This window comes from Zingiber officinale, chromosome 6A (assembly GCF_018446385.1).
Source record: "Zingiber officinale cultivar Zhangliang chromosome 6A, Zo_v1.1, whole genome shotgun sequence".
Lineage (NCBI taxonomy): Eukaryota > Viridiplantae > Streptophyta > Magnoliopsida > Zingiberales > Zingiberaceae > Zingiber > Zingiber officinale.
Window position 1 is genome coordinate 20,540,624 of NC_055997.1, and position 71,728 is coordinate 20,612,351.

The 71,728-nt window shown below is 39.8% G+C and overlaps 5 protein-coding genes and 1 pseudogene across 9 annotated transcripts; 4 read left to right on the plus strand and 2 right to left on the minus strand.

Annotated features, from left to right (window-relative positions):
* Nucleotides 1-25,610: 25,610 nt before the first annotated feature.
* LOC121996071 (putative glycerol-3-phosphate transporter 1) lies at nt 25,611-28,144 on the plus strand. The gene is made up of 3 exons (XM_042549883.1): nt 25,611-25,727; nt 26,109-27,138; nt 27,213-28,144. Exons 2-3 carry the CDS (start codon nt 26,133-26,135, stop codon nt 27,776-27,778), a joined length of 1,572 nt encoding a protein of 523 aa, XP_042405817.1. The 5' UTR covers nt 25,611-25,727; nt 26,109-26,132; the 3' UTR covers nt 27,779-28,144.
* On the plus strand, nt 25,614-33,911 carry LOC121996072. 4 transcript variants are annotated; one of them, XR_006115959.1, is made up of 9 exons: nt 25,614-25,727; nt 28,234-28,301; nt 28,839-29,107; nt 30,094-30,160; nt 31,257-31,305; nt 31,920-31,964; nt 33,110-33,213; nt 33,312-33,456; nt 33,625-33,911. XR_006115959.1 is itself a non-coding variant. In XM_042549886.1 (8 exons), exons 3-7 carry the CDS (start codon nt 28,874-28,876, stop codon nt 33,171-33,173), a joined length of 459 nt encoding a protein of 152 aa, XP_042405820.1. In that variant the 5' UTR covers nt 25,614-25,727; nt 28,234-28,301; nt 28,839-28,873; the 3' UTR covers nt 33,174-33,213; nt 33,625-33,911. The 4 variants fall into 4 exon arrangements, 3 of the variants coding, with proteins under 3 accessions (XP_042405820.1, XP_042405819.1, XP_042405818.1); XM_042549886.1 differs by lacking the exon at nt 33,312-33,456; XM_042549885.1 differs by lacking the exon at nt 33,312-33,456 and having other exon boundaries at nt 33,110-33,146.
* A 745-nt stretch (nt 33,912-34,656) lies between these two features.
* Nucleotides 34,657-38,282, minus strand: LOC121996073 (pentatricopeptide repeat-containing protein At2g17140-like). 2 transcript variants are annotated; one of them, XM_042549888.1, is made up of 4 exons: nt 37,756-38,166; nt 35,636-37,670; nt 35,165-35,476; nt 34,657-34,919 (listed from the first exon to the last, which is right to left on the minus strand). In XM_042549888.1, exons 2-3 carry the CDS (start codon nt 37,633-37,635, stop codon nt 35,395-35,397), a joined length of 2,082 nt encoding a protein of 693 aa, XP_042405822.1. In that variant the 5' UTR covers nt 37,636-37,670; nt 37,756-38,166; the 3' UTR covers nt 34,657-34,919; nt 35,165-35,394. The 2 variants fall into 2 exon arrangements, with proteins under 2 accessions (XP_042405822.1, XP_042405821.1); XM_042549887.1 differs by having other exon boundaries at nt 35,636-38,282.
* An 18-nt stretch (nt 38,283-38,300) lies between these two features.
* On the plus strand, nt 38,301-38,992 carry LOC121996077. Its single transcript, XM_042549890.1, has one exon. It carries the CDS (start codon nt 38,369-38,371, stop codon nt 38,783-38,785), a length of 417 nt encoding a protein of 138 aa, XP_042405824.1. The 5' UTR covers nt 38,301-38,368; the 3' UTR covers nt 38,786-38,992.
* A 450-nt stretch (nt 38,993-39,442) lies between these two features.
* Nucleotides 39,443-45,446, plus strand: LOC121996075 (ataxin-3 homolog). The gene is made up of 2 exons (XM_042549889.1): nt 39,443-40,770; nt 44,616-45,446. Exons 1-2 carry the CDS (start codon nt 40,516-40,518, stop codon nt 45,276-45,278), a joined length of 918 nt encoding a protein of 305 aa, XP_042405823.1. The 5' UTR covers nt 39,443-40,515; the 3' UTR covers nt 45,279-45,446.
* Nucleotides 45,447-46,930: 1,484 nt separating this feature from the next.
* Nucleotides 46,931-48,228, minus strand: LOC121996076 (annotated as a pseudogene).
* Between the last annotated feature and the right edge of the window lie 23,500 nt (nt 48,229-71,728).

The window sequence follows — 71,728 nt, forward strand, 5'->3', positions numbered from 1 at the left end:
CGGTGGTAAGGACGGGGAACCCTCATTGGCGGGAGGTCAACGACACGTAGAGGTCAACGGTCAAGAAAGTCAACCCCAAGGTCGTGCCAAATGAATAGAGGTCGTGCCGACCGGACATCTGGCCGGGGGTCTCTCGGACCGGACGAAAGATAGCCCGACCAGGGGTCGGATTTCCGATGCTCAAGTAGAGTCTATGGGCCGATCGGAACGCTCGGCCGAGCCGCATGACAATAAGGCGCAATTCCATCCGAGCACAGGAGCAGGGTTTCACCGCCCAGGCCAAGGTAGGCGCATTCCCGGACACCATGAGCGCCGAGCGACTGGTCCGCTCGGCCCAGGAGCAGGTGAAAACGCTAGGAGACAAAAAAGACAGTTGGTAACTTCATACTCGAGACACCTGCCGCCGACAAACAGCATGGTCGGCGGTCGGAGCGGACAGAGTATCGTACGGTGGAAGTTTCCACCGTCACATCCGGGATATGCTCGGACGATTGCAGAATGGCGTCAGACATGCTTTTCTGACACAACCCTACTGAGGTATGTTTGGGGAAGCATGCACGCATCGAGAAGCGTGTCCACGCCTCCCCGGGGTCCTATATAAGGACCCCCAGACTTCGATGAAGGTATGCAATCTTGATCACTGTAGCCACAGTATCGTTACTTTGCTCTTCTTCTTCGCTGCCTGACTTGAGCGTCGGAGGGTCGTCGCCGGGAAACCCCTCCCGGCTTGGCTTCTTTGCAGGTCCGTCGGAAATCCACATCACCAGTCGGAGACAGCGGAGAACGCCACGTCCCCAGCGTCCATCGACTCAGCGCTTGGGCAGGATCAAATTGGCGCCATCTGTGGGAACGCACCTGAATCTGAGCAGAGACGATGGAAGAAGCTGGACGTCAACTCATGGTGACGCTCTCTCCCAAAGAATTAGACGCGCTCATCCAAGCGCGGGCGGCCAAGATAGTCGAGCAGCAGCAAAAGGCTCAAGCCGATCGGTTAGCGCAACAGGCAACGTCAACATCAGGTGGTCGAGCGGCACCAGACGACCGGCCAGAGCAGCTCTCAATATGGGGTCAGAATAAAGGTCCGACCGGCACTCAGGTGGATGCCCCGATACCATTCCATCGGGCTTTATTCCAAACGCCGCCAAAAATCACTCAGGCCAACCTCGACCAAGGATCTTCGTCAGACGAAGCTCCTACGCGGGACAATAGAAAAGGTAAGGCGCCACGGACAGACTCGTCCCCCGAGCGGATCAATAGACAGTTCTCCGAGGCCATCCTGCGTGACCCACAACCAAGGCATTACGCGCCTCCGGTGATCGGGGAATACAATGGGACCACTGACCCGGATGACCATCTGGGTAAGTTCGACAACACCACCACTTTACATCAATATACAAATGGGGTGAAGTGCCGAGTGTTCCTTACCACCCTTGCTGGGTCGGCGCAACGGTGGTTCCGGAGGCTGCCGGATGGATCGATAACGAGTTTCAAAGAGTTCCGCACGACCTTTCTCCACCACTTCACGAGCAGCAGATGCTATCAGAAAACCAGCGTCAGTCTATTCGCCATCAAGCAAGGGGCGAGGGAGTCGCTACGAGCTTACATCCAACGCTTCAACCAGGTGGCCATGGATATCCCGACGGTCACCTCGGAAACTATGATGAACGGGTTCACACAGGGGCTTGTGGACGGTGAGTTCTTCCGTTCGCTCATCAGAAAGCCACCTCGCAGCTACGACCATATGTTGAACAAGGCCAACGAGTACATCAACGTGGAAGAAGCGCAGATGGCGAGGAAAAAGGAAGCATCAGCCGAACCACCAGCTCAAGCCGAATGGAAGCCGCCTTCCAACTATCAACCACTGAGAGGACCCCGCGCAGAAGTCGCCCGGCCTCATCAGCAAGCAAGGCCGCACGCCATCCAACAAGTAGCGGCCGATCGACCTAGGCCAAAAGGGAAGGTATGGACTCCCATGTTTTGCTCGCTCCACCAATCCTCCACACACAACACCCGGGATTGTCGAAGTCTCCCTCCGATCGCTCATCTCATTCCCAGGAGTTATCGTCGCCGATCCCCATCACCTGATAGGCGACATCGACACCAAGAGGTCGGGCGGCGGGCAGCCAGAGAATCACCCGAGCGGCATCTTCACCTGCCGCACAGAGCTAATCCCCGGGCGTCGCATGAACGACCTAGGCCGTCCGCTCGGGAGGAAGAGAACAGAAGAAATGCCTCGAGGGGTGAAATCAACATCATCGTCGGAGGGCCAACCGGAGGAGATTCCAACGGGGCACGGAAGGCGCATGCAAGACAACTCACAATCCATGCAGTTGGCTGCAGTCAGGAGCGGGTGAACGGGCCCTAGATCAGCTTTGGGCCTATGGACCTCGAAGGAGTCGAAGTCCCGCATGATGACGCCCTCATCATCCGAGCGGTAATAGCTAACTATACTATTCACTACATCTTTATTGATACAGGCAGCTCGGTCAACATAATCTTCCGGAAGGCCTTTGACCAATTACAAATTGACCGAGCCGAGTTGTTGCCGATGACCACCCCCCTCTACAGGTTCACCGGTAACGAAGTTTTGCCAGTCGGACAGGTCCGGCTGGCTATCTCGCTGGGAGAGGAGCCACTCAGAAGAACACGGACCGCCAACTTCATCGTGGTCGACGCTCCCTCGACGTACAATGTTATCCTGGGGCGACCGGCTCTCAACGAGTTTCGAGCGGTCGTCTCCACCTTCTGCCAGAAGATCAAATTCCTGGTGGAAGACCAAGTTGGGGAGGTCCGAGGAGATCAGCTTGCTGCTCGGCGATGCTATGTAGAGATGGTCCGAGCTGAAGCTAAATCCGCTCGGAAAGTGCCACGAGTCAAGGTAAACGCTATAACCGAAAAGTCACCTTCTCTAGTTTATGAAGAAAAGGAGGAGGTATAGATCCACCCTGCCCGACCGGAGGCCACTACTTTCATAGCGTCTGATTTGGAAGCAAGCCAGAAAGAGAAGCTGATCAGATGCCTCCAGAAAAACTGCGACGTTTTCGCTTAGTCGACCCACGAGTTGCCAGGAGTCTCGCCAAGCATAGCGCAGCACGAGCTTCACGTTCGACCGGATGCTCGGCCAGTAAAGAAAAGAAAGAGGGACTTAAGTGCCGAACAGAATATCATCATCCGAGCGGAGGTGGAGAAGCTCTTGGAGGCCGACCACATAAGGGAGGTGCAGTTCCCGAGCTGGCTCGCAAACGTGGTGCTGGTCTCCAAGCCAGGGAACAAATGGAGAGTCTGTATTGACTTCCAGGATTTGAACAAGGTCTGCCCGAAGGATTTTTACCCTCTGCCCCGGATCGATCAGCTGGTAGACTCTACCTCAGGGTGCGAGCTAATATGCATGCTGGATGCATATCAGGGCTACCACCAAGTGCCGCTCGCTCGGGAGGATCAGGACAAAGTGAGCTTCGTTACTGTGGACGGCACCTACTGCTACAACGTGATGCCATTCGGACTCAAGAACGCTGGGGCTACCTACTAACGACTGATGAACAAAGTATTCCGGGAGCAGATCGGGTGCAACCTGGAAGTCTACGTAGATGACATACTAATCAAGTCAGTACTCCGAGCGACCAACCTTTTCATAGACATAGAGGAAACCTTCCGAACACTGAGGAGGTATGGAGTCAAACTGAACCCCCAAAAATGTCTGTTCAGAGCAAAAGGCGGGCGCTTTCTGGGATATATTGTGATCGAGCGGGGCATAGAGGCGAACCTTGGCAAGGTGAAAGCGCTACAAGACATGTCGCCCCCCAGGAATCTGAGGGAAGTGCAACGCCTCACCAGCCGGATAACGGCATTGTCAAGATTCATCTCTAAGACAGCCGACCGGAGCTTGCCATTTTTCAAGATCCTACGCCGAGCCACCAAATTTCAGTGGGATTAGGAGTGCGACCGGGCATTCGAAGAGCTAAAAGCCTATCTCAACTCACTACATATACTGGCTAAACCAAAAGTGGGCGAGCCGCTCCGCATATACCTGTCATCAACCGAGCATGCTGTCGGCTCGGCACTGGTAAAGGGAGGCGGAGAAGAGCAGTCAGTGTACTTCTTGAGCTATATCTTAAAAGATGTTGAGTCCCGCTATACTGGTCTTGAGAAGCTCGCGTTCGCCCTAGTCTTGGCCGCACGGAGGCTCCGTCCTTATTTTTTGGCGTATACAATCATCGTAATGACGAACACCCCGCTAGGAAGGGTGCTCCTGAATCCAGAAGCGTCTGGGCGGCTTATCAAGTGGACAACGGAGCTGAGTGAGTTCGACATTCAGTATCAACCCCGTTCGGCGATTAAGGCATAGTCCTTGGCAGATTTTGTGACCGAAGTGCAAAATCCTGAGCCCGAAGCTATGTGGAAAGTATTTGTGGGCGGATCGTCCACTTGGCTCGGAAGCGGAATTGGCATCCTGCTGCTTTCCCCTCAAGAAGAGCGGATGCACCTGTCCGTCCGGCTGGACTACCGAGCAACCAATAATGAAGCGGAGTATGAGGCCCTCATAGCCGGCCTGCAGGCCGCGCGGCACGTGGGAGCCAGCCGGGTGACACTATTTTCAGACTCCCAGTTGGCTGCTCAGCAACTCTCAGGGTCCTTCGAGATAAACAATACGAGGCTCAGGCTCTACGCGGAGGCCTTTGAAAAGCTCAAGACCAACTTCATCGAAGTTGTCATACAGAAGATCCTCCGAGCCGAGAACAAGTCTGCAGACGAGCTAGCCAAGCTCGCCAGTTCGATATCGTCGGTTGTCATCCAACAACCAATCGAGCAAGTGTCCCTGGTGGCGTACATCGACCTGATGGAAGGCCTCACATTCCCGAGCGATTGGAGGACATCAATAATAGAATTTTTTCGTTCGGAGGCCACGCCATCCGATCGGGAGGAATCCCAGCTATTGAGGAGGAGAGTCGGCCGATTCACGCTCATCGGGGATCAACTTTACAAGAAGGCATTCTCCCGACCGCTGCTAAAGTGCGTCAGCTCGAAGGACGTAGAGTACATTCTCCAAGAGGTACACCAAGGATCTTGCGGAGGTCATCTGGGCGGCCGATCTTTGGCTAGGAAGATCCTGCTGGCCGGATACTTCTGGCCAACTCTACAGGAAGACGTCGCTCGGACCGTCGCTACCTGCCTTTCCTGTCAGAAGTTCCACAACTTCTCCCATAGGCCAACGGAGAAGATGAAGGCGTCTGCTGTGTCCTGCCCGTTCGACCAGTGGGGTATGGATATAGTGAGACCTTTACCTATGGCGACCGGGCAATGGAAGTTTTTGTTGGTGGCGGTCGACTATTTCTCCAAGTGGGTTGAAGTTGAACCACTGGCCAAAATAACCGAGCAGATGGTCAAAAATTTCATCTGGCAGCATATAATCTGTCAATTCGGCATCCCTCGTCGGCTCATCTCGGATAACGATCGACAATTCGTTGGTCAGGAGCTCGGAGAATGGTGCAAAGGATACGGCATTGAACAACACTTCACTTCCGTGGCATATCCTCAGAGCAACGGTCAAGCCGAAGTGGCCAATCGGGAGATCCTGCGAATACTTCGGGTTCGGCTCGATCATATAGGAGGGAGCTGGGTGGACGAGCTGCTCGGCGTACTGTGGGCCATCCGCACAACCCCAAAGGAGGGAATGGGAGTAACATCGTTCCACTTGGTGTACGGAGGCGAGGCGGTCGTCCCAGTCGAGGTCGGAGTGGAGTCCGATCGGATCCAAAGCTACGATGAGGATAATGTCGAGCGGAGGCAGCTGGAGTTGGACCTGGTGGACGAAGCAAGAGCCAAAGCAGCCATCCGGCTGATGGCGTACAGGCAGAGAATGAAGTAGAATTATAACAAGCATGTAATTCCCAGAGCATTCCAGGTCGGTGATCTTGTGTGGAAGAAGGTGAAGCCGGTCGGCGATGTGAGCAAGATGGAAGCTCCCTGGGCGGGGCCCTTCAGAGTCATGGAGAAGCTCTGATCGGATGCGCACGCGATATCGTGAAGCGGTCGAAGAGGAAAGATGTTTATAAACATCGGGCGCGATCAACCGGCACCGTCTGATCCAGGTTATGGGATCCAAGGAGGGGATCTGACCGTCAAATTCGAAAAAGCCGAAGGTCACATCAGACCTGACGGCTCGAGTGAACGATGACGAATGTGCGACCACGTGGCGCCCGCTCACAGGTCGCATTTAATGAGCACCATCATGCGAGCGTGGCCGCATGCTCAGCATTAATGACGGTGATTTACACAAATGCCGAGGAGTTTTCTAGGGATAATCGGCGTGACCGATGCCGGAACGGCGGGACAGCGGCAGGCAAACAAAACCATCCAAGTACCAACCGGGGACGCACCGAGCGGCGTTACCTACTTGCATAGTCCCTGGTCGGCCGGACACACCAACCAGACGCAGTCCAGTCAATCGGACTTAGCGCCTCCTTCGACTAGACTTGAGGGGGAGGCATGGGATCCGGTGGTAAGGACGGGGAACCCTCATTGGCGGGAGGTCAACGACACGTGGAGGTCAACGGTTAAGAAAGTCAACCCCAAGGTCGTGCCGAACGGACAGAGGTCGTGTCGATCGTACATCCTGCCGGGGGTCTCCCGGACTGGACGAAAGATAGCCCGACCAGGGGTCGGGTTTCCGATGCTCAAGTAGAGTCTATGGGTCGAGCGGAACGCTCGGCCGAGCCACATGACAATAAGGCACAATTCCATTCAAGCTCAGGAGCAGGGCTTCACCACCCAGGCCAAGGTAGGTGCATTCCCGGAGATCATGAGCGCCGAGCGGTTGGTCCGCTCGGCCCAGGAGCAGGTGAAAACGCTAGGCGACAAAAAGGACAGCTGGTAACTTCATCCTTGAGACACCTGCCGCCGACAAACAACATGGTCGGCGGCCGGAGCAAACAGAGTATCGTACGGTGGAAGTTTCCACCGTCACATCCGGGATATGCTCGGACGATTGTGGAAGGGCGTCAGACATACTTTTCTGACACAACCCTACTTGTTGGTGCAATCATGCCCTGGAAGTTTCAATGTGTTGACAATTATTTAAGTTTAGGTTAATACGTTGGATCTAACATACAGTGTGAGTTTGCAGGAGAAGTTCTTGTAGGTCGAAATACCGGATGCAAGGCAAGAGAAGTCCAAGAAGGTCGAGGACCGGATTTTTGGCAAAAGAATCCTTGCAGGTCAGAAGACCGGATGCAAGGCAAGAGAAGTCCAAGAAGGTTGAGGATCAGATTCTTGGCAAGAGAAGTTCCTGCAGGTCATAAAGCTGGATGCATGATCACTCACGTATCAGAAATTGATTGGAAAAACGATTTAGACACGGCTGTGAGATAGAATGTCTTTGGATCGATCAGTCGATCGATTGGAAGGAAGCCAATCGATCGGTTGATCGATTGGGAAGGATCTGCGCGAAGCACAGAGTGCTTCTGGATCGATCAGCCGATCGATTGTGCGAAGCACAGAATACTTCTGGATCGATCAGCTGATCGATTGGAGAAAATCAATCGATCCAACGATCGATTCAGGAAGCTTCTGTGTGACGCACAGAATGCTTCTGGATCGATCAGCCGATCGATTGGGGCAATCCAATCGATCGAGCGATCGATCCAGGAAGCCTCTGTGCGAAGCACAGATTTCCCTTGGATCAATCAGCCGATCGATTGAGGTTACTCAATCGATCGGGCGATCGATTCACAAAGCTGCGAACTCACTAGCAGAGGTCTGAATCGATTCAAGAATTGCACCGATCGATTCAAACTTAAGTGAATCAATCTAAGTCGTTGATTGTGACGCGATGGTTTCCAACGGATACTTATGAATCGATCCAAATATGACTCCGATCGATTCACGGCGATGGCTACGTGAGAAATGGCTAGTTTTCTCAACGTTTAAAGGCATGGAAGAAAAAGAAAAGAAACAAGACACAAAGAAACATTGTTCCATTGCTATCCAAGGTTTCAACTCTCTCAAGTGCTCAAGATCTTCAAAAGGTGCTCAAGTTCGGAATCTCCCTCTCGCTACTTTCTCAAATCTCATGCAGCGAAGAAGAAGCCTTTCCTAAAGTCTGTAATATTTCTTTTCTTCTTCATTATGGTGAGTGTGATTCTTTACTTTGGAGAGGGAGGGTTGTAATTGTGTAAGGTTTCTCCACCTTCAGTGTGATTTCGAGAATGAGGGCTTTTGATAGTGGAAGAGTGTGAGTGGTGTGGATCCTTGGACTAATCACCTCCTTGGGGAGGTGGATACCAAATAAATATTCGAGTTAGCATTGTCTTCGAGTTTCCGCTGCGCAAAATCAAGTTGATCAAGAAAACGAAGTGAGCTATTCATCCCCCCCCCTCTAGCTCAACCGATCCTAACAAGTGGTATCAGAGCACTGGTTTGCTTTTGAGGATTCATTGCCAAGAAAGCACAAATTAAAGAGCTACAAGATGTCTTTGAAGGAGGGACATAGCACTTCACGACCACCATTCTATGAAGGCAGTAATTTCGCGTATTGGAAGAGCCGCATGGAACACTATCTTATGACGGAGATTGACATGTGGTTCTCAATCACGGAGGGATTCACGGTGCCAACCAAAAATGGAAGAATGCTTGAATCATCAAGGTGGACTGTTGAACAAAAAATGAAGGCTCAAGCAAATGCAAAGGCGATTGTGACTCTCCAATGTGGATTAAGCTCGGAACAACTCAACAAGGTTGGACCTTTCAAAAGTGCCAAGGATTTATGGGACAAGCTCATTGAGCTAAATGAAGGCACCAAGGATTCAAGAATTGCAAAGAGAGATCTCTTGATAAACCAACTCCAAAATTTCACAATGAAGGAGGGAGAAACGGTAAGTTCACTACATGGGAGGTTCAAGGAACTCCTAAACGGTCTTCATTCAGTTGGAGAGAATGTAGAGAACCGAGACCTCATAAGGTATGCTTTAAAATCCTTCCCAAGAAACTCATTATGGTCATCCATGGTGGATGCCTATAAGGTATCAAGGGATTTGTCAATAGTAAAATTGGATGAATTGTTTTGTGAACTTGAATTACATGAGCAAGCTAACACAAGTCACAAAGAGAAAGGTATAGCTTTGGTTGCAGGTGAAAAGAGCAAAAAGAAGCACAAGGAAAAGAAAAAGGAGAAGAAGGAGTCATCTTTCGAATCTGAACAAAATAGTGATAGTAATAGTGATGAAGAGCTATCATCTAGTGAAATGGCAAACTTTGTTCGAAGAATGATGAGACATTCAAGGAAGTTTGACAAAAAGGATGTCAAGAAAATTTTCAATGATGAAAAGAGAAAAGGTAAATCTCTTGTGGACTCTAAGACTAAGAATGATGTTATTTGCTATGAATGCAAGAAAAAGGGGCACTACAAAACGGAGTGTCCAAAGTTGAAGAAGCAAGAGGAAAAGATCAAGAAAAAGAAAAAGACTTTGAAAGCCACATGGGATGACTCATCGTCAAGCTCATCGGAAGAAGATGAAAGGAAGATCTCAAAGCACATGGCTCTCATGGCCTTAAGCCATGTTGAAGATAGTGAAGATGAAGATAGTCATGGAGAGGATGTGAAGTCTTCAAGTGAGTCATCATCTAGTGATGATGAGGTAATTTCTCCCAAGCTTGATAAGATGTATGCCACCATTGCATGCTTAACCAACGCACTAGCTAAATCAAAAGGGAAGGTTAAGAAATTGTAAAATGACTTGAAATCATTTAAAAATGAAATTGTGTCATGTGAAACTTGCATGCTTCATGAAAATGACAAAAATAATTTTGATGATCTTAAAAAAGAAAATGTATCGTTGAAATTACAAGTTGATGATCTTAGATGTGCTCTAGAAAAATTTACTTCAAGCTTAAAGTATTTAGACATGATTCTAAGAGCTCAAAGGGGTGTGTACAACAAAGCGGGACTAGGTTTTAAATCACAAGATAAGGAAGTTAAATTCATGTCTCTAATTAGTAGAAATCATGCTTCAAGAGTTAAGTTTGTTCAAGCTTGGGTACCCAAGTAATTTGTTATTGATGCTACCGGACCCAAGGTTTGGGTACCAAAATATTTGGTTTATCGTGTTTAAACAGGCATGCGCCAAGGGGGAGCATCCAACAACATGGTTCGTAGATAGTTGATGTTCTAAGCATATGACGGGGGATTCTTCAAAATTCTCATCATTTAGACACAAAAGTAAAGGTACCATTTCTTTTGGTAATAGTGGTGAATTAAAAGTTATAGGAATTGGAGATATTAGAATTTCGGAAAAATTTGTAATAAAAAATGTGTTATTAGTGAAAGACATGGTCTTTAATCTTTTAAGTGTTAGTCAACTATGTGATTCGGGTTATGGAGTTGAGTTCAACTCATCTCAATGCCTAATCAAGCATAGTGAACTAAACACCAATATTCTCATAGGCCATAGAAGAGAGAATATTTATCAAGTTGAACTATTTGGTGCTACTAATGTGTTTGCTAAGTGTCTCATGTCCAAAGAAGAGGAGACGTGACTTTGGCACCGGAGACTTGCTCACACCAACATGAAGAATATCAAAAACCTTTCAAAGAAGGAGTTGGTGCAAGGATTGCCAAAGTTGAAGTTTCAAAAAGACAAAATATGTGATGCATGTCAAATGGGTAAGCAAACCAAAGTTACTCATAAAGGTAAAAATGGTGTAAGTACCTCAAATGCTTTGGAGCTCATTCACATGGATTTATTTGATAGTAGTAAATATATTTATTTAAATGGTAGTAGATATTGCTTTGTGATTGTGGATGATTACACTAGATATACATGGGTGTTTTTCTTGAAACATAAGGATCAAACTCTAGATACCTTGATTGCTTTTTGTAATAGAGTAGAAAATGAAAAGGCTCATAAGATAAACAAGATAAGAAGTGATCATGGAGGTGAGTTTGAAAATGATAGATTCACAACTTTTTATATAGAAAAAGAATATAAACATGAATTTTCCACACCTAGGACTCCTCAACAAAATGGAGTTGTTGAGAGGAAAAATAGGGTTTTGCAAGAGGCCGCTCGGAGCATGTTAAATAAATATTCACTTCATAGCTTCCTATGGGCCGAAGCAATTAATACGGCATGTTATGTGCAAAATCGAACATTAATACATAGGTTTCTAGGAAAAACACCTCATGAGTTGTGGTTTGATAAACCACCTACAATTAAGCATCTTAGAGTGTTTGGGTGTAAGGTCTATATTCTAAACACCAAAGATCACTTGGGAAAGTTTTCTGCTAAGGCGGATGAGGGGATCCTTGTAGGTTACTCAAGTCATAGCAAGGCGTACCGAATTTACAACAAAAGATCAAAATTAGTTGAAGAATCACTAAATGTTGTCTTTGAAGAAAATCCTTCTTTGAACTCTATAAGAACAAACGATGAAGAAATATGTTTTGAGTTAGAGAAGTTAACATTGGATGGAGTAGATCATCAAGGTCAAGAAAGTGATGGTGAGAAGAATGAATCTTTGCCACTTGAACCTGAAATTATAATAAATCAAGAATCAAGACCTACTAGGATTCATGTAAATCATCCCTTAGATCAAGTAGTAGGAGACATCACTCAAGGAGTGAGAACTCGATCTTACTTTAGAAATGAAGGAAGCTAAGTCGCCTTGATATCTCAAATAGAACCAAAAACCATTGATGATGCCTTGTTTGATCCCGATTGGATTTTAGCAATGCAAGATGAACTATCTCAATTTGAGAGAAGTCAAGTTTGGGATTTAGTTCCTAGGCCTACAAACAAATCGATTATTGATACAAAATGGGTCTTTAGAAACAAACTTGATGATAAGGGGATAGTTGTGAGAAACAAAGTTAGATTGGTTGCTAGGGGTTTCAATCAAGTAGAAGGGTTAGACTATGATGAAACTTATGCACCCGTAGCAAGATTGGAGTCAATTAGGATGATGTTGGCATTTGCCGCCCACAAGGGGTTCAAATTGTACCAAATGGATGTAAAATCAGTATTTTTGAATGGTGTTATAAAAGAAGAAGTATATGTTGAGCAACCACCGGGGTTTGAAAATTTGGAGTATCCAAATCATGTATATAAACTTTAAAAGGCCTTATATGGGCTAAAACAAGCTCCCCGGGCTTGGTATGAACGATTGTCAACATTTCTAGTATCAAAAGGGTTTCATAGAGGAAAATTTGATCCCACTTTATTCTTGAAAAATAGTAGTAATGATATGTTTGTGGCCCATGTATATGTAAATGACATTATTTGTGGTTCTACAAATAAAGATTATTTAAATGAATTCATTAATCACATGGAGAATGAATTTGAAATGAGTTTGGTTGGTGAATTGATATTTTTCCTAGGATTACAAATTAAGCAAACAAAAGAAGACATTTCTATTCATCAATCTAAATACGTCAAAGAGCTCTTTAAGAAATTTGGAATGGAAAATGCAAAGGAAATATCTACTCCCATGGCCACTAGTACTAAATTGGATAAAGATGTTGAGGGGAAAGAAGTTGACTCCAAGGTGTATCGTAGTGCTATAGGGAGTCTTCTCTATCTTACGGCTAGTAGACCCGACATACTTTTTGCCGTAGGTATATGTGCACGGTATCAATCTTGTGCCAAGGAGTCACATTTGAGTGTCGTTAAGTGAATTCTTCGTTATCTCAAGGGAACTCAAAATGTTGGTCTTTGGTATCCTAGAACCAAAACTTTTGACCTAGTGGGTTATACCGATTCCGATTATGCCGGATGCAAATTGGATCACAAAAGTACGAGTGGTAGTTGTCAATTTCTAGGGTCCTCTTTGGTAAGTTGGTCAAGTAGAAAACAACATTGTGTAGTTTTCTCCACAACCGAAGCGGAATATATTGCCATGGGAGAGTGTGTATCACAATTATTGTGGATGACTCATACTCTAAAGGACTATAAACTTACTTATAACAATGTTCAAGTTCTTTGTGATAATGTGAGTACAATCAACTTGACCAAAAATCCCATTCATCATTCAAGAACGAAACACATAGAGGTTAAACATCATTTTATTCGTGATCATGTCACTCGAGGTGATATCATTTTAAATTATGTTGGATCAAAATCAAACTTAGCCGATATCTTCACTAAACCTCTTCCCGAAGTTGAATTTAGCTTTCTTAGAAGGGAATTGGGAATGTGTTGTATTGATTAAATCACATCCTCCATGATCACTTCATAGGTAGAGTTCTTTAAGGTTTATTCACCTTAACATTGCCTCTCACAAGAACATGGATTGTCCTCTTAATATGATTTAGATGGGGTGAGAGGTTAGGGGCATTTATCTTGGTCATGATGCTTGTTATGATGCATTATTTTGGTCAAGAAAAGTGGTTTTCATATGAAACATTCATTTGTCCAATCATAGGGAAAGCAGGTGCACAAATCATGTGCACTTTGCCCTACAATTATGATTGAAAATTTCAAATTTACAGTATGTATAAAACTTTTGTTTGACACCTTGATTGAAGGTTGGTATTGAATGAGAGTTATCATTGAACAATTGGATACATACTTCCTCAAAGTATTAAAGTTCTTGACACTTTTCGATTTTGTGTAAGTTTTCGCTAAGAAGAATCAATTTATGTCAAACTTTATTTTTCCTTGATAATATGAGACATATATAGTGACTACACAAAATCTCCTGATTTTTAGAGGTGTGTCCAATTATTTGTGCATTTCCAATCCTTGGATCTGAAAGTTTTCAGAAATGCAGACATATCAGCCTTCTCAATCGATCAGTTAATCGATTGGGCGACTTGCTTTTCTTCACAGAGAGCGTCTGAATCGATCGATGGATCGATTTAGCGCGTTTCGACCGATCAATGGATCGATTGAAACACAGTTTTGACTTTCCAGAAAGCAACTGGATCGATCAACGGATCGATTCAGTACATTTGAATCGATCAATGGATCGATTGGGATGCCCTTTCGATTTTCACAGAAGGCTTTTTAATCGATCAACGGATCGATTCAGTGCATTTGAATCGATCAATGGATCGATTGGGACGCCCTTTCAATTTTCACAAAAGGCTTTTTAATCGATCAATGGATCGATTCAGTGCATTTGAATCGATCAATGGATCGATTGGGACGCCCTTTCGATTTTCACAGAAGGCTTTTTAATCGATCAATGGATTGATTCATCCCGGTTGAATCGATCGTTGGATCGATTGAGACGCATCTCCAAATTTTCACAGAAGCTTCGTGAATCGATCGACCGATCGATTCACCTGCTCTCAATCGATCGGTCGATCGATTGAGAACTTAAAACCTGTCTTAAACCCCTAAATCCGAATCGATCCACTTATTCTCATCTCTTCCTTTTGTTGGTTGCTACTCGAAAAACCTAGAGGTTCCACTATACAAAAATTTTGTACAAAGGTCTGAACCTTTTCCTAGCTACCATGTGTTCTTTTAAATTAAATTTTGGATCGCCTGCGGAACTTAACACGTTTGATCCAAAACTTAATCTATTCGTTCTTTTAGGTTTTGACTTGGGTCTCCTGCGGAACTTAACACGTTTGACCCAAATCACCTTAAGTTATTAATTCCATTAAATATTAATTTCCATAATTGGTTCCCAGTACTGACGTGGCGAGGCACATGGCCTTCTTGGATATGGGAGCAACCACCACCGACTAGACAAAACCTTTTATGGAAAGCTAATATTTAATTTCCTAAAATAACTTTAGGTTAACCGAAAAGAACAATCAAATCACAAGGGAAAGAAAAACAAAAGAACACTATATCGAAAACAAATTCGAAACTCTAGAATCGTATGCCTCTTGTATTTAGTATTATTTCCAAAAATAACTAGTATGATGCGGAAACAAAAATTACTAGTTATACCTTTTAGAAAGACCTCTTGATCTTCTACCGTATTCCTCTTCTAACCTCGGACGTTGTGTGGGCAACGATCTTCCGAGATGAGAACCACCAAGCACCTTCTTCTTCCTTACAAGTTTCGGCCATCAAAACTTCTCATAGGATGAAGAGGTTCGGCAACCACCACCATGCTCCAAGGGATGCTAGAAAAGAGGCTTCTTTTCTCTCCTTCTTCTCCTTCTTAGATCCGGCCACCAAAGCTATCTCCACCATAAGAAGGTTTCGGCCACACAAAGGAGAGGAGAGGAAAGAAAGGGCTGGCCACACCCAAGGAGAAAAGAGAGGAAAAATAGAATAGAGTCGTTAGCCTTGAAGCCTCCTCTACCCCCTCTTTTATAATCCTTGGTCTTGGCAAATAAAGAAAATTTAATAAAAACTTCTTTAATTCTTTTGCCATTGAAAAGGAAAATTTATTTAATTAAAATAATTTTCTCTTTTCAAATTATAATGGCCGGCCACTCTTCTCCCCAAAATAAGGAGAGTTTTAACAAAAATTAAAACTTCCTAATTTGTTTCTAGAAATTTATAAAAATTTCTCCAATAATTTTAATCCCTTCATGATTGGTTAATAAAAAGAAATTTTATAAATTAAAATCTTTTTTTTAAACATGTGGATAATTTTCAAAAAGGAAAGTTATCTCTAAAAATTAAAATCTTCTTTCAATCTACAAATAAGGAAAGATATTAAATCTTTTCTTAATCTTTTGTAGAAACTAATAAAAGAGAATTTTTAATTTTTAAACTTTCTTTTAAATCATGAATATAATTAAAAGGAAAGTTTTTACCAAAATTAAAATCAACCTTTTAATCTATAAATAAGGAAAGAGATTTTAACTCTTCTCTTAATCTTTTGTAGAATCTTATAAAAGGAAGAATTTAAATTTTTAAACTCTCTTTTAAATTATATTATCCACATAAGAAAAATTTTAAAATTAAAATTCCTTTTTATTTTAATAGGGACGGCCACATGAATTCACCCATGAACATACCCATGGCCGACCCTAGCTTGGTCTCCAAGCTAGCTTGGCCGGCCCCTATAGGATGGGTAAGAAGGTGGGTATAGGTGGGTATAGTACTCTATAATTAAGAGGCTACGATAGGGACCGAGAGGAGGAATTGGTTTTGGTCTCCCGATAAAATTAAGCATCCCGTGCTCGCCCCGAACACACAACTTAATTTTATCAATAATAATTCATTCCACTAGAGAACTATTATTGAACTACCGCACCAATCCCAAATTACATTTTGGGCTCCTTCTTATCATGAGTGTGTTAGTCTCCCTGTGTTTAAGATAACAAATGTCCACTAATTAAGTAAGTTACTGACAACTCACTTAATTAATATCTAGCTCCAAGAGTAGTACCACTCAACTTCATCGTCATGTTGGACTAAGTCCTCCTGCAGGGTTTAACATGACAATCCTTATGAGCTCCTTTTGGGGGCATTCTCAACCTAGATCACTAGGACACAGTTTCCTTCTATAACCAACAACACACACTATAAGTGATATCATTTCCCAACTTATCGGGTTTATTGATTTATCGAACTAAATCTCACCCATTGATAAATTAAAGAAATAAATATCAAATACATGTGCTTGTTATTATATTAGGATTAAGAGCACACACTTCCATAATAACTGAGGTCTTTGTTCCTTTATAAAGTCAGTATAAAAGGAACGACCTCAAATGGTCCTACTCAATACACTCTAAGTGTACTAGTGTAATTATATAGTTAAGATAAACTAATACCTAATTACACTACGACCTTCCAATGGTTTGTTCCTTTCCATCTTGGTCGTGAGCTACTGTTTATAATTTATAAGGAACCGATAACATGATCTTCTGTATGTGACACCACATACCATGTTATCTACAATATAAATTAATTGAGCAACTACATTTTGTTGGGGTTGCAAGGTTGCAAACATAGTCCCATATTGAAAACACATGGAAAAGATCATGGGTTTATAAGAGAAAGATATCTCCATTGGCATGAGGTCTTTTGGGTAGAGCCCAAGAGCAAAACCATGAGGGCTTAGGCCCAAAGTGGACAATATCATGCTATTGTGGAGATATCTAAATTCTTTTGGATCCTACAATTGGTATCAGAGCCCGGACTGCCAGAAGGTTTAACCGCCGACTGTGCACAAGAGCTATGGTCTGATTGAACCATGTGAGTACAATATTGACCTCGAATAAAGAAAGTGGACAATATCATGTCATTGTGGAGATATCTAAATTCTTTTCGATCCTACAATTGGTATCAGAGCCCGGACTGCCAGAAGGTTTAACCGCCGACTGTGCACAAGAGCTATGGTCTGATTGAACCATGTGAGTACAATATTGACCTCGAACAAAGAAAGTGGGGGCTCCTATGTTCGGATCAAGAGGACCAGACACCGGGCAGGAAGTCCTAGTAGGTCGGGTGGACCGAGGGGCAGGAAGTCCTAGTTGCGGCTAGGCAAGAAAGTCCTAGTAGGTCGGGTAGACCGAGGGGCAGGAAGTCCTAGTAGGTCGGGTAGACCGAGGGGCAGGAAGACCTGGTGGGTCAAGGATCGGACGTGGGAAGCCCATGGTCCTTTTTTTGAGGGGGGGATTGTTGGGGTTGCAAGGTTGTAACATAGTCCCATATTGAAAACACATGGAAAAGATCATGGATTTATAAGAGAAAGATATCTCCATTGGCATGAGGCCTTTTGGGTAGAGCCCAAGAGCAAAACCATGAGGGCTTAGGCCCAAAGTGGACAATATCATGTCATTGTGGAGATATCTAAATTCTTTTCGATCCTACACATTTATCATAAATGTAGACATTTGACCAATGTGATTCTTATTTCTAGATAAATGTTTATACCAAAAGCTAGGCTTTTAGTATACACTCTAACACCTTTTCTCTCTCTCGACGTTGTCTTGCCCTAGGCGATTTTCCAGGCGATTCTTCCGTCTGCCTCGCTCGTTCACTCCGACGGGTTTCTCCAGCGAAGGGGAGCTCTTCCACTTCTCTTCTGGTTCTGCTCTTCTCTCTCGACGTACTGGGTAGCCTCTTTTCCTCGTCTCTGCGTCCTCACACAACATGCGGACTCAAAACCCTAACCCTAAGTAAATTTCTTTGCTCTCCTCTTTTTTTTTGGGTTTTTGCTTCTATATTTGACCTAATCTATATGTGCCTTGTGTGTCTTTGTGCATTGCATTATACCTCATGCATTGCATTATCTGCATTGCCCTTGCATTTTTGCATATCCTTCCCTATTGCACTGCCAAACCGTGTGCCATCTCTTGTGTTTTTTCCCCACAGAAAGAAACAAAAGGTTCGTGAATCGGGCGAAGGATCGTCTGTACCTTCCTCACGTCCTCAACCTCCTACTGATCCGAGATTTCCAAATGCTGCAATGCAACAAGCCTTTAGCAAAAACACCTTCAAACTTATAACCCCCTATAGGACATCTTGTTTTGATACCTATAATCGGTTCAAGCATTATAAACTTGACTCTTTGTTGACCTATGAGAGGGATGTCAATGTAGGTCTTGTCTCCGAATTTTATAATAATTTACACACTTCTAATGGTGTAAATTATCGCACTCGTGTTGCGAAACGGAGCTTGGACTTCTCCTATGAGATTCTTCGATCTTTCCTTAACTGTCTACCATCCACCAATGATTTTGTCTTTTATCCCACTCTTCCCGATGAGCTGCCTCCACCTTTTGAGCATATCAGCATTGCATCCATGCATCAGTTTCTTTTTGGTCGTCCTCGTCCGGATGGACCAAATGCTCAAATCACAAAATTTTCTTCGCTTGAGTTGTCGGTTGAAAACAACGCCTTGTTTAAAGTGATCATCAACTGCCTTTTCCCCATTGTTTCTCGTGCCTTAGCCGCTCTGCGACCTCCTCACATGTTTGCCCTCTATGCCATTCGTCATTCCCTTGACATCAACATCGCTCTGAACATCTTTCATTGCATCATTCATTTTACCCAACCCGTGCAGCAGACGATACATATGCCTTTCGGGCATCTTATCACAGATTGGCTGGAGTCCCAGAAGATAGATGTCTCCCGGGGAAGGCTGGAGCACATGACTGTGGCTTATTCTCGGATTTCTTCCCGCTCCTTCACGAAGACGGGCTTAGCTGGTGGTCCAGCGGGAGTTCGATGGCGCGATGGACGTGCTTTTGGTGAGGGGTCCAGGGCTCGCCGCAGGGGGGATGCACAGGCATTGGTTCCTGCGGCAGATGATGTTGAGGAGGATATCCCCGAGCCAACTTCTCCGACATTCGAGGAGACTGTCGACACTCGCCTGGAGGAGCTGACCATGGAGGTAGCCGACCTGCGTTCCATGATGGAGACCATGGTCTATCGACAGACTTCGATGCAGGCGACTATGGATACATTAGTGGATTTAGTGAGCTCCTGGGTGACGGGTAATCCATCTCAGTCTGCTCCCTCCACAGCTCCCATTCCCCAGGCTGAGGATGTTGCTGGTGCTGACACTGAGGCGGTTCCTGCTCCAGCTACTACTTCGGCTCCTCCTCCTACTGCTGCTGATCCCCCTCCTTCGGGAGATGATCTTATCGAGTTTTATGTCTCTTTGTGATATGTCTTTGTACGACTTATGGATGGTTGTTATGGAGTTCTTATGTGAACTCTCTTTTGGTCATCGACTTATGGAGTCCTTATGTTATGTGAACTCTATTGTACAAATTATCGATTTTTATGTCTATCCTTTATTTTGTTTCTACAATTCACGTGGTTACATTTTATTAATATCTGTGTGGTTTAGGGGGAGTACTCCTTGGGTTATTGTGTTTACTTAGTACACATTTTGAGGGGGAGTTCTGTTTTTTTTTATATTTGACAAAGGGGGAGATATATGTTGAAGTTCATGTTAAATAAAATTTAAATTGAAACTCAAGCTTACTGTTTATGCTCATACTTACTGCTTATGATTTTTAGCATTGTTGCAATTATTATTTATCAATTATACTATTATGGTATATTGGAAATTGGCCTAAACTTAAATAGATTGTCAAATATCAAAAATGGGGAGATTGTTGGTGCAATCATGCCCTGGAAGTTTCAATGTGTTGACAATTATTTAAGTTTAGGTTAATACGTTGGATCTAACATACAGTGTGAGTTTGCAGGAGAAGTTCTTGCAGGTCGGAAGACCGGATGCAAGGCAAGAGAAGTCCAAGAAGGTCGAGGACCGGATTCTTGGCAAAAGAATCCTTGCAGGTCAGAAGATCGGATGCAAAGCAAGAGAAGTCCAAGAAGGTCGAGGACCAGATTCTTGGCAAGAGAAGTTCCTGCAGGCCATAAAGCTGGATGCATATCCCTCATGTATCAGAAATCGATTGGAAAAACGATTTAGACACGGCTGTGAGACAGAATGCCTCTGGATCGATCAGTCGATCGATTGGAAGGAAGACAATCGATCGGTTGATCGATTGGGAAGGATCTGCGCGAAGCACAGAGTGCTTCTGGATCGATCAGTCGATCGATTGGGGAAAACCAATCGATCGAGCGATCGATCCAGGAAGCTTCTGTGCGAAGCACAGAATGCTTCTGGATCGATCAGCTGATCGATTGGAGAAAATCAATCGATCCAACGATCGATTCAGGAAGCTTCTGTGTGACGCACAGAATGCTTCTGGATCGATCGGCCGATCGATTAGGGCAATCCAATTGAGCGATCGATCCAGGAAGCCTCTGTGCGAAGCACAGATTTCCCTTGGATCGATCAGCCGATCGATTGAGGTTACTCAATCGATCGGGCGATCGATTCACAAAGCTGCGAACTCACTAGCAGAGGTCTGAATCGATTCAAGAATTGCACCGATCGATTCAAACTTAAGTGAATCAATCTAAGTCGTTGATTGTGACGCGATGGTTTCCAACGGATACTTATGAATCGATCCAAATATGACTCCGATCGATTCACGGCGACGACTATGTGAGAAACGGCTAGTTTTCTCAACGTTTAAAGGCATGGAAGAAAAAGAAAAGAAACAAGACACAAAGAAACACTGTTCCATTGCTCTCCAAGGTCTCAACTCTCTCAAGATCTTCAAAAGGTGCTCAAGTTCGGAATCTCCCTCTCGCTACTTTCTCAAATCTCACGTAGCGAAGAAGAAGCCTTTCCTAAAGTCTGTAATATTTCTTTTCTTCTTCATTGTGGTGAGTGTGATTCTTTACTTTGGAGAGGGAGGGTTGTAATTGTGTAAGGTTTCTCCACCTTCGGTGTGATTCCGAGAAGGAGGGCTTTTGATAGTGGAAGAGTGTGAGTGATGTGGATCCTTGGACTAGTCACCTCCTTGGGGAGGTGGATACCAAGTAAATATTCGAGTTAGCATTGCCTTCGAGTTTCCGCTGCGCAAAATCAAGTTGATCAAGAAAACGAAGTGAGCTATTCACCCCCCTCTAGCTCAACCGATCCTAACACTACTGAGGTATGTTTGGGGAAGCGTGCACACATCGAGAAGCGTGCCCGCGCCTCCCCGGGGTCCTATATAAGGACCCCCAGACTTCGACAAAGGTATGCAATCTTGATCACTGTAGCCACAATATCGTTACTTTGCTCTTCTTCTTCGCTGCCTGACTTGAGCGTCGGAGGGTCGTCGCCGGGAAACCCCTCCCGGCTCGGCTTCTTTGCAGGTCCGTTGCAGATCCACATCACCAGTCGGAGACAGCGGAGAGCGCCACGTCCCCAGCGTCCATCGACTCAGCGCTCGGACAGGATCAAGTATCATAGTATTGTAGAATGTGAATGGGTATGAGCTTGGGTATCATTCTTAAAAATAATGTTTGGTTAGTTGAATATTTTCAATCGGAATGATTTAAATTTTCTTTTTTACCCTTAGAGGAAAATAAGAGAAAAAATTAAATGGAAGATAAAGTTGAATATGAGAGAAACATATGATGAGAGAGAATGATGAAAGAGAAAGTGTGATAGAAAAAAATGAATAGAGGGAAAGTGTGATGAGAGAAAATGAGGAGAGAGAGCGTGATAGAAGAGATTGAGAAGAGAAAAAATATGATGAGAGAGAAAGTATGTTGAGATAGAAAGAGTGATGGGAAAAAATGAAGAGAGAGAAAGTGTGATGAGAGAAAATGAGGAGAGAGAGCGTGATAGAAGAGATTGAGAAGAGAAAAAATATGATGAGAGAGAAAATATGTTGAGATAGAAAGAGTGATGGAAAAAATGAAGAGAGAGAAAGTGTGATGAGAGAAAATGAGAGATTGAGGAGAAAAAGTATGATGAGAAAATGTGATGAGAGAGAAAGTGTGATGGGAAAAAATGAAGAGAGAGAAAGTGTGATGAGAGAAAATGAGGAGAGAGTGTGTGATGGAAGAGAATAAAGAAAGAGAAAGTGTGATGAGATAAAATATGGAGAGAGAAAGTATGACAAGAGAGATTGAGGAGAGAGAAAAGTATGATGAAAAAAATGAGGAGAGAATGAAGAGAGAGAAAATAATGAGAGAGTGTGTGTGATGAGAGAGAATACAGAGAGAAAATGATAGAGAATGTGTGATGAGAGAGAATGAGGAGAAAGAGTGTAATGGAAGAGAATGAAGAGAGAGCAAGTGTGATGAGAAAAAATATGGAAAAAGAGTATGGTAAGAGAGATTGAGGAGAGAGAAATAATGATGAGAGAGAAAGTATAATGAAAAAAATGAGGAGAGAATAAAGAGAGAGAAAATAATGAGAGAGTATGTATGATGAGAGAGAATACAGAGAGAAAATTGTAGAGAATGTGTGATTAGAGAGAATGAGGAAAGAGAAAGTATGTTGAGAGAGAAAATGTGATGATAGAATGAGGAGAGAGAAAATATAATTAGAGAGAACAAGGAGAAAGAGTGAAATGAAAGAAAAATTGAACAAATATACTAAGGTCCAAAACTTAATTCTTATCCCTATTCTATCAAAACCCAAGGGAAGGGGTGAGTTTCATCCATACCCAAGTTTTTGGGTTTCATTCCAAAATCTTAATTATATTCCATCAACCAAATACAAGGTTTGAGAATGACTCCATTTCTTCATTCCTAAATCTCTAAATCAAACGCCACCTAAATACTAAAAGTGGCTTATTTGATTTTTCCAATCAAATTTAGTGTTCTAAATTCACCTAAATTGTTATAGCACTGCCTAAATAAACTCATCTAATAGTGTTATTAAATCTATTTTGTGAGTTATATAAGCTCTACAAAAATTATAAATATTTTTTTAAAAAAATAATAGAGAAAAAAACGTGAGAGCAAAAATTAAAAGGCACAACGCCTTTCAAAAAAAAAATGATACCCTCTCATAATTTTGTGTTAAAAATACTACTTTTGATTTAACACTATTATAGAAATTATCAATTAATTTTTAGAAATATAGAAGCTAACAGTTAGTTATTAAATATTATAGAAATTAAATGCTAGTTTTTATGTGCTTGATCAGGATTATAGTGTGTTCATTTAAAATATAATGAGTACCGTAATATCTATACATTTGTATTTCTCGCTACATGCTATTTTAATTATATTATCACTCATACAAATAAAATTAAAATGATATAAATTCATCAATATATTATAGAAGCTAGTTAAGCTAGTAACTAGCTTCCAAATGTTATAGAAGTTATATGTTAATTTTTATATGATTATGATTAAATAATATTCATTTGGAATGTGATGAATGTCATAAAATTTATATTATTTATTTTATTTATTTAAATATTATTTTAATCAAATTATCATTTGTAAAAAAAAATCAAAATACATAAAAGTCACTGTTGTACAAACTAACAACTAACTTATATAACAATAGAAACAAGATGTTAGAGTTTATATAACGTGTAAAAGCTGATTGATAATTTTTAAATGAGATACTAATTTGACTTTTGTAAATGATCACTTCATTTTTATTTTTTCCCACAAAAGTGATATGACTCTGTCAAAATAACAGTAAAATCTCCACGTAAGTAACAAACTATTTAAGATATTTAAACATTATGAATTTAAAATAATTAAGTTTTAGAAAATAATAATAATTAAAGTGGTATAAATTTTATAATTTTGGGGGTAAATTAACTTTTTTCTCTATGTAAATAAAAATAATAATTTTAGTTCAAATTATATCATGGTTTATTTTAAAATTATTTTATTTATAATCTTGATCAAAATTATTATATAGCTGGACCTGAACTCCAGGTCCATATCAACATTTAACTCAATATCTCAAATAAAAATTTGATCCTGTTCGAACGCTGAATCGACGGACGTTGGGACGTGACACTCTCCGTTGTCTTCGACTGATGATGTGGATCTCCGGCGGACTTACAAAGAAGTCGAACCGGTAGGGGTTTCCCGGCGACGACCCTCCGACGCTAAAGTCAGGTAACGAAGAAGCAGAGTAACGTTACTGTGGCTATAGTGATCAAGATTGCATACCTTCGTCGAAGTCTGAGGGTCCTTATATAGGACCCCGGGGAGGCGCGGGCACGCTTCTTGATGCGTACACGCTTTCCCAAACATACAAAAGTAGGATTGTGTCAGAAAAGTACGCCTGACGCCATTCCGCAATCATCCGAGCATATCCCGGATGTGATGGTGGAAACTTTTATCGTACGATATTCTGTCCGCTCCGGTCGCCGACCATGCTGTTTGTCGACGGCAGGTGTCTCGAGGACGAAGCTACCATCTGTCATTTTTATCTCCTAGCGCTCTTATCTGTTCCCGGGCCGAACGGAACGGCCGCTCGGCGCTCATGTCCTCCAAGAAGCCCTATTCACGTGATCGGCTGGGATTGCAGATTACTGTCCTGCAGCTCGGTCGAGCGTCTTGACCGCTCGGCTTAAAAGACTCTTTTACCTTGAGCATCGGAAACACGTCCCATGGTCGGGTTGTCTTTTGTTCGACCGCCTTGGAGACCCGGACCGGGCGCCCGGTCGGCCGGATGTCCGGGGATGGTCCGCCAGTCCACTCGGCACGACCTTGGTGTTTACCCTCTTAACCCTTGACCTCCACGTGTCGTTGACCTCCCGCCAACGAGTGATCCCCCGTCCTTACCACCGGATCAATTATTATCTTAGATTTAAAAAAAAAAAATTCATGCTAAATATTCAGCTATTAATTTTAAAAATAATCGAGTCAATCTCATAAAATTTTTTAATTAGATATTAAAATAAATAGAGAAGTTCTTACGGTTGATTTATTAGTCTAATATTTTTAGATAATTATGAATTAAAAAAGTTATCTATTAATTTAATGAGGTTGAAATTCGATGTTTAAGAAGAAAACGTTCTGTCACGATAACGATTATTACCTAACTAATTATTTCTCATTAGTTTTTTTGTTCTCATATTTCTCCCAAATTAATTCACCTCGAATGGCTTGGTCGTCAGCCGTTCTTTCTTTATTTATTTATTTACAGACGAGGGATTGAAACGTCAGTACATCCATGCAAAAGCTTGGACCCCACTCGAGTTTGGGAGTCCTTCACGGCACAATCGATCCTATGCCTATGGTATATTCTCAGAATATCTGATGCCGTTGCCCTGCAACCTGTGTAAATGGTCGAGGAAGCCCTTCGTCCCCTTCTTCGACGAGGGGTATCTGAGTCATTTCGGTATTGGAGTACGCTAGCTGCCATGCCGCTGCGCAAGAGCCTGGTGTGACTATAAAATCGCGCACCTCCACGCGCATCTTCTCTTACCTTCGACTTCAGAGAATCCATCCACCGATCGACTTAATTCGAAGAAGCATCCGGAGTTTATCTTGATCTTTCCCCCAAAAAAACAAGTTTCTCAGGTAAATGATTCATTTTGCCTCTTCATTCATCGCCCACTCTTGCAACTGTTAATTCGTCTTTTGATTCGATGCTTTGAATTTATTCCTCTTCTAGTGTGATTTTGGTTCTGGATTGTATGATGGGATTTTGATCCTTCTGCAGTATAATTTAGGGTTGGAAATTGTAAGGGATTTGATTCAGGCTTATACGAGAAAATTATGTCGGGGAAACGATTGGGGCTGGTTTTCATTTCTTATGGAAACCATGCCGTTTACTGGGGATTTGAGTGAAAACCTTGAAATTTTGTTTAATTTGTGTCAAGTTATTAGCTTTTTGGATCTCGGACGAGCTGTTGAGTGGTCGCCGAGTTTGCGAGTTCATCTATTTCATGCTTGTTCCAGGATAAGGCTAGTCAAATTGGTTTGATGGGATCAGCTGGGGAAGAGAGTGAACAGAGAAGGAAGATGCAAAACCAAAGGCCAGCAGGTGTTCGATTCTTGGAGCGCATTAGGGGCACAAAGTTTACCTTCACAACCTACCAAGCAATTGTGCTGGTCTTGACCTTCTTGGCCTATGCAAGTTACCACGCCGCCAGGAAGACGACAAGCATCGTCAAGAGCGTCCTGGATCCGAAGACAACCCAGTTGGGCTTCTCCCACTGGCCAAGGCTCTACTTCCATGGCGGAGTGCAGGGTGCGGATCACAGGCCAGGGCTCAAGAATGGCTGGGCTCCGTTTGACGCTTCGGACGGCGCTGCCTTGCTTGGCCAAATCGATGTTGCCTTCCTGGCGAGCTATTCGGCCGGAATGTACTTCGCCGGGCATTTAGGCGATCGGTTTGACTTGAGAATCCTTCTTACGCTCGGAATGATAGGGACTGGAATCTTCACGTCGTTGTTTGGTGCTGCTTACTGGCTCAACATACACAGCTTCTATTATTTCCTATTGGTTCAGATGTTCGCCGGCCTGTTCCAGTCCACTGGTTGGCCATCAGTGGTCGCAGTCGTCGGGAATTGGTTCGGGAAGAAGAAGAGAGGGCTAATCATGGGGATTTGGAATGCGCACACCTCAATAGGGAACATAACCGGATCGCTAATTGCTGCTGCCATGCTCAAGTATGGCTGGGGCTACTCCTTCGTCGTTCCTGGAACCATCATCGCCTTTGTTGGGCTGATGGTCTTATTTTTCTTACCTGTTAGTCCCGACAAAACGGGGATAGAGAACGACGAAACCGGGCTTGCAAAATCCGCCGAAAATATTTGCATCAGCGAGCCTCTCTTGGAAGGGCACTCGGAAGAGAAGGAAAGAGCAGTGGGCTTTCTTGAGGCATGGAGGATTCCTGGCGTCGCACCATTTGCTCTTTGCCTATTCTTCTCCAAATTGGTGGCGTACACCTTCCTCTATTGGCTCCCCTTTTACATCAGCCACACAGGTAGTCACTCTGAGAAACTCCATTCACAATTCAGCATTGGTGCTAACCAACAAGGCTTCTATGTTCATATGCAGCTATCAATGGAAGATACTTGTCGGACTCAACGGCTGGGACACTGTCAACGCTGTTTGATGTTGGAGGTGTGGCAGGCGGCATCCTTGCCGGCCACATCTCCGATCGACTCGACGCCCGAGCAACCACCGCAGCTAGTTTCATCTACTGTGCCATCCCTGCTCTCTTCTTCTACCGTATTTACGGGAGCATCTCCCTGTGGTGGAACATCACTCTCATGTTTGTTGCCGGTGTGTTTGTCAACGGGCCCTATGCACTTATAACAACAGCTGTGTCGGCAGATTTGGGCACACATAGCTCCCTAAATGGCAATTCCCGAGCCTTGGCCACCGTGACTGCTATCATCGACGGGACTGGCTCGGTCGGCGCTGCCATTGGCCCTCTGCTAACGGGTTATATATCGACCCGGAGCTGGAGTGCAGTGTTCACTATGTTGATGGTGGCAGCTTTGGTAGCCGGGCTGCTCTTAACCAGACTCGTCGTAGCCGAACTGTCTGCTAAGATTGAGTCGAGATCCCAAACCGGTGGTCGGCCGTCGGGGTCCTCTGTTCCGGAGACACTTGTGTGAGATTAGGCCGAACTTCTGCAAGACGGTTACGTTCTTGAAAATTTTGACAGAGGCGGGCTCGTTGCTTGCTTGCTGTCGATAAGAACACCGGTGGCAGTAGCATTTGATCCTTCAACAACATATCGCTTCCTGTAAATTAAGTCTCTTCTTTTTCTTCTTGAAGAAGTCCCGTTGTAGCAATATTGTATTGCTCAAACGTAGCGGGGGAAATTATATGGTGTTATATATGCTATCGAAATATAATCTTGAGAGTGGAAAGTGAAGTAGGATCGGTGAGGAAGTACTTAAGCAGGATCGTGAAGATCCCACCTCTATTCCATCGATCTTCACATTTGATTTTATTTCTTGTAATTTCAATTCTCATCATGGTTGGTGTTTCTTTTGGTTTTACTAATTCTTCATCGTGCCATATTGCCATGTCTTGTATATGATGATTTCAGAACATCTCGTTTCAGGTGATGCGTAAAATCTGCATGTCTTGAAGCTTTAGCGAATCTATCAACCGAGAACCGAGAACTTAACGGTAAGCTTCTCACACGGCAGCTGGGTGTATGTCACATTGCATGAAGTTAAATTTTAGTATAGAGAAGTTATTCAGTTTTTTTCTTCAAAATTCCTTAATGGCTTTTAGTGACCTTTTGATTACTAAAAGATCATTAAGTTTTTTTTAAACTAAAACAATCTTTTTATGGTCATATAACAATTGTGAGAATCATTGAGTTTATGATATTCCTAAAAGTTTATTCATATATAATTCTTACTATTTTTTAATCATTACTTACTACTTAGATAACAATCAAAACATTTGAGATAAAGCACTTTAATTTTTTTTTTTGTTTTTCAAATGATAATATAAGATCATTATTATTTTTTTATAATATTCTTAAAAGTCTATTCATTTTTTAAAAAAAACTATTATTTTAATGGTAAAAATGATTAAATAAAATCGTCGCCATTTGTTAATAAATAAACTTAAACTAAAAATCAGGCTTTGGTAAAGCCTCACAGTCACAGCCCTATTTTCTTTCTGCTTTTGTACCGATCTGTGTTCCATCTGCAGATTCCCTCCTCCTTCCCCAAATATGGAACTATAAAATGATCGGCATGGATGATGGCAGAGAAAGAGGACCGGCAGCTGATGTCGTCGCCACGAGCCAAGGGGTGGCAGTTTTGTCGCGATCTCCTAATGAAAACCCTGGAGATGGCAATCCGCCGGCGGCTGCTCTCGCCGACATCCTGAAGGCGCTCGAAGTCGTAGAGAGGGATTCCGTCGCCATTACCGAGAGCTTTACCTCCCTGTTCTCCTCCCTCCGTCTCGTTCTGGCAGAGGTATGACGTCTTTCATTCCTTAACTCTTCTCTCCGATTGAGGCGTCTGATCCACGGATAGAATCCCTTTCGAAATCATGGATCCTTTTGGTGTTTTTTGTATAACGTCCATGTTGAGTAGTTATTTTGTATTTGACGTCAATATATCTCTCCATCTAGGGTTTTCATGTGCTTATCGTGCAGTCGTGGTTAGTGCGAGTGTTTAGGGTTGCAGCAACACAGGGTTCGAAGTAGACGCGATTTGAGAGTGCTCTTTCATGCTGCTGCTATGTGGCCTTTAGAATCCGTATGATTCAGGTGGGACTAATCCTCCTAACTGCTCACATTCGAACGCAAGGATTAATCCCTCCGGATCAAACGGACATGAAGATTACCTTCACCCTCAGTCACCGGGAAGGGGTGCCTTCAAATTAGTTTTGGTCCAAAGGACAGAGACACTTCTGTGCCAGAATGTGAATTTAGTTAGAGATGGTCACATTATAAATTCTAACTTAATAACTTGTTATCTAGTTTTCTTAGTTCAGAAATCAGAATCCATGATGAAAAGAAAAACCCTTTTATATTTCCTTACTCTACATAGCCAAAGGATACCTCGGAGGTCAACACAGAAATACTCTGTTTAGTAGGAGTGGGCATGTGTTTGATTATTGCTTATGTTTTTTTTATTGTTCAGGATGATCAATAGATACTATAAGGATTAGTAGTTGTTAAAAGTAGCTTATTAATTAGTATGTACCATTGTGATCTCTTTTTAAAATAAAAAATCTGATTTAAACAAAACCAAACCAGATCCGAATTGAAATTTGCAGTTCTGTTTCAAGCCAAACCATTTCAGTTTGTTTTTGGGTTGATTTGGGTTTGGTTTTGCCTATGAAATTGGTTAACCGAACCATGCCTAACCCTTCTCTTTAGGTTTTGGAGAGAACCTCTGAACTTTTTCATTCACTCATAATGGCTTTTGTCCTTGACAATATGCATGATTTGCAGGCCTCTAGTACCTCACTTGAGAACATGCAGTGCTTTAATGATGTCGTTGGTCGTCTACAAGAATCTGGTACCTGCGTATATCTTGCATATAATTTAATGCTAAATTTTAGTTACACTCTTTTATAGAATGTTAAATCTATCAGACATTGTCCACTTCCAAATTATAATATCAAGAATGTACCATCATTAATGATTGAATAAGATGCTCACATATATGTCTAAGTCGTCTCCTCATGTTGAAGCATAGAAATCAACCATTCCCAACTTGAAGAACAAAGTACTAATGAAAAGATAACTGTTAGTGAAATTAAAGTGGCACTTAGTTATCTTAATCTGAAAAAAAAACTACTTTAGAGAAATACCAAGTGAAGGTCTTGCTCCTTCACATTTTGCCTAATACAATAATGCTTCTTTTGTTTGTTCCTATAATCTTAACTATTTCGTCCATCATGCAACATTAAATTTATTATTTGGAATAAATTTTATAGGAACACAAACTGAATGATTTCTTAGACAACATGGTTTTTGTTTTGTTGTACCCTTATTGTGTCACTTAGAAGTGGAATAAAATCTAATGCCTTACACAATATATGTTGGAAAGATAAATCTAACACCATATGTCGGAGGCCTTATGCATTACGTTTGACTCCATTAATCTATACCTAAGAGATGTGGATTAAAATCTGTCATTTATAGTTCAGTGAGGGGACATACCAGCCTTTATTTTATGATATGAGAATTATGTGATCTGGAACACTGAGATCATGATGGAAAAGCTGTGGGAACAAATAATGATCTGTCTTCAGACCAAGTCATTTTTTATTTTTAGCCTGATTAGTAACTTTTTCTTGGAATTATATGCTTCTTATATTCTTCAATGACATCTCTTTAAGTTGATGTGGTCAAAAAATATGCAGAATTTTCATGTGCATATTATTAGACTCTTTTTTGTTGTTATTTATAGCCATTATCAAAAGGTGAACTGCAAAATTTTTTATATTTTTCATTTCTTTTAGAGAAGATCATGACATCATTATCATTGCTTTGTACAGCTATTTTTTTTCCTCATCCTTGATGATTAAACTAGGCAATATGAATCAATACGCTTTATTTCATCATGATCAGCCCAACCGTGACTCTTATCTTTAGTCCTTAATTTGCAGCTCTTGATGCCGCAACGAAGGGCAATCATTACATAAATTCATACCTGAGGTTCTTTCTTATTCAGTAGCTTAATATACTCTTGCCATTTGATTAATCAAACCTTTAAACATTTAATCATTAGTCTTTTTTTTCAATCCTTGAATATCAACCCTTGGCACATGAAAAATTCTTTCATGTATATGTTTTCCCTTTTTTCCTTTCCATTCTTTATTAAATTGTAATTTCCTAATGTAAATGTTTACTATGTTTCACATGCATGATTTTAGTGATCCATGTTTTACTGATTTCCTTTCACATGTGACTTCGATAAGTAAAGATCCTCAATCGTAAGTTTATACATTTTGTTTGTTAGTTGTCAAGGCATAATGCAATCCTTAACCTTTTCTTATTTGTGCTTGGAGGTGACATTGTAGTGCCTTAGATCTATTGTGCTAATTGATGAGTGTAATTTAATTAACTTAAAATTTCCTGTTAACAAAAACATTATAAAATAAAAATTCTTTTATTCCATTTATGGCGAAACAAAATCTAGACTCTTTGGGCAGTGAGTCCAGTGACCATAGATTGAATATGAAAAATAAAATCTTTCTTCTGATTTGGTGGCTCCACTGCTTTGGATTATCAGTGTACTAGTGGTTAATGAAATGTTCTGTTCTTTTCAGATTGCATGAGGAAATGAGGAACTTGGAAACTCTTGCATTGCAGTTGTATCCTTGTTATTCTCATCTTTTTATATTTCTAGAAATTAGTATCGTCTTATAGTTCTGATCTTTCAGCAATTGATCTATTTATTTCTTTTACTGATAGTAGCTTATGATTGGGTTTATGTTTGACAAAATGTTCTCTTTCATGTGTCCTTGTTGCTGCAACAGTTTGAGATGTAAAGCACCAATTTCTTAAATTGGTTATCTATGAAGCAAATAGGTAATTTCGCTCACCCCGAATGCCCTTCATTGCTTGCCCCACAGCGAGATGAAGGGAGCTAAATCACGGTTCCGAGCGGCCTCGTGATTGGGAGGACATTTAATCCTCAGGGGAATGGACCCTGCGGGAATTGACCCTTGCCCAATGAAGCAACTCTACCACCCGAGTACCAACTCGGCAACTCATGGGGGCTCTTAAATTGGTTATCTAGGTCATACAAATTATGGATAGAGAAAATGAGTTAGGAGATTGCGAAAATCTATTATCTCTAATAAGTGTGATTATTATAGCGGAAGAAAATAATGTGTTTATCAAATGGGAAGGATTGCTACCATCGTTGATGTTAAATTTGTCATGGTCCATTGCAACCTAGTAAGACAAAAGGTGTTCATTTCAGTTATAGATTCGTTATGTTTGTGATGGTATGTGTTAGCAATTATCAAGGTAAAAAAAAACCATATTTTTTTGGATTTGTTTTTACATTGTGCGAGGAGTTATTTCCTGTCATCTCTTATTACTTTTTTTGTTGGGAGTATAAATTTGTACCTTTATGGAACTTTTTCATTCCTAAACCACTAGACTAGCATAGGATGAAAAAGTAGTGCATCCTGGTGGTGTGCCAAACTCAGCAGCACTAGCCACATCATCCCCACATATTATGCTATTGATTCATTTTGTATTTCTCTTGGCTTATGGATAAAATGCCTGCCCTATTAAGACTGCTGGATGCGAGTCAATATGTGAAAAATGTTACATTCTCAAGTATCATGAAATCAAAAACATAACTGTCTGTATCTTTATTATTAGATCAATATATAATCATAGGTTAACAAAACCCAGATAGTTTCAAATGAAGAATATCTGTTGCATGTATATAGTAGTTTCATACTTCCTTTATTTTCAGTCTAATTCTTAACATTTGCTAAAGACAAGTATTGAGGAAGAATGTGGACTCACTGGATCAGGTTGTCGATCGACTTTTGCTTCCGTGATTGAACATTATTTGTGAGCATTTGAAGATTGATATTACAGGTTAGCTTATGTTTTTCTGTTTGCTAGAGAAATATGGTGGATTTATGTTACAAAATCCACAATCTGATCAAGACTAATTTTATTGTTCTTATTTACAGAGTGCTCCAAGTACCAAACTCAAATGATTTTACATTGAGCTCTTCCAAACTTATCAACATGCTTTCTCTACTTAATGCAGCAACCTGAAATCACAATTCAACTAAATAAAGAACGAATGGTCAATTTGTTTAGCTCTGTATAATAGTTGAGTGATTTCCATTGTTACATGCAATATTTCAGTGTTTCATGTGCATGCAATTGTATATTAAACTTCGATATACTTGTCGCTTCTATATTATATTGTTTTTGAACTGCTTTGCTTATGCTTATTGAAAGTATTGTTATTGACACCCTCGGTGTTCTTGCTTCTAGATCTACAAGGACGAACTGCGAGATCCTAGAAGGCTCAAAGATAAAGATAAAGTTGTCAACTGTTTTTACATTCAAGTTATTTAACATTTTGCTTGTGCGGTAGCCTATAATTCTTTAGTTGGATTGTTCTCTTGTGGGACGATATTTTGTGGTTGGTGATGTTGAGCTTAGTTTGGTTGTGCGGACGGGATGGTAAGGCCTACCTTTCTTCTTGTTGCTTGTCGTGTGGTGGCTAATTTGTAGTACTTCGTGGTTTGGTTAGTTGACAATTTCATTTGCCCTACTAATTCAATTTGTGTTTGAAATGCAAGCAGAGTGTAAAACAGACTAGCTATGATATTCATCTAGAAAATTCATCTAGAAAATTCTTAAGGATAGACACATAAATGATGGGATCCACCATTTCATTTTTTGTGAGTCTCATCAATTATGTCTATCCTTAAGAATTTTCTAGATGAATTTTTTAGATGAATATCATTTCTCAAAACAGATATAGCTGCTGAGGATACAACTAAATAACTTAAAACTAAAGTAAACAAATAATGATGGAATTTAATAATTCGTAGTGAAAAATTATAATTAGCAACAGAAAATAGAGTTAAATATCTTGTAACTAAAAACGTTAACCAAAGTTAGATTGTTAACATTGAGCACGAGGATTAAATTTTTTAGCAATAAAAACTATCAAACAGTTTTACATATAGAATATAAAATAAGTAAAGAAGCTCTTAGGTCCTAAGATTCGAGTCTTGGCCTCTGGGGAGCCTTTGTCAAATGAAAATCTCAAGCAATAGTGCCTTTTAGAAGGATAATAAAGGGCGGTGTATAAAGTTCCTATCAATGTGAGACTTTAGAGAAGGATCATAACTGTAATTTTACTCACGCTAAAGCTCTCTTTCACAAATATTTGATTTGACCAACCTTCAAAGTGTTCAGATGATAGCATTTTGAGCATTAAACCTCTCTAAAGTATCTTAACAACTCGACTTTGATTTTGGTTAAGTCTACACGTATAGATTCAAGATGTTGTAATTCAAACATAAAGAATCCTTCAATTCTTGATAATTGAGACTTACAAAAGGAAATAACAAGTATGATTGACCTTCTAATATGAGCTCCTAGGTTATAAACTTCAACACAGGTAGGATACTTACATGCAATTACATCCTTTCCAAATTACATAAAAATAAGTTTCAGGTTTTGAATACCTCTATAAGCTTGATGATACCCTTTTGAGCGCACAACTTTATGCTCAGACCCACATGCCCGTCATCTTTCGCTTGATTCAAGTCAACCTGCACATCAAAACTCATGAGAGACTAAAAGGTGTTGGCACAATAAATAGATCAGTCACTAAGCAAAAGCCATGGCAGCAGTATGGTAATTGACAATTTCTCTATTATTAGTGTTAATTGTATCACACAAAACTAGCATTTTTATAATCAAAATCATTATCTTGAAGAGTGCATCGTCAACTAGAATTGAGCAATGCATCCCCGCATCACTACATGCTCTATCTTAGCGGATGACGAAAACATACCTGAATGAGATTGTAAGATTAGATTAGTCACAACTGATCCATTATGTGACAAAACATCTCGAGGTCAAGGTAAGCAGTTTGAAGCTTGATTTGGATGGCTTCGATGAAAACTGATCAGTCCAAGTCAGAGAGAATCAAATATGAAAATGGGGCGGCCAACTTTTCATATTGATAAAACAATTGAAATGGATTGGCGCTTTCCCACTCATCCATGAATCAATATCCTGCATTCATGGGGTTGTGATACTTCCTTGACCCCAGCCCTTTTGGACTCTCTTTAAAACTTTCAATGCTATTCCACTTCCATCATCTCTGCACATACAGGATTGATTAAGAAAACCTCATAACAATTTCATTAAAACCATCATATATGAAGTAGAACTAAGAAACCCAAATATGCAATATGTTTCATCAACTATGACACTTGAATTTCCTTGCAATGAAAAGTAATAGATAAAACAGTCTACTTACTTGTGTAGAAGATTGTGCCATTCATTTTTAGAGGAAACATCTTTCTTTTGTTTTTGGATTATCAAATTTGATTCCCCCAACATATGACCGGTTAAAGAAACCTTAGATCCATCATGATGAGCAGCTGCCATGTCCATCATCTTCTCGGAAAGCTTATCAGTCTCATGTTTCTTTCCCCTGTTCTCCATTGCATCAATTACCGGCATAAATGCTGCAGGGTCCAATAGATGACCTTTAGCAATCATAGCATTGAGTAAGTTGTGCCCATCATCTATCTTGTCTTCCTTGCAAAGGCCCTCGATAAGATTCTTGTACTGGAAATACCTCAAAGGAAACCCCTTGTTTAGAGCTATTTGAAGTATTTCCTTGGCTTCTAACACCTTTCCATATAAGCAGTACTCGTTGCACATTACGCTATAGAGAATTTCTGTTTCTCCACATGCAATTAAAGCTTCATTAAACATATCCCGTGCTGAATTAAAATCAGAAATCTTGCAAAAGCCCTTAATCAATAGACTGAAAGAAGCTACATTAGGAACAATGGAATTTTGAAGCATCTCCTGTAAAAGTGAGGCAGCTTTACGCACCATTTCACTATCACAAAGGGCATGAATCATGTTGTTATAAGTTATAACATCCTTCTGAATTCCTTGTTGTTGCATTTCATTTATCAAAACATGTATTTCATTTAGCTTGCCTTTTCTATCCAAAGCCCAAATCAACAAGTTGTAAGTTTTTGTGCTTAGCGGACACCCTTTCTTCTCCATGTCCGTTATAACCTTAAAAGCCGATGACACTTTTCCTTGCTTACAATAGGCATTTACAAAAGTGTCATAGATAAGAGCATTTGGAGCAACATTCTTCCCAAGCATTTCAATTACTAACTTCTTAGCTTCATCCAATCTTCCATCCTTACACAAGTGATTAATCAAAATTGAATATGTGATCCCATTAGGGCAACATTTATTGTGTCTACTAGTATCTATCAGACCAAGGAAAGCATTTCCAAGTTCACCCAAGGCTGCACTTCCATGCTGCCACATTCCATTAACAATCTTAACTGCTTTATCCAACTTACCACTTTCGCATAAACCATTAATGATGATATTGCAAGTTACAATATCTAGATTGTAAGATTTCTCAATCATTTTTTGTAATAATTTCTCTGCCTCTGAACTTCTGCCCTCTTTCCACAAACTTTTCAACAGTATATTACAACTAAAAAAGTTAGGAAAACATCCGCTGCTGGCCATTTCCTGAAGAATTCTGATAGCCCCTGATACATTTCTTTTTGTGCAGTACCAGTGCAGCAGGCTGGTGTAAGTGACTGTGTCTGGTGGCAATCCATTCTTTCTCATCAAACTCATCACTGATCTAGCACCAATGATCATCCCTTCTTTACAAAGTCCATCAATGATAATGTTATATGTGTATAAATTAGGTTCGACACCCTGTTCGACCATATATACCAACAGCTGTTGAGCCTCTAGAGGCCTTCTGCACTTCACCAACCCTGACAACCATATATTGTAACTCACTGTGCTTTTAAACAATCCCCTACCTTTCATCAAATCTACCAAGGACCTGGCTTTCTCCAACATGCCTGCCTTACAAAACCCATCCAATATTAGATTAAATGTAATTTGATTTGGCAAAGGCAAACCCAACTCTTGATCCTCCTGCATGTCCAGGAAAATCTGGTAAGCATCCAAAACCCTGCCTGCCTTGCAGAGAGCAGAAATCCTAGAATTAAAAGTGACTACATTAGGAAGAAGATCGTGTTTCCTCATGCACTCGACTAAATTCTCAGCTTTGCTGACTAAACCTTCCTTGCAAAGGCTAGATATTAGTGTATTATAGATCACTATGTTGGGCAAGCATCCCTGCCTCTCCATTACGTCGAGAAGCTCAAGTGCCGTGTCACAGAGCCCTAGTTTACAGTAACCACGTACCAGAATCCCGAAGGTGAATTCATTCGGGAGGCAATTCTTGGACGGCATTTTATCGAACAACTGGCGAGCTTCCACAAGGTGACCTGAATCACACAAAGAGGACATCAAGATGTTGAAAGTGTAAGTGTCGAGGGGGACGCGGGCAAGTAGCATGTCCCTGTAGATCACCTCGACGAGGTCAGGACGGCGGAGGTGGAGGGAGCAGTCTAGGAGAGTATTGTAGAGCCGGAGGGAGGGGGAGTGAGAGGGGAAGTGGGAGCGAAGGGATTGGAAATGAAGGAGGGCTTCCTCGATGAGGCAGGAAGCGGCAGTGGCGGAGACGATGGAGGATACGGCAGCATGGGCTGCGTCGGGAGGGCGGCGCGGGAGGAGAAGGAGACGGAGTTGGTGGAGCTCGGGGAGCATGCGGGAGGCAGCAAGGAGGCGGGAGAGGGAGGCAATGGTGGGGATGGAAGGGGTTGAGCTAGCAGGGGAGGAGAGAAGTTGCCGGAAGAGGCGCCATACGAGGGCCGGTCTGCCGGCGTTGAGGCGGAGGAGTTTGGCCGCAAGCGCGTCGTTCATCGCGGGGACGGACGCGGGCCGATTGATATGTAAACTTACAAAAAAACACCCTGTATTCTTATAATACAAAACCTGTATTACAAAAAAACCTCTGTATTCTTATAAAAAACAATAAGGACCTCCACCGCCTACCCACACAGGTCAGCCAAAGGTAAAGAACCCTAAAATGTAGAAAACCCACCCGGTCCCTTTCACCGCCTCCTTCTTCGTCCTGGAATTCATGTCGACCTACGCTTCCTCTGTTCCGAGCCACTTGGGTGCTTCCGATCCGCCGACATTGGCCGCGGACGACATGGGCGAGATCACGGCAGTAGAAGGAGAGGGGGAGGTGGAGGGGGAGGATGCAGAAGAAGAAGAGTGCGGCTTCTGCCTCTTCATGAAAGGCGGCGGCTGCAAAGAAACGTTCGTCGCGTGGGAGAAATGCGTGGAGGAAGCGGAGAAACTCGGGGAGGACGTTGTCGGGAAATGCTCTGAGGCCACCGCTCTTCTGAAGAAGTGCATGGAAGCCCACGCCGAATACTACGAGCCTATCCTCCGAGCTGAGGAGGCTATGCTCGACGCTGCTGCTTCTGATGCTGATGCCGCCGCCTCCGATCATCAGAATACCGAAGAACACGTCGAAGGGAAGAATTCTTGATTTTTCTTTAAACCTTCTTTATTTGCCTTCACTTCTTCAGATTTTCCATCTTCCACAATTTGGCACCGATCTCTTGGACGGATAACCAAGTTCACCTTAAAACTGTTTCATTCGAATTCTGAGAATGATTTAGCAAGGAGAGAGAGCCCTATTTGTGGAACTTGAAGCCAAATACCTTTCCCGAAATAAATTTTTTAACGTTATACTCTTCTTACTTTTAGCTTCTGCAATTTTTTCAACTGCAATATGTCCTTTGAGTGTTTCTACCTGCAGTTTATTGACCTACATGATGCTAATAACTGAAAAATGACTTCTATAATAACAATGTTTGCTCTTTTATTTCGTTTGCATGAAAAGATTTTCTTCTATGATATGCTGTGTAATATCATTGCTTTGGGACTGCTATCACTGCATTAATCTTGTTTCTGTTGTTACTTACTACTATTATTTTGCCACTGTGCCAACTATGTAGGATTTGGGAGGCCATTTTGACATGGATATCTGAATTTAGTGATGGATTATCTTTAAGTTTCTCTACTGTTGTCAATTGCTTATCTCCTTAAGTCGATTCAAATGGAATTTGTTTCAGAAACTAGTATAGCTATCTGCTGCACTCTATCGTTTTGCTACTTATATCATCATGTCTAGTATATCCTTTTGCAATCTGCTAAATTCCAAAGAATTGAAACTGAGTTGATCCACCGTGAAGCTTTTGTTCTGATGTGACAACCACTTTTGTTTAGTTGTTTTCTTATTAATTGTCTAGCCAAACCAAATTTACTTTCTTCGGTGATGTTGATCCATTCTCCCTATCAGAGTTTTGTTAATATAAGAATGCTAGTTGAAGATGCACTCTTTGGAGTTCTAATAATTAACAGGGGAGGATTAAACTTCTTAGTCTAATGGTCTGATCATATAGCCAGCCTTGGATCCTTTTAAACATTGTTTTTGAAATAATGACGTCTATTTAAGAGTTTTTATACATTAGTATATTTGTTAGCATTTTGTTTCTGATAATGTATGTGTTTTCATATTCTTATGTATCTACTTATCAATTACCATTTGTTTATTTGTGATTGTAAATTTATTTGGATTGATTAATCCTCGTACATAATTGTAAAAGTTTGCTACATATATCATAGCCATTACCATCAGAATGCACGATGAATTCATTACATCAAAATGGATTTTAGTTTAATAGAGTTGTTGATATATATGTATGATACACCTGCCGGTTTAGTTGCATTTTAGCTCCTGCAGTTCTTTGAACTGTAGTGTATCCTTTGGGTTGGGGTGCTTTCACGTAAGCTATTTAAATATCAAAAATCTAATTTGCTATTTTTAATAAATTAAAATTTAATAATTAAATTTTATATAAATTAAACAAAGTCGACTTATTGCTGTTTATTTTTTAAAAAAAAAATTTAATATTAAATAAAACTAAAAATAGTTTTTCCAAACTACTGAAAAGTAAAAAGCAGTGAATTTTTTCAGTAAATATTCCGTTCATTTTACAACCCTAATTGAGAGTAGTGTGGTGGTTCGGCGTGCGTTTGTAGCGATACATTTACTCGTCGCGGTGACAGGAGACGTTTCTTATTCCTATGGTGACGAATCTTGTGCCGCTCCAGCGACGCATCGGTCGATTTCCATCTTAGAGATCGGGCAGACAGACGACGATTGCTCTGATTTCGTTGCGGCTGTTTCTTTTCTCCCTGTTTTGTGAAGGGATGGCAGGCCTCAGCAATGGCGGGCTTCTCTACCATGAGATCCAGGAGTCGAAGCTTTGCGCCGTCCACTGCGTTAACACCGTTCTCCAAGGGCCCTTCTTCTCAGAGCTCGATCTCGCCGCCCTCGCGTCCGACCTCGACCAAAGGGAGCGCCAGATGATGCTCGAAGGAGCGAGCCTCGGCGGCGCTTCGTCTGGCGATTTCTACTCTGATGTCTCCCACAATGTATCGATGGGTGGGGATTTCAGCATCCAGGTTCCTATTCCTATTCAATTTGTTTTCTTCTTTGCTTTACTTTAATTCGTAAATAGAAATTAAGCAAGTTTTGATTTTGAAGAGCAACGGAGACTGAAAACCCGGGCGTTGTTGTCATGATTCGTTTTTCGCTCATGTTTTTGGTTATCCATGTTACCAATAAAATCTCATGTATTTTTTAAGGGAAAAAAAATTGGTTTGGCTGATTAGTTTATTTTCATTTGATGTTTCATTTTGGTTCCTGCACCATTTTTAAGGTTGAATCCATATTTCTGAACTTTGTGGACTGGAACTATTTTGAACTTAGCTGTTAACTGGGCATAATGGATAACAACAGTATGATTATCAGGTGGCATAAAAACGTTGCTTTCTAAAATTGTGGTAGCATTGGGGACTTATGGTTAATTGGAGTTCACAAGATTATGTTTCATTTCAAATTAAACATTTCAGAAAGCAGAAGGTCAAATTGCATTTGCATGGAATGCTGAAATTTTAATTTCCTTCTATGAACATTGATGATGGAGATGGACTCTTTGTTCCCTGTAGACATCTCTAATCTCTATAGTTTACTGACTCTTATGGGACTGGGTTGCATCCCACATGCACAATCCCTTCTTCCCTTTTCTCTATGTGGTGCTTGTATATTACATTCCTGATTATTTCTCCTGTTTTCTCCTTTTACTTTTCCTGCATAGCCATTTTCAATAAGCCAGGATAACATGAAGGAAAAGCAGGAGCTTAACAGTTAGTGAGACCCACATTTTTTCAAAACCTCCTTACCTGCTCTTCCTTTTTTTTCCCTACTCGTCTTCTTTGCCCTGTTACTTTTCTTTTTGTACAACATTAGTTTATATAAATGGAAATCTTACCTGATAAGATCTTGTGGGGTGCAGGATGAGAGATAATAAATAAACCTGAAGGCGTTTTTGTGAGTTCATCTTACAAGATTCTTAGTAATATAGCAACTAGTTATTTTAATTTCCATGTTTGGACCGTTTGGTTTTGTTTTATACTTTGTAATCTAAATTGTCAATGTAACTTAAATTAGAATCTTAGATAATGTAATCTATACGGGTTAACTTTGACTTTTAGGTGGGATGACAAATCAGATCGACACAATTACATTTTGCCTTTTCCTCAGCAGAAGCTATCTCATCTAGAATTATCATTGTCAAACTTCGATCCACCCATACTTATTAAAAGCGCTCACCTCGTTGCGCCTAGGCGAGCCTCTTGTGCCTTGTCGCCTTAAGCGTGCGCCTTGTGAGAGGCACCAGATGCCCTTAAGGCACTTGGTCTTAGAAAACCGATGAAGATTCAACCATACAAATCTGAAACATCCGGTGATGATAATGATATGATTAAGCAAGATGATGAAGATTTTGATGATTTAGATATTTGATTTTTTTAAAATTTGGATTATGTGTATAACGTATTTATTTACTAGTAAATTTTATATTAACATTATTGTTTAATATATTATCCACTGTAGTTTGGTTAGTGAAATATTGCAATAAAATAGATAAAAAGATAAGTATTTGGAGCCTCTTTCTGCTACTAACCTTTGCAAGACCTTTATTAATTGCCAAATGAATATTGCATAAGAAAGGTCTTCTTGGCTCTTGCAAAAAATTAGCCAATGTAATGTTCCTTAGCAGTCTTTCTGGATATCTTAGACGAGTAATCTGTCTGACCTTGTATAGGAATCTACCCAGAGGACTTAACCATCTATCATATTATTGTTCACAGAAATTCTTAATTTTGTGAAACTGTTTGTAGTCTGTCCATGCTAGTTCCAGTGGTATTCACATAATCACATTGATTTGGACAATATTACATTGTAAAACAGAAATAGTGATGATCATAAAAATATTAATTTACTTTTAAGATGACACAATGCTACAAGGAAATGATAATAGATTCCTTGTTTTGGTTGAAAATAGACTATTTCTTTGCTACCCATTAGCCAACAGAACGAACAATGCCATATTATAAAGATGTTGCTCTTTTACCATGTTGACATGACTTGTAAGTGATTTCGACCCTTGAGATTTTTCTGTGGCCTCATTTCCAATATATTCTAGTTATAGTGAAGATGATTTTCATCTTTTGTAGTTGTGTAGGATTCAAGATGAATGGGTTTATATTTATTTGGATCTGATTTTAACGAGGATCGAAAGTGGTGTGGTGATGCTGCATCTGAATCCTTAACAAAAATTAATACACAGTTATCCTTCACTTGCCATTGTGAATAAAAACCTGACTGAGATGGAGCACTGCTTAACATGCAGAATAAATATATGTCTGGTTGGTTGCTTTGGTGTAGTAATCCATTGACCAAAGAAGGTTCTTGCACTTGTATGCCGTTGCTCAATTATATTCTTTTGTAGTATGAAGATTACAATGATGACTAGTGGTAAAAAGTATTCAAAGGGAAACAAGGTGCAACAGGTTTGTGAAGGCTAGGCACTAAGCTGCAAGATGAAGCAAGCTGACTTTTGAAATCAGTCAAGTATGAATACGTGGAGGGAGAAGGGGAGCAGAGGAGGCTAGAAATGAACTATGCCATGAATTGTTGAACTCTAGCAAATTTATGACACTTTGTTCCTTTGCCAGGTCAAATATTTTCAATCATAATGGCTCAATCATATTTGTTAGGGCTAATAGTAGCTACGAATGACAACCTTGGATAATACTAGGGCCAAAGCTGAACTAGTCTCCATTAGTAAATCATTATTGCTCTATGAGCACCTACATTTATCCTAGGAAAGGTTTTGACTTTGCTAAGGACATATAAAAGGTTTTAAGATGAGATTCTTATGGTGACCATGACTCGAAGAAAGGCCAGTGAAATTCTCTGGTATTGACCTTGCATTGGCAACAAAATATGTTCTATCCCACTACACTTAAACCGTTCAATCTTCTACAGCAATGATGCCTGAACCTGAGATTTACATTCCTGAACGGAAGGTCAAGGCATAGAAGGACCATGACTTCATGTTCAACAATTACATTTCGAATAGGATTGACACTGACTTATACAATGCATATAGTCAAATCAAAGATGGCCAAGGCTTTTTGTAACTCATTTGACAATAAGTACAAATTAGAAGATGTCAACTTGAAGAAAAAGAAAATCATACTTGGTAAATTCCTAAAATTCAAAATGGTTAAGTCAAGCCCATGATGAGTCAGGTGCAAGGAATTCAAGTTATCTTGCATGGGATTCATGTGGAAGGGATGCAATGCAGTAAGTCATTTGCGATGGCCTCAATCATCAAGAAACTACCACCTATGTGGAAGGACATTACTAAGGAGGACAAAATCACTAATGCTTTCAGTGATATTGTATGAAGCCAGTATCACATATACCTCAAGCGAGTGGTGTATAAACACTGAAGCACTTGATACGTTTGCATGGATTAGGAAGTGCTCCACATATGCTGATATAGATGCAACCTCTACATGGAGAACTCTGTGACATCTTCTATAGTCACACTTGGAAAAGTGGTACACAATTTGTGCTTCAGGAAGGAAGGCATACTGATAGGCATACTTCATCTCCCAGATATTCAAAAGAATTATATCTTAGCTCACTGTTCATCAATGAATTCTGACTAGTCTTTGATTCTGATCATATATATGCCGTACATGCATCTACCTGATGCAAATGCTCTAAGAATAATAAGAGAGTGGTGAATGTGTGACTAGATGCAAAAATTATAAACAATGAATGATGTATTTAGTGTTGGTAGTTCACTTCATTTTTCACTGCGGTGAATCATTTTTTGCCTCGTGTCATATCTTTGTTTTTTTGGGGTCTGATTTTGGAATCCCCTTGACAGGTTTTGCAGAAGGCTCTTGAGATTTGGGATCTTGAAGTTATCCCTCTTAACTCCCCTGTAGCAGAGCAATCTCAGTTTGTGCCGGAGCTTGAGAATGCTTTTATATGTCACTTGCATGACCATTGGTTTTGTATTCGAAAAGTCAATGGGGAATGGTACAACTTCAATAGTCTTCTCCCAGCACCTGAGCATCTTTCTCAGTTCTACTTATCAGCTTACATAGATTCCCTGAAGGATTCCGGTTGGAGTATATTTTTGGTTAAGGGTAACTTCCCAAAGGAATGTCCAATCCTACCGGACAGCTCAACTGTCTTTGGCCAATGGCTCACTCCGGAAGATGCACACATTATAGCAAAGACATTCAATCAAAAGAAAATTTCCACTGGAGGATCAACATCTCTCGAATTGGGTAGTATAGCTGACGATGAAGAGGAAGATCTCAAAGCTGCGATTCAAGCTAGCCTTGTCGATTCTACTGGTTTGCAAACAATATCAGACACAGTTGAAGATGGCCGTACAACTCCACAATCTTCTAGTATTAGCTCTAAACCTGATGCGCCAAACCTCGTTGCCAATTTGACAGATGTTCACCCGCGAGATACTGAGACTGGTGAACCAAACAAAGATGTTCACAATGTAACTAAAGCTCCAGAAACTGAATGATGAGATGATGGAAACGGAGGTTGAAAATGTTTTCTACATCGTGGAAGTTTATTCCCATCCCACATGTTTGACACCTTAACATAGTTATCCTTGTGGCTTCCAAATACATTCCACCATAAACTATTCTTTGTTTTGAGGAGGTTTGTTTGACATATTTTATGTTCCTTATATTCAAGTGTTCCTAGCGATGCTTGAGATGCTTCATTCAAGTAATCCTGTTGCTTAAGCGGTGGTGTGTGATAACTTTAACAATAAAATAACTTTATGCTTTCGAAAGACACCTTGTATAGAAATAATTTCTTAATCTCCAAAAAAAAAAAAATTATTCCCGGATAGAATCATACAAAATGAAAGCATCAAAGATAAATACGCACTGCATTTAGTGGATTCTCAGACCACGATTCTCAACATGGGACATTCAAGGTGTGCTTTTTTAAAAGAGAAAGTGGAATGCAAATAAAGAGTTATGAATTAGTTGTCGTTTGAATTTGTATAGCTTCTTTATTTATAGTGCAATTTACACGACTTTAATTGACTCAATTTTTCTTGTAAATCATTTTAGAGCTCTAGCTATTTAGCAGAAAATACAATGAGCTTCTATCGAGAATATATATATATATATCAAATTTGTTGTAATTATCATCTAGAATTTAATTTATCTGTAACTTCTATCGAACAATGAGCTTCTAACCTCTAGATTACAATTACATTTAATTACATTAATCGGCCATAACTTAGAGCTAAAGGGAAGGGAGTATTTGGTTGATGGATTTAGGAATGAGGGAATGGAATGATAGTAAAAGATAGTGTTTAAATTGTGAATTTGGAAATGATTTCTAGATTTATAGGAATCAACCAAACCTATATAATTAGATGAGTTTCATTTCTATTCTCATTTTCATTTCTTCTTACTATCAAATTCATACCTATAGTCATTCTCGTCATTTAACCAAACATCATCTAAATCGATAATGGAGGATACACAATATACACATTAATGATGAAGTTTTCAAATGTCTGTAGCACCGAGAATTTTAATGATGTTATGAGATGATGACACATCGAACCATAGCAATGAAAATTTTCACCTCAAAAGTTGTCTGAGCAAATATTAATTAATGCAGATCAGGAAAAATATATACACTTTGACTGTATTTTATATATAAATATTTTAGCATGAGGACCCAAGATAATATTCATGCTTAGTCAAAAAAAAAAAAAAAAAAAAAAAAATATATATATATATATATATATATATATAAAAAGTAATTAATGCCATATTCATATCTCATTCTCTCTGATTGTGAACTATGACAGGTCAAGTGATACGATTCCATTAAGTACCGCACTCGGTTCCTTCCTGATTCATGCACTATATATATATATATATATAAAAAGTAATTAATGCCATATTCATATCTCATTCTCTCTGATTGTGAACTATGACAGGTCAAGTGATACGATTCCATTAAGTACCGCACTCGGTTCCTTCCTGATTCATGCACTCTTACCTATATATAGATAATAGATATATGCTCTTCCATCGAAAACGATAAATAAAAAAAAAACTAGTAATTAATTTCTTTAATCAGTCCCATCGGCATAATAAAATCAAATGAAGGTACAATGACAATTTGTAGCGAGCAGCTGGAGGATGCTGAAGAAGAAATAATTAAACAGAAATGCAATATGTAGATCGAGCACTAGACAGACATGGAGTAATAGTGCCCGGTCTCAAATTTGTAAAATCTAGCTAGCTCATGAAATTAAATAGTAGGAATAATAATATAATTAATTAAGCAATTACCTGCAGTAATAGCTAGTCTGAAGATTAATTAATGATATGATATAAATTTTAGGACGATGATGATCGATCGATGAAGGTCACACATATTAATTAATTATAGCAGCGTAGTGATCATGAGGAAGGTAGGTGTCGACGGTGATTAGGGTGGAAGCGGAGGAGGGTGGTGATGATCGGGAAGCGGCGGCGGAGGTTTCTTGCGTTTCTTCTTCTCGTAGCTGACGCCGCGGGCCTTGGACTGGAGGTCGCGGACCTCGCGGAGGTAGAGGCGGATGGCTCGGGCGGCGAAGGGGTTGTTCTCGGGGCGGCCGCCGTTTTCCTCGTAGGCGGCGCGGAGGCGGCCGACGAGGGCGTCGAGGCTGCCCCAGGCCTGGCGGAGCGGGCAGGGGCAGGGCGCCGGCGGGGAGGGGTGGCCGAAGAAGGGGCAGACCTGGACGTGCACCTTCGTCTTCCCGAACTGGTCCAGGTACCGCAGGAACTCCAGCACGTGCGCGCCGCTACACCGCGCGAGCGACAGCGGCGGCCGGTGGTTCCTCAGGTACTGCCCGAACGTGTTCCAGTCCCGCCGCTTCTGCGACTCGTACCTGCTCAGCGACGGCGACGAAGACGACGGAGACGACGAAGAAGAAGCTCCGGCCGCCGCAGCAGCCAGGGGTTCCTGATCGGAGGGAGGGCTCTCTGGGTTCGGTATCATATCCATCTCTTTCCTCCTCTTCTTCTTCTTCCTATTCAAACTAACTAAAAATTTACTTCCCTAAATTAACACAAAGCATTTGATTAATTCACTACGTAAATATTAAACAAATGGATAATTAAATAAGCATATATGTATAATACGTTACCTTGGTGGCTTGGGAGCGCAGATCTGCTGTCAGAAGGATTTTAGAAAGCTTAATTAGATCGCTTTTGTATATATCAAACTAGTTCAAATTTGTAGTGGACAGACAGAGCTAGAGCTAGAGCTAGAGCTAGAGCTGGAGCTAGAGCTAGCTAGCGAGGGAAATAAATGAGCTAGAGCTAGCGGGTGGAGGATTATTCCAACGATCCCACCGACTATGCCAGATCAGGGCGTTGTTTCCTGCAGGAGGAGGAGGAGGAGGAGATGATAATGAAGAAGTTGGAGAGATGGAGATGAAGCACAGCTTTTTGCGCAGAGGGAGAGGGACGATGGTCCATGGTTTTATAGTCCGGGGGGTGTACGAGCGAGGGAGCCAGAGAGAAGAGAAAAAAAGTGGGCGAAGCGACCACCCCAGCGCCAAGACAAGCTGGCAGTGGCATGCAAGGTGATGTGACAGCAGACAAAATAAAAATTTTCTTTCATTAATATTTTTTTTAATAAAAATCAAAAGAGTTTTTTATTATAGTTATATCCATATCACTTATCCTATCTAAACTTTTTATTTTAAATTTTAAATAAAATAACTAATTTTTTTTATATAACTACTCTATTCATTTTTTTAATTTAAATTTGATGAAAAATAAACCTTTATTTTAAAAATAAAATAATATATTTTTTAATCTCTCTCATTTCATCCGCTCATTCTTTTCAATCTTTCCTTTTCCATTCATTCTATAAATATAATAATAATAACTTAAAAAAAAAAGAAAATAATAAAAAAAATAAGGATAATGAAAATCTTAAGATAGTTGATGTAGTATTTAGTGAAAATTGATTGTCTAAATTTAATAAAATAAATTATTTATCCTAAATTTTAAATATAATAATAGAAAAATTGACATGGATAAAATATTTTTTCTTTAAAAAACCTATTCTTACCTTTAATGTTGTACAAATTTTTATACATAATTATATCAATGATGATTTTATAGCGGCTACAAACACTTCAATTCTAATTACCATTAATAATACTATATTTTAACAATTAGAAGTTATAATTGTTATAATAAATATCCTCTTTTCATAATAAATGAAAGGGAGGTCCTATGCCCCTAGGGCGTAACGCAGATGGTGAACATATGGTATCTCTGACGTAATGGACAGGGGTCAATTCTCAGAAACTGACGACCTAGGGTTTACCTTACCATGCGCCTATGACCTGTGTACCTGCATAAACCTTCCTCCATATCCATAGAGTCGGCACTAGGGGGCCGCTAAAGTAACGAATCTACCTTTTTGAAAGGGAGGTCCTATTTTAATAAAAATGTCTTTTTACTTTTACCCTATTTTTTTAATTTGATAATAATTAACAATTTAAGGTGGAGCTTTTGTTTAATTTACACCCTCATAATTAAATTTATCAGTATTTAGAATGGCCATCAAGACTAGAAAAATATCAGATCGCACACTTTAACTCTAGGGTGTTGGCTTGTTACTCGCTAGAAATGACTGATCTCTTATCGTGTATTTTTACCACATGTACTTATATCAATAGTTTTGTCGATACAATCCTCATGACCTTTTTTATTATTATTATTATTTTAATAATTTAGATATCTAACTCTTACAATGCTCATGGTCTATATATATATATATATATATAGAGTTTTGATACTGTGCGGTCAACTGTGCGCGTCGCGCACAGTATCAGCGCTTTTTTTGTTTTTTTTTTATTTTTTTTTGTTTTTTGAATTTTAAAAATTCAACATTTCCTTATTTAAAATTTAATATATAGATATATCCCTTAAATACATTACAATACTCAATAAATACTTAAATTAATTTTATTTTATTTTTTATTTTTAAACTAAACACTATAACCTAATTAGAAGGTCTAAACCCTATAGGTAAAATCTAAAAAAAAAAAAAACTTTAACACTATACCCAAAGCCTAAACCCTATAAATAAAATCGTAAAGAAATTTTTTAATCATTTTTTAATTTAAAAATTAAAAAAAATAAAAAAAAAACAAAAAAAGCGCTGATACTGTGCGCGACGCGCACAGTCACGCACTGTGCACGTCACGCACAGTATCAAGTCTATATATATATATATATATATATATATATATATATATATATATATATATATAATGATAAAAGATGAATATATTTGTTCCAGCGCTCTGTCAACCCGTCATATACATATAGTGGCTAAATGAATCATAAAATCTTATGTAGGAAGAAACTAATGATTGCCGGTGGGAGTGAAGATTGAGACACGAGTGTAGGGGTGCCAATGTACCATTGCATATGTCTATTCTTTGTCATCAATTTATTACATGTCTCCCCTTAAATTTTAGCAATTAAATAATCATTTTAATCATCGAATGTCGACCCATGTTAGTGGAGTTAATAATTTTGATCGAGGGATAATATAATATACTTGATTATTGCGAATTCAAATATCTCAATGGAATCCCTATACTTCACAACTTAGGGTTCATGTTCAACCTTCAAACGAGTAAGATCAAATGAATGCCCATTTATATGCGTACAAAGCAGTTAGATTAAATGAGAATTTTCAACATAAAGGGTTTGTAAATAGGACTACATTTAAGGTTCATTCTTTTTAGGCTATAAATAAATCAGACGTTCGTGAATAAATTTAATATTCAGCTTGTTAAGAGTTTATTTATATTCGTTCAATATATATATATATATAATCAATTAAATAAATAAGGTTGAATAGCTCGTTAAACTAAATAAACAAGCTTGAATACATATGTATTCAATTCGTTAACGTGAACAATATTCACGAATCATGTTTATTAATAAAACTCTTAAAAATATACTAAATAAATAAAAATAAAATAAATAAATAAGTTTGAACTATCAAACTCAATAACCAATCAAATAAGTAAAGTTTCAAACAACCAAACAAACTTGAATTGAGAGCTTGATAATATCTAAACGAATCAAACTCAAACCAAACTTGAATTGAGAGTTTGATAACATTTAAACGAACCAAGCTCAAGCCAAACTTCAAACAAGCTCAAGCTCATAAAAAAATAAACTAAGTCAAACCTGAATAATTATTTAAAGACTTAGTTCATTTTAAGCTCGGCTCGATTAACCTATCAAATAAACTTGAATACTTCAAATCTTAGCTTAGCTTGACTCGATTACCGTCCTAATTCTCTTATCAATTGCATGCATTTTCGATCTTAAAAATAATTATTCTATTTCCCAAATCAAACCCTATCTATCTATTTGTCATTTGTCCTGTCTCTTTTGTCTGGATCCTGCCCAACCTCATATTCAAATGAATTTGTTGAAACGACACTGTTTAGCAATCTTATATCCGACGAACCAAACAAAACTGTTATACAGTTAAACCTCTACAAAAAGCTAATTTCTCTTTTTAAAAAACTACAGAGAATTGTCTTTGAGATCAAATCACCCAATAATCAAGCAACTCCCACCACAAACTCCTCACCTGTGCTGTATTACACATGCCCACAATTAATATTCAACTCAAGGCATAAAAGTAGCTGGAGAAAGTACAGGGAAGACATATAAATTTTGAATCCATCACGGAGACAAAAGACAAGGAGGCCTTTATTTATGCTCGTCTCAAGACGATCGAGAAGGAACATATTGTCAACCAGCGAAAAGGCGAGAGCTGAGTACCCTTGCGTGCCTCCAACACACTCGTCGAAGGCTTCTAATTAAAAGAGGAGAGTTCAGTTCGGACAGGCCCTGGGCAGTGGCCTTATAGCTCGCTCCAAGAGAGAGCAGCAGCACGCATCATGTGCGCTGAGACAACACACAAAAAAAGGACCACCAAAATACGCGAACAAAGCGAAGGCTGTACATTAAAAGTTACGTTGTCTCAAGAACTAAAAAAACAGAGTTGAGGTTTTGAGTACTGTGGCAGTACGCTCATGAGTTTAAATTGTTTGAATACAGGGCTTTATGATGAGTTTTCACGTGCCCAGGGCGAGGGGAATTGTTTGTTTATGTGGATGCAGGACGTACGGACTTCTCGATCACAGTGGAGGAGCAGCCACTAAACATGTTTGGGAGCCTTGTCTGTTATGAAGCTAGCTGAGCCAGATTAATCAGTAACTAAGGGCTTTCTTTTTCATCTTAATTTAATATATATAATTATTCACCGGCATGCATGAAATGAGTTGCTGGCTTGCTGCTGCATGCTTTTCAGTCAAAAACTCCGAGCCTAATTAGCTCCGCACTGTGTTAGTGTTGGTCTTTTAATGGATTCATCAGCAAAGGACACTTGAATGCATTACATTACATATAGGAAGACAGTTCAAAAGTTAACGTGACTCTAATTGTTTTTTGTAGAATGATGTGAGGAGTGTTACGAGCCTCTCAATAGCTAAGTTGAGGTGTGGTCAAAGTCAAGATTGGTCAACGGGATCACCCCCACTCGGTCTGCATTCTACTCAGTCGGATCAACTCCATCGATCCAATTGTCCTACTCAGTCGGATCAACTCTTTCGACTCAAGGCTCCAACCAGTCGGCTTAGTTTTGCCGACCGAACAATAAGATTCCTCTCCACTTGGCCTCGTGGACTGAACAATTAGCTTTCTCTCCATTTGGCCGCTCCGACGGAATATTCAACTTCGCATTACAAGAAATTTTACATTTGGCATTGTCAAATGTAAGGAAAATGTGACACCAAAGTTTTGGCGATGCAAGAACACATCGTCCCATAGGCAAATGTCAATTAGACCTTCATGACACATTATGTACAACATCGTCAATCGTGTAGACATTTCGTGTCATGTTTTATACACATCTTCAAACGTATTACCATCAGGGGCGGATCTACATTAGGACATGAGGGGCCACGTCCCCCCCAAAATTTTTTAATAACATAATTTTATATAAAAACTTTTTTTAAAATTTTATTAGCATATATATTATTTTACCCTAATTAAAAAAATATATATAGTTGGTGTAATGGTAAGTTTTATTTTTATTTTAACACACCTCTGGAGTTCGAATCTTTGTAGGATTGAATTTATTTATTTTTCTTTATTTTTCACATTTAACTAAATATACATTATGCATTTTGAAAATTTGGAGAAGTTATTATTATATAATACATTTAATAAATATTTTCATCAATTAATATACGACCCCTAAATTTAAAATCCTAGATCCACCCCTAATTACCATTTGGCAATGTCTTCCACATGCCATGAAATGGCTTCTATAATGCGATGAGTAATTATTTTCGTAATTATTTGACCACGTAAAAGTTAAAACTTAAGTCATCAAAATTTTTTCACATTTGGCGATGCCTCATAGTGTCATGGAATGTTATATACAGTCCTCTCGGATGGATTTAGTGGCTAACACATGAGGTGTTGCCACCAATGAGGTATAGGATTCGAATCTTGGAAAAATCGAGGTAAATGACTCCCTTATGTGCTCGTCACTATTCCAAAGGCTAGTAGCCGCCCGTGATTTACCTCCTCCATATTGACCCTGGGACGGATTAACGGAGGCGCTGAGAGCGAGTGTATTCACCTTTTGCCACCAATAGAATGTTATATACATTTTAATTTATTTTCAATATAAAATAGTCATCAACATCAACATGTATTATGAATATTTTTTATTAAATATGAATATCATGTAAAATAATTAAATGTAATCAAATTTAATAGATGTATGGTTTACTTATATTAACTAGTCAAATATTTTTCATAAAGATACATAATTAGTCAAATATATATATATATATAACATAATTTGTCCAAATCTAACTAGATAAAGTTGGAAAAAAAAAATACAGTCATTGCAGGAAGAATGGAAAATGCTAGAGGATAGAGTCGAAGAGCTTATTGGTGGAGGTTGGAAAGAGAAACTGGGAATAGTTTGTTTGAAACTGTTGTAATAATGCTTCAAATTTTTATTGTTACTCACCTATAGCCATCTTGATCATCCATAGTTTTTTTTTTCATAGTTATAATGTCTCTATTATCATCATAATACTTTGAGTTGTTGTTTATTGTCTTAGGACCATCTACTACAGATAATTTAGATAATAAATCTAAACCCTTGACGTAGTGAGACTATAAGCCTAAAATTTATCTCATAATATTGATATCTTTGGACTGATGTACATTATCAATAGTAGTGACAAACACTCCCTTCTAAATGAGTTGATTGAAGTTTTACTATTTCATCCTTAAAGAAAAGAAAATATTAATGTATAAAATAAAAGATGGTTGTAGCTGGAGTTTGCAAAATCACGATCTAGATTGTAGGATCGTACAATCTAACGATCCAATAGTAGTGAATTGATATTGGATAGATTGAGATCGAATTTTATAGTAGAATCGAAACAAATTCATTGAAATCGTATAGAATCGAAATTTTTTTACCAATATCACATTACAAACGATTTCACACCTATCCAAAATAATGAACAGGCAAACAACATCCTTGTCGGCGAGCAGCAACAATGAAGGGATCCTTGTCGACGGGCAACGACATCGGAGTAGTCCTTGTCAGTGGGACGACGCCAATGACTTGTGGAGGTGGACGACATCTTGTGATGGGAAGAGGGGAAGCTGGAAGGTATCGGCCACCAACGGCTTGTGATGGTGAAGAGGGGAAGACGTCGACAGCTTGAATGGCGAAGAGGGGAAACCGTTGGCGACGGTTGGCAGCAGTGGGTGAGGGGAGCGGCGACAATCGGTCAAGAGAGAACACGAAAAGGTGTGTAAGGGCATGGCTGAAGGTTTTTAATTAAAACTTTTAATTTCTAGATAGTTTAAAAAGAGTTTCTCAAATTATTCTCCGAAATATCCTATTAATATATGTAAAAATTTATTTTAAATTTTAAAATTTTTAGATAAACTATATTATTTTATTCTATATATTTTCATCCCATTATTATTATTATTATTATTATTATTATTATTAATTTAATTTATTTTATTTAAAGATAATTTTAATCAAATATAAATTAATTTATTATTTGATTATCATATTAAATATTAAATTAAATTTTTAGAATTTTTGATAGGATCTTATGTTTCTACAATCCGGTCCCGATTAATCTAATTTTTACTCTAAATCGATCCTATGTAGGTTCATGTGGCAAAAGGCGATTCGCTCGTCCCAGTGCCCCCCGTCAACCCGTCCCTAGGCCAACACGGAGGAGGTAAATCACGGGTGACTACTAGCCATTAGTACAAATGGCCAAGACATGAGGGAGGTTATACTCGGTCACGTCGAGTTTCGACCCCAAGACCTCATGTAATAACATCCCATGTCTTAATCATCGCACCACCCTGAAGGGACGATGCTATGTAGGTTCATGCTCCTACAAACTATGATTCTAGCATAAACAAGAAAGTGGGATAAACATCAAAGAAGAAAAATGAAAAGGAAAAAAAAATAAAAACATGAGTCTTGAAAAAGATAAACATCATAATTAAAACACTATAAAACAATATAATAACTTAAATTAATGGCCAAATTGATCATAATTAAATGCTAGACAGTGAAATCAAGAATAGGATGAAAGTGAATTGTGAACCAAAACAATGATGCAAGGTTCTTAACCAGCAAAAATAGGTTTAGAGGATTGAGTTGTTCCACAGGTAAATGCTAAACAAAAACAACAAATTCATACAAAACAATATTGTGAAAGATAGTTGAAAATCATTCCAAAAATACTTTACAAAAGGATTAGTAACACAATCACATAGAATTGACAGAAATTCAAGCATTTGATAGTTGAAAATCATCCAAAAAAGTAAAACAAAACAGATGATTGATCGATTATTATACTATTAAAAACACACACAAATTGCTACAATAGAAAGATGGGGAGAATCGATAAGAATTCAGTCAGAGATGGTGGAAATTGTGAAAGAATCATAATCCTCACAGATGGTTAGGACAATATTTATAATTCATCTTAGCATGATTGTTGAGAGCATCATTCAATCCACCAGACCAAAAATGTAGTAAAAAAAAATACGCCATTTAACAAAACTTTTGGACCAAGAGAACATTTCTCATTAATAAATCAAAGTAATACAATCATGCTCCACACTCCAATTAATTCAATCCATCGAAACCCAAAATCAATAATACCAAGACATTTATCCATTGAGAGGGAAACCTCCAATCTAAAGATACTTACATATTTTTGTGCAGCCCAATTATTTTTTCATTGTTTTCCTTTGCGAAACAATTTCTCGAAAGTATCATCTTCCACACTCGGAAGCTCTCCCGTTTCAGGATTAGCCTTAAAAAAAAAAAAAATAAGTTAGCATCATATAAATTGTATCAATAAATGTTGTTTTCAAATAAAATTTACATTATTATGGTAATATTAGACCAAAGTCTTAGGTCCATGAGTGCCCTTAGGTGGCCTAGTAAACCTATTATATATATTCTTTTCAATTTTCTCTCAAAAAGAAGAATAATATTAGTGCAATTAATATTAAAATGTTTATCAACTAATCTAATTATTATTAACCATTTGTTTTTTTTAAATCATGTCCCAAGATTATGACATCACGGTAAAATATTTAGATTATTACTCAGATATCCGTGCTTCGATCCTCAGTTATGATGTATTTATAGAAATTTTTTCTTCAAATAGGGGTTCAATCAAAAGATGTTGAACTTCTGGATTGACCACCATCTCAATTTATTTAGTGGTCGATGAAAAATTTTCATGATAAATTATCATTTTTGCCAAAATCATCATTAAAAAAATTATCATCTTGGGTACTCCTTTTTACCACTTCCTCTCTGACATGTCTTTATTTTGCAACCCATCAAGTAGCTTCTAGTGACTCCTCATCTTACACCTTCGATCTTTAACAGCTCTCACGGCAAGGAAGCCACTCTACCTTTGTCTTCACTACACTCTTCTTTGGATATATAAATTTGTTCTTAAAAAACAAAAATCTCACTAATACATAGACAACCACATCCTCCCAAGCCGTAAGTTACGAGGAGATATTGTATCTCGAATTATTTAAGCTATGAAATTATTAAATCATTTTCCAGTTTTTCCAACAGTACCCCTGTCTATTCTTCAAACTTAAGCTCCAATTTATCTTCTTTTTTTTTTGTTTTTTTTAAACTTTTTTTTATAAGATTCGTGTCTCCATATTATTTGTCTGCCTTCTCCATCCCTGGCTGATTCATCCTCGTTGAAATCACAATCATTGTTAATCTCACATTTTGCATGACTATCGTATTACATGTCGTATTATGTGTATTTCTACTAAGCACAATGATTGATATATTCAAATAATTATTATATGAGCATCTTATTTTCCCCTCTTTGTTGGCATCTTATTATTATGCTTACATAGTTCATGCCATTTGAGATTATTCTGTTTAGATTGCATGTAGGATGAGTTCAGTTTAGTAAGTAGATATTTGTATCTTTGATACTTATTTAACTGCGTGGGTGTTTGATAATTGTTCCAGCCGTCTGTGGCTGATGTATACTATGTTTGTATCTCATTTTAAGGTCACCGGTACAGCGGAGATTCTGTCGAAATTTTTCGGTAGAGACTCCTCGTGGTTTCGATCATACCGGTTAAGTAGAGTTAGTAGTTAAGTAACGGTCATCCTTAGAGCATAGTAGTAGTAGTAAGAAGAGTGGTCGTTACAGTTGGTATCAGAGCAGTTCCTATTCTCCAGCATCACACATCAGCACCAACCTTGCCGTCTTCAAGTAAGAAAGTACTTAAATTCTTTTTAGTATGTTTTTTTTTGTAGTAAAGAGAAATCTTTAGAAGTATTTGTTTATATGTGTTTAAGCTAGATAAAAGTTCTTGTGTGAGGAACAGCATGAGGTAGAAATATCCAGAATTGTTCTAAGTTCGAGGACGAACTTTTTATAAGGTATGGGGAATTGTAACAACCTAAATTTCCTCATTTCAAGTCCTAATAGTATTTAAAAATATTTAGAAATACTTTAGAAAAATTCTAGAGATTTTTAGAAAATTTTTGAGTATTTTTATGCAATTTTTGGAGTTCGTTTGGTATTTTTACCAAAAGAAACAAGTTGCAAAAAATAAAAAAATTTAGCCAAGATTCGAACCTGCAACCTCCGGCCGAACCAAGCCTTAAGCAAATCCGGATGACCAAGTGGTCAAGCAGGCGGTTCTATTAGAAAATGTAGCGAATTTATTTAAGATAGTTAACAGAATATTATAAAAGGGATAAGTTGATGTTGGATTTATTTGTTTAGAAAAAGTAACGAATTTATTTAAGATAATTAACAGAATATTGGATTATAAAAGGGATAAGTTGATGTTGGATTTGTCTGTTTAGAAAAGATAGCGAATTTATTTAAGATAGTTAACAGAATATTGGATTATAAAAGGGATAAGTTGATGTTGGATTTGTCTGTTTAGAAAATGTAGCGAATTTATTTAAGATAGTTAATAGAATATTGGGTTATAAAAGGGATAAGTTGATGTTGGATTTGTCTGTTTAGAAAAGGTAGCGAATTTATTTAAGAAGTTAACAGAAATATTAAGTTATAAAAAGGGATAAGTTGATGCTCTGTTTTCCCGTGACTTAAATCATTCTCTCCTTCTCTTCTACGTACGATGGCGAAGCTCGGACAGAAAATGAAAGGGAGTTAGGGCATCATCTCCGGCGGCCGGCCAAGGTCCTAGAAGCCCTTTTTGTTCGGTTGTGAGTCCAAGAAGCAAGGTAAGTTGCTCACTCACCTGCGGTAAGAGCAGTTCCGGGATTTTCTGCCTTGTTGCTGTGAATTTGAGGTTTTGGATCTTTGAGTTCATGAATTCCGAAGCTTGCTGCTAGGAATTTTAAATTTCTGTTTGTTGATTCTTCCTTAGGTTTTCAAAAAATTTTGTAAAGGAGGTTTTCTTTTGAAGCTTGCTGCCATTTTTTTGGTAGATCAAGTAATTTTTTTTTTTTTGTAGGTCAAGCATGTTGTGTAGATTCTACAACCCTTGTAGTTTAATTCTGGTTGAATTGTTATGGCTGCCGTGCACCTCAAAGAAAGGGATCCTCTGTTCGAAGTGGATCACAGGAAGAAAGTTTGGTTTTTTTTTCTTTTATTGTGCTTGTTGCTGAGAACCCTTAAGAAAGAAGGAAGATGTTTGGTTTAGATTAAGCATGTAGGTTAGTGTTTTTGTGGGTTGTCTTCATTCAGACTGTGAAATTAGCATAGTAGCATTTGACCCAAACTTTATGTTGCAACCTTGATGAACCTGCTCGGTTCTTGTGGGGTTTTACAAGCTTCGAAATTTTGGTTGCTTTGCAAAAAGATTAAGCTGTGAATTTGTCGTATAGGTTTGTTTTAAGTTTTACATCAAGTTCAACTTGATTTTATGCAAAGAAAAGGGGCACAAGTAGCTCCCTTGGGGTTGCTGTGCAATTCGGCTATTTAGCTGAACATGAGAAGGCATAGATTGTTGATTAGCATGTAGTTTTCTTTATGTTGTTACCTTATTGTTGCTACTGTCGATTTAGAGTTAGTTTTCTTCTAAAACATGTAGGTTTGTTTTTGTAGCTTAAATGCAGAAGTACGGTTAAGTAGGTATGCATATTTTACTAAAATTGAATACAGGTTTTTACTAGCAGTTTAACATTTCAGTTTTTTTGATATATTCTATCATGTTGTTAGACTCTCCCTATTTGTTATTAGTTAAGCATGTGTAGTTTCTTTACTACTAGAATAGCATGAGTAGTATTGAATTATAATGTTTTTCTCGCTTTAGATTTCCTGTACAACAATAGAACGGCTAGAAGTTTAAGAGTAGCTAGTGTGCTTTGTTTTCCTTGCTTCGGATTATCTGTAGAGCATTATTTTAGTAGATGGCATTTCTTTTGCTTGAGTTAAATGACTTGTCTATATTGAGAGGATTTAACAGTTCCATTTAATTCTGTTGTAGCAAGATTTAAGGTTTTAGTTCTAACAAGTTTTAGATTTAGTTTAAGCTTGTATGATATGCAGATTTTCTAGTTTTCATTTGCTATTTTTAACAAGCATGAACAGCCATGTATTCTAGTGGAAAAATAAGAGTTTTATTAAATTCTTTTAGAAGTATTAATAAGTACAAGACAGATAAAGAAAAGAAAGAAAAAGGTCAAGACTTTAAGTAGATCCTGAAGTCAAGACTTTAGGGATTTTGACACACAAGGTGCTAAAGAAAATACCGAGGCATTATATATTAGAAGTATTAAAGGATAACAAGTATTTTACTTTTATCAGTGACACTGTACTGGACTCTCAGATGTCCTTGGGTTGGGCTCTTATAGTCGTCCCTAGGTTTAGATAACCTAGTATGCAGGACTCTCAGTAGTCCTTGGGCTGGGCTCCCATAGTCGTCCCTATGTTTAGATAACCTAGTAAACCCTACTAGATTCGGGACCAGCTATCTCGGGTCTAGTTAGGGATGCGCGCATAGCAAGTACAGTTGCCGGGCCCAAGAAGAAAGTTGATTATTATTTTGAAGTATTATAAGTATAAGTTTTTGAACAAACAAAATAAGTTTCACATAAGTATAAAAGTATAAAAGAATAAGTTTAGAACAAATGAATTAAGTTTCACTTTGTTTTAGAATCAGCAAGTTTAGTTCCCTTTTATGCTAGCATGTTATTTAGATCAACTTACTGTACTTTGCTATTAGAAGAGCATGAGTAGCTTTACATGTTTAGCACTTCAGTATGTTTTTTTATTTACTAGTAGATGAGTATGAGTAGTTTTTGTTAGGACCGAAAAGTAGCTAGAGGGGGGGTGAATAGCTCTTCGCGTGCTCGTTGCTCGGCGTTGCTTGTTTCTTCAAGGATGCGCAGCGGAAATACAAACAAACAAATACAAACACGCTAACACTTGGATTTTACTTGGTATCCACCTCCAAGGGAGGTGACTAATCCAAGGATCCACACAACACACGCACCCTCCACTAATGAAACTCTCCTTTATGGTAACTACCAAGGGCGGAGAAGCCCTACAAGACTCAATACAAGAAGAAGAAAGGGTAGTAAAGAAATACAAGCTTACAAGCTTACAATGAATGGACAAACCCTAACCCTAGTTTCTTCTTCTTGCTTTGATCCGCCTCTTGACTTGGAAGAGCCTCCAAGAACCTTCAAGAACTGGCGATCTCGAGCTTGAGAAGAGTTGTGGAGGAGCTGGTGAAGATCTGAAATGAATCTGTGAAGTTATGCCGCAGCCAACGCACGCCTGCAGCTCAAATACGACGCAACGGTCGGATCCCGATCGATTCGAATATTCCCAATCGATCGGGGAGGCTTTGGATCGATCTACGGATCGATCCAGAGCGCCTCTGTGCTCTGGAAAAACGCCTGGATTGATCCACGGATCGATCCAGCGCTTATCGCGCAAAGCAGCCGCGTCCCAATCGATCCACTGATCGATTTGGACATCTGGATCGATCCACGAATCGATCCAGAGGCTCTCTGTTCGCTAGGAAAGGCCTGGATCGATCCACTGATCGATCCAGCACTTGGTTTTTGCCCAAAACCAAGTCCCAAGCCTCTCAAACCAACATCCGGTCAACTTTGACCTGTTGATACATCATGCCTAGCATCTGGTCACTCCTTTGACCTGCTAGGACTTCCCACCAAGTGTCTGGTCAATCCCTTTGACCCACTTGGACTTTACTCGTCGTGCCAAGTATCCGGTCACTCTCTTGTCCTACCTGGACTTCCACCAGATGTCTGATCATCCTTGATCCATCTGGTTTTTCCCTTGCCTGGCTTCACTCACCAGGACTTTCACCTGGCTTCACTCACTAGGATTTCCTTCTGCCTAGCTTCACTCACTAGGACTTTCCTTCTGCCTGGCTTTACTCACCAGGACTTTCACCTGGCTTCACTCACCAGGATTTCCAATCTGCCTAGCTTCACTCACTAGGGCTTTCCTTCTGCCTGACTTCACTCACCAGGACTTTCACTTCTGCTGCCTAACATACCAGTTAGGACTTCCTAGTCAGGTATCCGGTCACTCTTGACCTACTTGACTCTCCTTCAATCACACTGATCAATCCCTGATCAGAATCTCCCCACATGAACAACTGCACCTGCATTGTCCATGTGTCTACATGTATTGTCAAACATCGAAACTATGACCAAGACCCAAGCTTGGTCAACTCAGTCAACCTTGACCTAAAGGATATTGCACCAACAATCTCCCCCTTTTTGATGTTTGACAATACCTTTAAGTTAGGACCATTCTGAGTTAAGCTAATCCCATAGCCTTAACTCCATTCATGCCAAAAGTATGAATGTTGGTTCCCTTCATTCTCCCCCTATGAGCTCCCCCATAGGTAATGAAAGCCTAGCTTAAACCACACATTCTCCCCCTATTGGCACACATCAACCCATCTTTGAGCACACATCAACCCATGCCTCAATTTTAGGCACACTTCAACAAATGCCCCATTGTTGAAAACTCTCCCCCTGAAGAGTTGCTCATTGTTGTTCACAACTTCACTCGTTGTGGTCAACACGATAATGAAGGTCCCATACCCTTCATTATCCTTAACCTTACATTCTCCCCAATGTAGGCAAATGCCCATCCTTGAGCATTATCCACTTAGAACCCACTTGAACAATGAGGATATCCAATCCCCATTAAAGTTCAAACGCTCAACCTTGAGCATGTTCTTAACAGAAGGTTAACCACCTTCCAAGGTTCATGAAAAATAAATTTTCATGTCTTTAAAGAGTCCCTCCCCCTAAAGACATGGTGGTAACTTCTATCATTGCACCAACAATGACTTGAAATTCCTAAACCTTTAGGAAACCCAAATTTTAGAAGTTTTGAGGTTTAAATGTTCAATATTTGAAACAACCTCAACCTAAACTTCTACTTAGTCTTCGTTAACCAATCCATCCTTGTTTTCAACATGAAAACACCCTTTTTATGTATACAAATGTATTTTGAGGGGTTAGGAATGGTTACATTGACTAAAATAGGTTTAGAGTGCTGAAATCAGACCTTCCCAGTTAAAATCAGCGTCCTGGATCGATTGGAGTTGGGTTCCAATCGATTCAACCTATTTGAATCGATCCACTGATCGATTCAAGATGTGTGGATCGATCGGCTGATCGATCCAGTGAGCTTCTGCTCGCGAGAATTGCCTTCTGGATCGATCCACGGATCGATTCAGGCACTCCAATCGATCCATGGATCGATTGGAGCTCTGATAGTTGCTGAATTTCAAATTCAGCCAACTTCAGAAACCCCTAGAAAATTCTACAAAAATCTAAAAATCATGAAATTTCATATAGACATTATTTAGGGCATACTTTATCATGGAAAAATAGTTTTCTATGAAAATACTTCATATTTTCAAATATTGACATAAACTTGAAAACATGCTAAAACTTTAGCGTTTTCTTCAAGTTTGTGTCTAACTATTCAATGGTGATTACTATCAAAAGATAGCCTTCACCAAGGTTTTCCAAAAGTCTTTTAAAATAATTTTCAAAACCAATATCCCATCACATTCCTTGGGCTTAATGCACATGACTTGTACATTAGCTTTCCCAATGATGGGAAAACACATAACTATGTGTTTTGATGAACCTAAAACTCAAAAGAATGCACTAAATCAACATGTTGAGTTTTGTTCATCATCCTAACATCTCACTTGTATCTATTGTGGACAAAACACATAAAAGTCACCTTATAGTCCTTCTGAGATGTAAGATTTTGATTTTGCCCTAATCTAGGGATCATGCATATCTATCTAGGCATTCTAGAGTTATTAGACATCCACCTAGGATGTCACTTGTTAAAAAGTGTTGTTGAATGCCATTTGTCCTTAAGTACAAGGAATTAAACTTAATGCATGATTATGTTATGGCATACATCAAAAAGGAGATAATTTTCAAAAGAAAATATCCTATAACTACATGATGTATGAATGTCATGACATGGTATTTCTGGATTTTTTTTTCATAATAAAACAATGAATGCAAAAATAGACATGATGTCATGGCATATGATGGGCAAACAATCATGGCAAGATTTAGCATAAATAAAATATACCTAGATTATCTATCTAAGCATCCTTAACCACTTAGCTAACTCAAAATACCACTAGTTTCAACTTAAACCTAGATTGCCCTAAATTGCTCCAAGACAATGCCAAATCTTAAATTGGCATTTCTAATTCCCTTGATAAATTTATGCCAATTGAAATTAAGCATATTCCTCAAATGTTGGCATATTTCATTTTTCCACAAGAGCAGCACTTTTAAATTAAGGCCTGGGTTGCCTTACATTTTAAGAGAATACCAAAATCCCAACTTGGTATTTCTCTATGAATTTCCAATTTGTGCCATTTTAAGATAAAATCAATTATTCCACCAATAGGCACATTTTACTCTTTCAAGGAGTAAATATTAGTTCCATTTCATTTTCAAAGGTTAACAAAAACCTTGAAAATGCTCTTTGAGTGTCAATTTTCTCAAAGTTGGGTTAACTACCCTTCTAATCGGAGTTGACACTCTCTAACCCATCTATGGGGTAGAGAAGATGCTCCTAGGAACCCAACACCTATTGGTGCTCATTGGATACTCTAGGTACTCACTAGGGATAACTTCCCTAGATACCTTCCTAGTGACCTTGTTAGGCTTCTTAGAAGCCTTAGCCACAATTTCTAGGTCAACTCTAGGGATATCTTCCCTCGTAGCCTTGTTAGTGACTTTCTTAGACTTCTTAGAAGTCTTAGTCACTTTGGTTGCAAAAATACTCTTAGGGATGACTTCCCTAGTATTCTTGGTTTGACCACTAGACCTAGAATTTGTTCCATAACTATATGGAACTCTATGGTAAGAGGGCACAACCTTCTTAGCCTTTGGTTTGTATCCCAAACCTCTATGGCCATTGGATGACTTTTGTACCCCTAAACCTAGGTTATGCTCATTTTGCCCTAATAGGATATTTTCCATCATTTTTAGGGTCTTTTCCATTTTATCAAGCCTTAACCTCAAGACTTGATTTTCCATCACTAAGTCCTTAGTTTTTGGTTTTCCATTAAGTCCATGAGCATTTTTGTTTCTAGGCTTGTAGCTACAATCCTTAGAGTTCTTGCATAGACTTTTACCTACATTCCTAGCCTTAGATGTAGTAGTTTTAGCATGTAGGGCCACATGCTTTTCCTTAAAGCCCTCATGCTTTCTATTCTTATGGTAAATTGCATTAAAATGATAAAAATTTGAATTATCATACTTTTTACCATAATGTAAAGGGGTAGGCTCAATAAATGTTACCTTCTTCTTGACCTTGGAGGCTCCCCCTTGACTGGTGCCTCCTTGAGCCTTGACCATCTTCTTCCCCTTGGGACATTGACTTCGGTAATGCCCTTTCTGTTGACACGAGAAGCACACAATGTGCTCCTTGCCCTTCTTTGTCCCGTGGTTGGTCTCCTTGGGCTTCTCCTTGCCCTTTAATGCCACTTGGCCCTTTTTCTTGGCCAATTTAGGACACTTGCTCTTGTAGTGCCCATGTTCCCTACATTCAAATCATATAATATGATTTTTATTATTAATTGAAATATTTATACCTTTACTTGTAGGGGTGACATCTTTTCCTTTGGATCTGGAGGTAGAAGCTTCCTTTTGATCGGACCTTGATTCTCCTCCATTTGATTTTTCTTGACTTGTGGAGGTAGAAGCTTCTTCCTCCTCTCCTTCTCTCGACCCGGATGTAGAAGCTTCTTCTTCTTCTTGATCCGGCGTCACCAAGGATTGTTCCCCCTCAATCCTAGAGGTGGAGGCTTCATCATCTTGAATATGAAACAAGGAGTATGCTCCCTCCTTGTTCCCTTCGTTGCATTCCCTTGAGGATGAAGCTTCTTGGATTTCCTCTTCTTCGGAGGTTGAGCATCTCTCAACCTCGGAGTCCTCCTCTTGGTCTTGCTCCAAAGAGTCACCCTCTTGGATTCTTCATGTACAGTGGAGGGGATCTCTTCATGAAGCTTGGCCAATTTGCTCCATAGTTCCTTTGCATCTTCAAATTCTCCAATTTTGCAAAGGATGGTGCTTGGCAATAAATTGACCAAGAGCTTGGTCACTTTGTCATTGGCCTCGCACCTTTGGACTTGCTCTTGGCTCCACTTGCTCCTCTTGAAAACTTTGCCCTTTGAATTTCTTGGAGCCTCGAAACCTTCCATTAGAGCAAACCATTGCTCTATCTCCATCATAAGAAAATTTTCGATTCTTGATTTCCAAGAATCGAAACTCGTGGAAGTGTATGGTGGAGCCACCCTTGTGTCAAATCCAAGTTCATCTTGGAATTGCATCTTGAAGTTTAGCTTGATAAAGTCTTGAACTTGAAGAATTTGCTCCAACTTCTTCACCCTCTAGCTTTTCTTGATATGCTTGACCCTTCCGGCGATGATTCCGGTGAAGAGCGGCCTCGCTCTGATACCACTTGTTAGGACCAAAAGTAGCTAGAGGGGGGGGGGGGTGAATAGCTCGTCGCGTTCGCTCGGTGCTTGGCGTTGCTTGTTCCTTCAAAGATGTGCAGCGGAAATACAAAGAAACAAATCACACAACGCTAACAAGGTTGGTTTACTTGGTATCCACCTCACAAGAGGTGACTAGTCCAAGGATCCACACCTACGCACGCACCCTCAACTAATAAAACTCTCCTTTATGGTAACTACCAAGGGCGGAGAAGCCCTACAAGACTCAGTACACGAAGAGAGGGAAAGGATACAAGAAATACAAGCTTACAAGCTTACAATGAGTACAAACCCTAACCCTAGCTTCTCTTCTTGACTTTGATCCGCCTCTTGACTTGGAAATCTTCCAAGATCCTTCAAGAACTGGCGATCTGAGCTTTGCAAGTGCTGTGGAGAAGCTGGCGAGAGATCTGGAGTGAATCGGTGAAGTGATGCCGCAGCCAACGCACGCTATAAACGACGCCAACGGTCGGATCCCGATCGATTCGAATATTCCCAATCGATCGGGAGGCTTTGGATCGATCCACGGATCGATCAGCGCCTCGAGCTCGAAACGCTGGATCGATCCACGGATCGATCCGGCGCTTATCGCCAGCCGCGTCCCAATCGATCCACCGATCGATTTGGACATCTGGATCGATCCACGAATCGATCGAGGCTGCTCGATCAAGGGCCGGATCGATCCATCGATCGATCCCTCTCTGAATCGATCCACTGATCGATCCAGCACTTGGTTTTTGCCCAAAACCAAGTCCCAAGCCTCTCAAACCAACATCCGGTCAACCTTGACCTGTTGATACATCATGCCTAGCATCTGGTCACTCCTTTGACCTGCTAGGACTTCCCACCAAGTGTCTGGTCAATCCCTTTGACCCACTTGGACTTTACTCGTCGTGCCAAGTATCCGGTCACTCTCTTGTCCTACTTGGACTTCCACCAGATGTCTGATCATCCTTGATCCATCTGGATTTTCCCTTGCCTGGCTTCACTCACCAGGACTTTCACCTGGCTTCACTCACCAGGATTTCCTTCTGCCTAGCTTCACTCACTAGGACTTTCACCTGGCTTCACTCACCAGGATTTCCAATCTGCCTAGCTTCACTCACTAGGACTTTCACCTGGCTTCACTCACCAGGATTTCCAATCTGCCTAGCTTCACTCACTAGGGCTTTCCTTCTGCCTGGCTTCACTCACCAGGACTTTCACTTCTGCTGCCTAACATACCAGTTAGGACTTCCTAGTCAGGTATCCGGTCACTCTTGACCTACTTGACTCTCCTTCAATCACACTGATCAATCCCTGATCAGAATCTCCCCACATGAACAACTGCACCTGCATTGTCCATGTGTCTACATGTATTGTCAAACATCGAAACTATGACCAAGACCCAAGCTTGGTCAACTCAGTCAACCTTGACCTAAAGGATATTGCACCAACAATCTCCCCCTTTTTGATGTTTGACAATACCTTTAAGTTAGGACCATTCTGAGTTAAGCTAGTCCCATAGCCTTAACTCCATTCATGCCAAAAGTATGAATGTTGGTTCCCTTCATTCTCCCCCTATGAGCTCCCCCATAGGTAATGAAAGCCTAGCTTAAACCACACAGTTTTCCCTTCGAACATTCAGTTTTAGTTTTCAGTATATTCACATGCATATCGAGTTTTTGTAAGTTAGATAGCGCTTACTAAGTATTTTGCTTATAGATTACATTTCCTCTTTGTTGCATACACGAGAACATGTGTCACAAACATTCGAATATCATTTTTATATTCGATAGAGATTCAATTCATCACACTCATCCAACTTTTATCAATTGCCATTTTTTAAAACTAGAGCCAGAAAAAATATACACTAAATTTCAATACATGTCATAAAAATCAATCAAATTTCATACATTACTGTCTAGCTCCATATTACTAACTCAAGAAAAAATTATCAGCTTCTAAAAACAATCCACTAACATTTTATATACATCACACACTTTAAACATATCAAGAAAATGGTATAACTCGCATCAATTCTAATTAAGGTCTACACAAATATTGTTATTAAATACTAACCTTTAATCTCGAAGGCTCACAAAAACCAATGACATGACAAATGCTAATACCCCAACTAGCTATGGATACCCCACTAGCTATGGATATGAAACTTTCTCCCGTGGTTTGTTCGAGTCAGAAAAATTGGCTATGCTAATGCCCCACTTGAAGGTTGGTCCCAGAAATGAACTACAACATAACAATAACGAGAATATTACACACAGAAAGTGTCCCGTGGAAATTTTAATATGATGAAGTAAGTTAAATTTGGTTTTATTATTTTTTGATATATTTGTAACGACCCATCTTCTGGGTACTGGCTGTAAGGCCGGTCGTTACAATAATGCTAAACTATACTGTGCGGAAAGCTGGGCTAATTAAAATTTTGCTAACTATTATCTTTTAAAAATTAATCTGAATGTTCTAGGTGTACCTAGGAGTTGTACACATGCTAGGGGAGGGAAACTGAACTTCCCAACTGAGATAGGGACTAGAAACTAACCTTCCCAACTACCTACAAACCTGCCGATCGATCCACAGATCGATCGAAGCTGGGGAGCATTCTGTTCCCAACTGGATCGGTCGGCAGACCGATCCAGGTGTGGCTGGATCGGTCGGCAGACCAGGTATGTCTGATCGGTCGACGCACCGATCTAACACCGAAACTCTCGGAACACTCTTGTATCGTCTTTGGATCGGTCGGTGGCCGATACAGTAGCCTACTGTATCTGTCTGGATCGGTCGGCTGACCGATCCAGTGACACTGCCCAGGCCCTGATCGGTCTGGAGACCGATCAGAGTTTTGATTTCAGCCCTGAACTCTGATTTCAGCACTTGTTCGTGCTAAAATCTCACATATGAGTTATACACTACATGAGGAACATTCTGATGACATAAAAACTAGTATTCTAACATAATTACTAACAACTTAAACCAATCTTCCATGAGTTAAACATTCTAGCATTTCAAAAGTGCATAAAACACGAAAACTAAAACTAATGAACTGTAAAATGCTATAGTAGGTGCAAATCCCTAGAGGATCTTTTATTCCAGTTCCTGCCACACACACCATCCTTTGCATTGTCCTCCAGCCTCCACTGCTAGTCCATCTTTCCTTTACCTTTATCTGCAATATAAGGAAAAGTAGAATCTGTAAGCTTAAAGCTTAGTAAGTAACCATCTACCTCACAAAAACATGCAACGATGCAAATATGATTTAAAATCATGCTGTTTAAAATATATGCTGAATATACTGAATAAACTAAGCATGACATGGCATGGTATCATACAAAGCATGGCATAACATAAGCTGAACATAAGCTATCATAAGGTATAAACAAGGAAGAGCTAAACTGAAGCTAAACTGATACTGGAATCAACCTCAACTAATATAACTAATTTTGAGTTTTGAAAACTATTTCATAATAAGTGAAAATACATAATCATGCTGTTTGGGACCGACAACTGTACTTGCTATGCACGCATCCCTAACTAGACCCGGGTTTGCAAGTCCCGAATTTAGTAGGGTTAACTAGGTTATCTAAACCTAGAACTAGGTTATCTAAACCTAGGGACCGACTATGGGAGCCCAACCCAATGGATATCTAATCCAGTACAGTGCCACTGAAAATAAAATACTGAATATAGCTACTAATTGCTTATTTTGCTGTTTCTAGGTTATCTGAACCTAGAGCTAGGTTATCTAAACCTAGAGGCGACTGTGGGAGCCCACCCATTGGATATCTGATCCATATAAGCTGTAATAAACTGAGAATACTGAATAGATACTTCTAATGTATCTAACTAAGCTATTGAATATGCATATGGTGCATTTTTACTAAACTAGCTATTTTATCGAACACTTAGTGTGCCCTAACTCTCCTCTCTATTAGGGAGACCGCCTCTAGGCACCCGACAACATCAACCTCCTATCTGAAGAGGGAAGATATGCCCGGCCCATCTAGAGGTGCTCAACTAAACCCCTAATCTGCGAAGAGAGTTAAATACACCCTAGATATCGATAAAAATCTGTATACATCCTAACTAAAGCATAAAAACTCAATCGGAAGCTATTATACTGCAGGTGAGGGGTTTCTTACCTCCTATTCGTAATTTCTTACGATTCTATTCGCTAGAACTCCGGTGGAGACGACCTTCTCGACGATCCGCTCGCGTCTACGTGTTCTTCTCGCGAAGGGGAACGTCCTCGTATCGAAGATCTCGCCGGAAGAAGTTCCCTTGACCCTTGGGCTTGGTGTGCCGTGAGAAGGAGGAGGAAGAGGGGCGCCGAGAGAAGGAGGAAGAGGAGAAGGGTGGCGTGAGGGTTTCGGTGGTGAGGGATGTTGCCGAACCAAAATCTAAAATAAACCAAACCCAACTTAAGTTCTTAATTTATATTAGTTGGATTATTAAACCCAACTCCAATATAAATATAATTGGTTCCTCTTTCTTTCAGCACGGCCCTGCTGGGTTCAACCGGTTACTAACATTATCCCGTATACCATAGGTCTCGGTTCGATTCCCGCCTAAGCTATTTTGCGGTTCTAATTATTTTTGCTACTTCCGATACTCGGAAAATTCCGGAAAAATATCTAAAAATTCCAGAAAAATCATAGAATAATTCTAAAATAGTTTTGAGAATTTTCGGGCGTTACAATCCCCCATACCTTATAAAAAGTTCATCCTCGAACTTAGAACAATTCTGGGTACTTCTGTCTCATGCTGGCTTCTGTCTCCCAAGTTGCCTCTTCCGCTGTGTGACTGTGCCAAATGACTTTGACTAATGGTACTTCCTTGTTCCGCAATTTCTTAACTGCTCGGTCTATTATCTGAATAGGCCGACTATCATAGTTGAGGTCTTCGCGGATCTGTACCGACTGGGGCTCAATCACCTGGGTGGCATCTGGGGTATGCTTCTTCAGCATGGAGACATGAAATACGTTGTGGACCGCTGACATTTCCTGGGGTAGCTCTAGCTCATATGCTACCTTGCCCACTCTTCTGCTAATAAGGTATGGTCCCACATATCTGGGAGCTAGCTTGCCCTTCTTCCCAAAACGCATGACTCCCTTCATGGGAGCTACTCTGAGGAAAACTGTATCCCCAACTAAAAACTCTAGGGGTCTGCGTTGTGTATCAGCATAGCTCTTCTGACGGCTCTGTGCTGTCTCTATCCTCTGGCGAATCTGCTGTATGGCTGCTGTGGTATCTGCTACTAGATCTGTCTGAAGCTCTAGTTCCTTCTGTTCACCACTCTCATACCAGC

Bases quoted from the DNA above. Each gene is read 5' to 3' on its own strand.
- LOC121996077 (XM_042549890.1), top strand. From the start codon at position 38,369: ATGTCGACCTACGCTTCCTCTGTTCCGAGCCACTTGGGTGCTTCCGAT.
- LOC121996072 (XM_042549885.1), top strand. From the start codon at position 28,874: ATGATCGGCATGGATGATGGCAGAGAAAGAGGACCGGCAGCTGATGTC. The intron at 29,108-30,093 runs GTATGACGTCTT...CATGATTTGCAG, and splicing joins TCCGTCTCGTTCTGGCAGAG to GCCTCTAGTACCTCACTTGA. The intron at 31,965-33,109 runs GTATCCTTGTTA...CATTTGCTAAAG, and splicing joins GAAACTCTTGCATTGCAGTT to ACAAGTATTGAGGAAGAATG.
- LOC121996073 (XM_042549887.1), bottom strand. From the start codon at position 38,148: ATGAACGACGCGCTTGCGGCCAAACTCCTCCGCCTCAACGCCGGCAGA. The intron at 35,477-35,635 runs GTAAGTAGACTG...CTGTATGTGCAG, and splicing joins TGGCACAATCTTCTACACAA to AGATGATGGAAGTGGAATAG.
- LOC121996075 (XM_042549889.1), top strand. From the start codon at position 40,516: ATGGCAGGCCTCAGCAATGGCGGGCTTCTCTACCATGAGATCCAGGAG. The intron at 40,771-44,615 runs GTTCCTATTCCT...TCCCCTTGACAG, and splicing joins GTGGGGATTTCAGCATCCAG to GTTTTGCAGAAGGCTCTTGA.
- LOC121996071 (XM_042549883.1), top strand. From the start codon at position 26,133: ATGGGATCAGCTGGGGAAGAGAGTGAACAGAGAAGGAAGATGCAAAAC. The intron at 27,139-27,212 runs GTAGTCACTCTG...GTTCATATGCAG, and splicing joins CTTTTACATCAGCCACACAG to CTATCAATGGAAGATACTTG.